This window comes from Nicotiana sylvestris, chromosome 5, assembly GCF_000393655.2.
Source record: "Nicotiana sylvestris chromosome 5, ASM39365v2, whole genome shotgun sequence".
NCBI lineage: Eukaryota > Viridiplantae > Streptophyta > Magnoliopsida > Solanales > Solanaceae > Nicotiana > Nicotiana sylvestris.
In genome coordinates, this window is record NC_091061.1 from 145,428,641 (window position 1) to 145,500,729 (window position 72,089).

The 72,089-nt window shown below is 39.0% G+C and overlaps 4 protein-coding genes across 4 annotated transcripts in view; 1 reads left to right on the forward strand and 3 right to left on the reverse strand.

Annotated features, from left to right (window-relative positions):
- The window catches only part of LOC104246896 (WAT1-related protein At1g68170-like), a 3,736-nt gene extending 3,544 nt beyond the window's left edge, over nucleotides 1-192 (reverse strand). Inside the window, exon 1 of the mRNA XM_070147063.1 lies at nucleotides 17-192. Within this exon, the coding sequence (XP_070003164.1) occupies nucleotides 17-192 (176 nt within the window). The remainder of the gene's footprint in view (nucleotides 1-16) is intronic.
- Nucleotides 193-21,374: 21,182 nt separating this feature from the next.
- LOC138869445 (uncharacterized) lies at nucleotides 21,375-22,022 on the forward strand. The gene has a single exon (XM_070147064.1). The coding sequence runs from the start codon at nucleotides 21,375-21,377 to the stop codon at nucleotides 22,020-22,022; it is 648 nt and encodes a 215-aa protein (XP_070003165.1).
- Nucleotides 22,023-47,365: 25,343 nt separating this feature from the next.
- On the reverse strand, nucleotides 47,366-49,424 carry LOC138869446 (uncharacterized). The gene is made up of 4 exons (XM_070147065.1): nucleotides 49,091-49,424; nucleotides 48,033-48,496; nucleotides 47,828-47,966; nucleotides 47,366-47,718 (listed from the first exon to the last, which is right to left on the reverse strand). The coding sequence occupies exons 1-4, from the start codon at nucleotides 49,422-49,424 to the stop codon at nucleotides 47,366-47,368; spliced, it is 1,290 nt and encodes a 429-aa protein (XP_070003166.1).
- Nucleotides 49,425-52,241: 2,817 nt separating this feature from the next.
- Nucleotides 52,242-59,162, reverse strand: LOC138869447 (uncharacterized). The gene is made up of 6 exons (XM_070147066.1): nucleotides 58,915-59,162; nucleotides 54,730-56,542; nucleotides 54,291-54,645; nucleotides 53,970-53,973; nucleotides 52,956-53,031; nucleotides 52,242-52,805 (listed from the first exon to the last, which is right to left on the reverse strand). Exons 1-6 carry the CDS (start codon nucleotides 59,160-59,162, stop codon nucleotides 52,242-52,244), a joined length of 3,060 nt encoding a protein of 1,019 aa, XP_070003167.1.
- Between the last annotated feature and the right edge of the window lie 12,927 nt (nucleotides 59,163-72,089).

A 72,089-nucleotide genomic window follows, 5' to 3' on the forward strand; every position in this document is an offset into this window, starting at 1 on the left:
AAGGAAGTTAAAGAACCTTTCAATAATGAAAGCAAGAGGGGCCATAAAAGCAGTGGCAAAAACCAATCTGTAGAAGACCATAATTTGGACTTTCATTCCATCAGCAACAGCAATCTTGTACAATATGTTTACACTTCCAGATGCTAATTGACTTAACACCATTAATATCACTGTTTTCATATTATTTCCCATATTCTTGACGAGAGAACAAAAGATTAGAAACACCAACCTTTTAATTAATTAGGTGAGCTAATTCTTTCACTCTCTCTTAGGTTAATTAACATCAGTATGCTCTTATACATGTGTGTGTATATATATATATATATATATATATTCATCAGTACACTTAGCTTTACGTAGGTACGAGAAAAGGTAATCACATGTCCCACCTAGATATAGTTCACTTCTGTTAATATCAATTGAGGATTACTATGAAGTTTGGCCTTAACCCTGATTTAGGTAACTCAAGAAAGATTAAACATGAGACGTGTAGCTTTGAACCAAGGAAGAGTTAGTTTTCTGTTTCGAGTTAAAGACCAATTCAGTTCTTACAATTGCATGTGCTAAGTGAAGTGTGTGTATATATATAGAGACACATTCAGCATTTAAATTAGATAAGTTCAATTGATAAGTTCCTACCACTAATATATTTTTGAAATTATGAGTTTAAAGTTTTATATTTATTAAGATTTTAATATTTTTTACATGTATATTTATGCTCGTATCGGAAATATTAGATTTTAATCCAATAGACTAGGTTCTAAAGCCCAAAAACTTGTACTCTTCCATAACATTTACTACATATTCTAAGGGATTTTTACCTAGCTACACTCTATTAAAAACTTATTTACCAATGTTCTCTATGTTTTGTAGTTTTTAATAAGTATCTAGGTTTTTCTTACAAAATGTATAGATTGCTCCTTAAAAGGCTCTCACCTTATTATTAGTGCCTTCAATTAAGGGATCCAATTATATCCTTTCCTTTTTTTTCCCCTCTCCTCTCCTCTCTCCTTTTTTTACAACCAAATCCCTTCATCTACGCTCAGAATCTTCGTCTTCTCTCTTCCTACCATTGCCGATAGCTTTATATTATTAAATCATCAATTGTATCATTCTTCTGTTGGGAGACCGGACAACACTGAAAATGAAAAAATATTTAGCAATTGTATGATAACTGTATCATAATTGTATTTAAATTGTATCAGATACATCAATACGTAAAACATAATTATATCATACTTGTATCACAATTGTATATAACTAGTAGATGGTACCTTAATATCCAAAATAATACCTGATACAATACTAATAAATTAATATATATAACTATCATATATTTGTTATACAAACTGTGAAATTCGTCACGAACTCATAACTGCTCATAATTAAGATACAAATTTAATATAATCCTGAAAAAATTCTTGCACAATTCTGATACAACTTAAAATCGACTCTAAATTTAAATTGATACAATATCATATTATACTTGTATTAGTATTATATCATGTATTGTTTTTGGTACAAATTGTGGTACAATCGTGATACAATTCTAAATTATGATACAACTTTTGATCTTTATCTTTTTCAAGTTTCAATTTAAAACATCCACCTAGAATCAACCCTAAACTTAAATTGTGATAAAATATTATATTTTAATAGATTAGTATTGTATCGGAATTGTCTTAGGTATTGATGTATCAAATATAACTTAGATACAATTATGATACATTTATCATACAATCGTAATACAATTCCGAAACTTCTTCTTCCTCGAGTTTCAATCTGAAATTCATCCTAAAACCAACTTCAAACTTACACAATCTCCCTTCAGATTAAGATATAAACTCTAAAGGATATTTTCAATCGTTTTCAAGAACACTCAATCCAAAGAAATCACAAATTCGTAAAATCCGAATATCTAATTCAAAGTTTCGAACCTTTTTAATAGTATGTCAATGGCAGACCTCTCTACCTGCAATTTCAGAGATAATGCTGATGGATTTGTCAATAGTTGAATATTTTTAATGGTTGTTGGTGGAATTTGATTCAGCGAAATATATGATGCTACAATTTTAGAGAGATAATAGTTTTATTTGTATGAGAGAGAGAAATATTGGTGGATTTATATGAAAGAGAGAATGACTTTAATTTTTTTTGAAATTAGGAAGAAAATCGTGATTTTAGGAGGCTAAAGCTGATAGATGAGGATGAAAGATACGTTACAAATTAATTCCTATATTTAAGGGATCCTTCTTTTATTATATTTTATACATAAATAGTAAATATAGATACACAATGTAATTCTTAAGGAACCTAAAGAAAAGTGGTTAATAAGTTTCTAATATATTATAGCTAGGTAAAAATCTCATATTCTAATGGAGGAACTGCTCTAACCGAACTTTAAGCGACAACAGCTAATGGTGTCAAAAGTTACTACTATTTAGTGGTGTCAATGGTTCGGTTCGGCCGGTTATTTTATAAAATTAGTACCATACCAATTTTTTGGTTATTTTATTATATATAACCAAAACTGAACTTTTCGAAACCATCCCAATCATGTCGGTTTCTTTTCGGTATTGGTACGGATTGGTTAATTTTCGGTATTTCTTTAAATATTATGTAAAATTCACCAGTAGAAATAAAATGCAATAACATATGTTCTTTTATAGAACGTAACAAAACTCTCTGGACATTTTTACTGTTTAAAAGGTGATAAATTAAAAAAAAAAGATGGCTAGAGTATAGATCCATCAGCTATTCTACAACAGAGTAAAAAACATCAAGTAAAAGCAAAGAAAATATAAATCACACGAGTGGAAAGATATTAACCAAGCTAGGACTGAAGAATAAAGTCTATATTCAAAACGATAAATCTAAATATATGAAAGGAAACATATTCAATACATTGCAATTTGCTACTCATAATCGCTAGAATATTTTGTGTCTTGCTAAGATACTTAAAATAACTTAGTTTAAGTAGAAGTAGCATAATAGGTTTTAGAAATTAGTATTTTGAATTTAATTACTTGTTGGCTTGTAACAGTTTTCATAATTCTAAGGCCCAAAGAAAAATTTACTGCATTATTATGTTTAAACTTATTATATAAATATATTCTTCACATGTAAAATTTATTTGGTACGATTCGGTATTTTTTCGGTTTATTTTAATAAAATAAAAAACATACCATAATTATTGGTGCGGTTATAGTTTTATATAAAAACCTAAGATTTTTTTAAAAGAAACCTAAAAATCGATTCGGTGCGATACGATTCGGTCGGTTTAGTCGGTTTTCGAATATCCATTGACACCCCTACTACTATTAGTACGAAAAGGTTGAAAAACTTTAATGTTGCAATTTTGAGACAAAAACTCACTACTTATAGAAAGAAGGTAGCAAGATATTAAGACAAGAAAGAGTTTGAATAATTCCCTTACGTGACATCTTCTTGGATTTATAAGTTATCAGTCTAAACATGTACGAAGATAAGTGTGTGTGAAGACCATTAATTGTTGGAAAAATTGACCTTTTATAGGTTGTTAAGTCGTAAAATATTTGCAATTTTTTCCCTTCTTGTTTTCTTTTAGGGTTACCTACTTCTTGTTGTGTCAACAGCAGTGCTATCATAATATACGTAAGACAAGTAAGCTCCATTCATAGAAAAAGTTCACATGATCCCTTCATTTTGGTTTTAATGCGCACGTTATTTTTAAAATTATTCAAAATCAATAAGCTAATTTAAAGCATTTGATTTACGCAAAAAAGTTAGTCAATCTAGACGCAAATTCATATAATTAAACTTTTTTCTGATATTCGTTTTTGTTTATATGTTTTTGTAGCTTCTAACTTGTTTTAAACCTTGATATAAATATATTTTACAGCGGATGGAAGCTAACCAACTAATGAAGTTATTTTCTGCTTAATTCTATCTAATTATGGTTGTGATATATACTATTAACTATGAATTTTTGTTTGGATATAGTATTTATTATGGTAATAAATTGTTTATTCAATTTTAATAAAGTTTTAAATAGATTATATATTTGTTTGTGTCCTTTACTTATATAGTAGATGATTTAGTGTATAGAGTTTAGCTTATACATGGAAGATTAAATCATCGGTTCTTATAAGTATGAAGATCATGTTCACAATCTAATGATGGAATTGGACAAACCATCAGAAATAATTGTAGCACAAGATTAAATATAATTTATCTTGATTATGGGAATGGTTTAATTCCGACTTATTGTGTTAGTACATTTTGTATGTTTTGAACGGATCAAGTAGAGATAAGCATTCTATACTGGCTTAATAAAATATCTTCTCTAGTCATTACACGTACTTATACTCTTAATCTTGACATAATTATTATTAGCTGTGTATATTATTTATTGTTTTGACTTATTAAAAGGCGAGATTCTTTTGTAGTCAATATGCCTGGTAAATTGGAGAATGATGATATATGTTGGCGAAGTAATAGTTATTTGAAGGAATCCACGTCTCGGTTTAGAGATTGATGATACACATTTATGAAAACTTATAAATTTTCATGTGTAAACCCTGTAGGTGGATTATGTATCCGTCACATGAAATAAGTTAAGCAAAAGTCTAAATGAAATAATCAATGAATTAAATTGTCAGTAATTTATTTTATTTTATTAGTATCTGAATCTTAACATGGGGGAGTTAAATAAAGTTTAATGGAAGAATTTCAAATTGAACTGAGGAGTACAATTACGAATTTTTGGTAGAATAATTCTTAATTTATTATGGTAGTATTAATTCGAATATTTCGAATTAAGTCCATTATATGAAGTCTCGTTAATTAAATATTGCAGTCCTTGTGTGCCCGAACAAATTAAGAATTAAATAAAATTATATTTCTGGGTGGAAAAGGAAGACCCAACAGGTTTAGGAAAAAGGTTTTAAACCCAAAAACTTGTGACTATATAAAGAGGTCTTATTCCATAAAGAGGCCAGGTTTTTTTACTACACAGTTTTCCTTGGGGAAAAAACATGGGAAGAGAACTCACAAGGATGTTCCTTGAAAAAAAACGTTTCCCACCATTTGAGAGAACCATTTCCCAAGGAGAAATTCGCCCACACGAATTTCGCTAATTCCGGACATTAGTTGGGTCACACAACAGAAGACTGTGGAACTAGAGGATGATCTCATGGATGGTTTCGCTCTTACTTGAATGCTCTTTTCGTAATCGCGATCGCGCTTCAAGAGATAAGTATCAATTTTATGTTTGATTAAAATATGTGAGTGTCTGTTTTCTATATTACATGCAAGTGATTCTGGCTATTTGCTTCCGCTGTTTATACCTGTTTTTGATCAATCACTATCTCTATGCCACTTGGTGCCGGTTACATTCATGAATGGCTCGACTATAAGGTCAGTAAAGCAATCTCTTGAAGTCCCAACTTTTTGAGAGCCCCATTTTTTCCTTAAAGATATATTTTATATTTTGTATATGTATTATTAAAAGATATATATATACATTTAAGTTTAAAAAAGAACTTTGGAGCGAAAGTACAATAACTTTAATGTGAGAATCGTTGTAATAATTAGAGAATGGAATAATTTTTAATGAATTATTTTCTTACATTGGTATGGAAAATCATTTTTTTTTTTTGCCTCATTTATATCCTAACAACTAATATGGGCCAACATTATTATTTAAATATTTACCTTTTTCATTCTCTCTTTTACTATTCTTATTCTCAATGTTGAAAAGTCTCTCAATCGGTAACTTACCGCGGCTTAATTACAAATTGTCTTCTTCAAAATATCAAGCATTACAGAAGAGCAATCATTATATTGAAGTAATGCAATACTTTTCGATATCATTATATCAACTTATTTTGCGCTATAGTTTCTTACTCTTTGATTTCTGCTACTATCTATTGTTTCTTGTACTTCGATTATCTTATTTATCTGTGATAGCTACTGCTCCTTTTTAGACTGCTTTATCATGACTTATTCGCTTTCGTTACTTTCGTTTTCATACTACATTGAATTGATTGTCCTTATCTAACCCTTTTTTGCCATGTTTTCTCTTGAGCCAAGGGTCTTTCAGAAACAACCTGTCTATCTCCTAAGGTAGAGGTAAGGTATGTGTAAACTCTACCTCCCCATACCCCACTTTGTGGGTTTTCACTGGATATGTTGTGCAGTATATCAATATATCAAATTCTTGAGCTGGTTTTATTATTCTACCTTTATTTGATACTTTTTTATTGAAAATTTATCGTTGATATTCTTACTTAGGGCCTCTCTTTGGAATTTGATTTTAGGCCCCCAATCTTGTTGAGATGGCCCTGATTACATTACATGCCAGCATTTCTTTCAATTTTAATAACCATACCACTTTGCAACGTTTGAGCCAAGGGCACTAACGGTAAATACTATCTGGGGGTTAACACCAAATCACCTCTAGGGGCATGATCATGTTATCTTATCATAATTAACAGATTTAATTGGTAAAAATGTGCATTAACTAACTATAATTAAGTAATAGAATTCTAACTGTAACGACCTGACCGGTCATTTTATGAATTTACGCCCTGATCCCTTATTAGCTACTTTTCCCGTATTTATTTCTTCTATTGTGATTTGCCGGGAAGATTCGTTTTAAGTTTCGGAGTGTTTTGGGACACTTAGTCCCCAAATGAGAGTTTAAGCTTTAGAATTTGGACCGTAGTCGGAACGGTGTGAAGACGACCTCGAGATAGAATTCTGTCAATTTTCGTTAGCTCTGTTGGGTAATTTCGGGGTTAGGGGCGTGTTCGGATTGTGTTTTGGAGGTCCGTAAGCTTATTTAGGTTTGAAATGCCGAAAGTTGAATTTTTGAAGTTTCCGGATCGATAGTGAGATTTCGATATCGTGGTTGGAATTCGATTCTGAAAGTTGGAATAGTTCCGTAGTATTGAATGTGACTTGTGTGCAAATTTTGGGGTTAATCGGACATGATTTGGTTAGTTTCAGTATTGATTGTAGAGTTTTTTAGATTTTAAGTTCATTAGGATTGGATTGGAGGGTGATTCATGATTTTAGCGTTGTTTGATGTGATTTGAGGGTTCGACTAAGTTCGTATGGTGTTTTAGGATTGGTTGGTACGTTAGGTTGAGGTCCCCGGGGCCTCGGGTGTGTTTCGGGTGCTAAACGGATCATTTTTGGATGAAAGAAGTTGGCATAATTGCTGGTATTTTTGTTGCAGACAATCTTTCATCGCGATCGCGTGAGGAGGCTCGCGATCACATAGGTTTAGCTGAGATGGAGGGAGTTTTGTTCATTGCGTTCGCAGGAAGTGGTATGCGAATGCGTAGTAGTGGTAGAAGGGTGAATCACGAACGCATGGGTTAAGTCGTGTTCGCGAAGAAGAAGTGAGATTGCAGTGGAGCAGAGAGTTTCTCTTCGCAATCGCGTGAGGTCAACCGCGATCGCGTAGGTCAGAGCAGTGTAGGCATCGCATTTGCATAGAGAGTTACGCATTCGTGTAGTACAAATCTGGAGTCCAGTGAAGTTGTTCTTCGCGATCGCGAGGGAGTTTCCGCAATCGCGATTAAGGTCGTATCTGTGAAGAATTTAAAGTTGAAAACGAGGGTTTGAGTTCATAACTCAAAAATTGGATTGAAAGCTCAGTAGGAGGCGAAATTTAGAGAGATTTTCGGAGGAAGTTTGTGGGTAATGATTCCTAACTCCTTTTTTTATTATATCCCATTAATCTAAACATGAATTCATCATCTAATTTCGGATTTGGGGTGAAAAATTAAAAAAATTTGAGAAAAGTTCTTAGGCCTAATTTTGGGATTTTGATCGAGATTTTGGTATCGGATTTGAGTGAAATTGGTATGGTTAGACTCGTGAGTGAATGTGTATTCATAATTTGTGACTTTTACCTGATTCCGACAAGTAGGCCCGGGGAGGATTTTTGGGCGTTTTTCTATTTTCTTACCTTAGCTTCGAATTTATTATCTAAATTAGTTGTTTGTAGTTGTATTTACGTTATGATATTAATTTGATTAGATTTGGGTCACCCGGAGTTGGATACTCGTGGCAAGAGCGTGATATCAGATTGATTTTGAGCTGGTTCGTGGCTTGCCTAACCTTGTGTGGGGGAACTCCCCTTAGGATTTTGGTACTGTTGTTATATGAATGTTGTGTACATGAGGTGACGAGTGCGTACATGTGCTGATTATTGAAAAACCCCATTTTCATTAAGTAAATATCTATGTTTTCCTTTAATTGAGCAATATTACTATGTGAAACCTCCTGTTTAGCTTAGAAAAATATGCGTATGTGACTTAACTGTCTTACCTGCTTTAACTGCTTATTTGGATTTTGTGTAGCATGTTTAGAGTAGAAATTTTCTGCTTTCTTGATACGAACTTGAATAGACCTATAGGATTCTTTCTTGAGACTGTTGTATGTTTACTTTGGGACTACGGATCGGTATTCTGGGAGATCCCCCTACACATTTATAATTGGGACTACGGGACGATATCCCATGAGATCCCCCTGTACTGGATATTTACTTTGGGATTATGGATCGGTATTCCGGGAGATCCCCCTGCACATTTACGTTTGGGACTACGGGACGATATTCTGGGAGATCCCCTATTGATATCTCTACGTATTGAGTTATTTCTTTGTGTGATTTCATCCTTTAACTTCTAGCATTTTATTATACTGTCTCATTTCACATTATTTTTCTTTCTTGTTATATATATATATATATATATATATATATATATATATATATATATATATATACACACACACACAACAACAACAACAACAACAATAACGTCCCAGTATAATCCTACAAGTGAGGTCTGGGGAGGGTAGTATGTACGCAGACCTTACCCCTACCCCGAGGAGCAGAGAGGCTGTTTCCAGGAGACCCTATGTAACGACCCGAACCGTCATTTCCTGTATTTTCATCCCGTATTTCCCGTTAAATGCTTATTCATGTTTCAATATGTGTACTTGGTGAATTTGAGTCAACTCGGATCGAGTTTGGTATGAAATGGGACAATTAGTCTCTTTAAGAAAGAATTAGTTTGGAAAAGTCAACCGGACATTGACTTGTGAGTTAGAGGGCTCGGAATTGAATTTCGATGATTCGGTGTTTCGGGGGATGATTTAAGTCCTATTATCGCAATCGGAATTAATTTTGGAGGTCCGGTGAAGAAATTAGCTCATTTTGGCGAAGTTAGTATTTTGGCGATTTCCGGTTGATAGGTTAAATTTTGATCCGACGGTCGGAATGGAATTCCGAGAATTTCTGTAGCTTCGTTATGCCATTTTGGATATGTGTGCAAAATTTCAAGTCATTCGGACATATTTTGGTCGAGTTTTGATCGAATGCTCGTTTTGAAAGTTTTAAAGGAACTTAGACTTGAATTCGATGTAATTCAATAATTTTGGTGTTAGTCGAGGTGTTTTGATAATTGAAACAAGTTTGAATAATATTATAAGATGTATTGGTATTTTTGGTTGAGGTCCCGAGGACCTCGGGGTGATTTCGGATGGCTAATGGGAACTTTTGAAGTTGGGAAATTTCATAATAGACGAAATTGTAAATGAGTGTGCACAAGACCTCACTTTAAATGACCATATCTCCAGTTATATAAGGTGTTATGTGAGGATCTACCTATCCAATTAAAGCCCTTTGAGTCTAGTTTCCAAATCAACACACCGTTTGTAATTTGGAGTTGTATACAGAAAGTTATTATTATTTTACAGGGCATGTGTCAGTAGTGCGGCCTTAGCGCGGGAGCGCGTAGCCAGCGCTAATTGAGTTTTCTTCTGCCTCACTAGCGCGGGATTAGCGCGGGATTAGCGCGGGCGCGCTAGTGTCAGGCCTCTAAATACACCTAAGGACGGGAAATGACGGACTTTGAGTCATTTCTCAAGCCTAGGGCGTCCCCAACACCCCCAATTCAACCAAGGCACCCAATTGCACTCCTAAGGTAAGATTTTTGGCGTATTTTGAGTTGATTACTACTCCCAAACACTTATATTAACATGGATTGATCTTAAAAATGATTTTCAAAAAAATTCCTTCAAGAACTCAAATAAGGGTTTTGCAAGATTTCTTCCAAAAGGTAAATCCTACACCTTAGACTCACATATATGGATATATTATGAAAATATGAGTATGAATCAAGTATTACAACTTATTGTATGGTGGTTGGAAGCCATAAATTCCCAATTTAAATACATGAACATGGTAGGGATTTAAAGGTGTTTATTTGATGGAATTTTTGTTGGTTTGGGTGTGAATGGTTGATCACACATGTGATGTTAGGAGTATAAATTGTTAAAGAATAATAGTGTGATGAATTGTTGGTTAATGGTGATAGTTGGAGGAACCAATGCTATAGTTAAGAGGTGTAAATATTTATGCCTACAAGATGTTTGATAATATGCCTAAATGGCATAATTTATGGGATCTAGTACTAATATTGGCCATATTGAGTGTTATATTGTAGATTGAAGTTACATAACTGTATGGGATCATTATAGTATCATTAAGGGGCGAATTTCAGATATGTATGGTTAAAACCCCGTCTTTTAGAAATCGAACTTCATCGAGGTTTGTGTGATTTTTGGCAGATTCGTCACACGAGGAGGCCAATTAGAGAGGCAAGGGCATAGCGAGCTAGAGGTGAGTAATAATTTTAAATGACACACTGAGGGTTTGAAACCCCGGATTGCACAACATACTGCTATGTTGAGATGAGACACGCGTTGTATGACGAGCGCGTGGTCATTTACTATTGGGGATTGTGACTTGGTCCATCCCAGTTGATATTTTTACCGCGTAATTGATAAAGATTTATTGTTTTTCACTATGATTGGGGTTTATTGCCATATTTGGGCTTCGTGCCAATTATCTGAAATCTTTTGTGAATTTACATCACTATTTTCCTCACGAATTGAAATATTATTTGAACTCAATCCAATTGAATTATATTATTTTGTGAACTCAACTACATTTATACTCAACTCGAGATTTAATGATATTTATAATGCTGTTGAGCTGAACACTATTGTTTTACTGATGCCCAAGAGACTTATGATTATTTTCTGGACTGATTGAGGCCGAGGGCCATACGTGAGGATATGTTGAGTGATATGAGGAGGCTTTCAGGCCTCGAGTGTTATATGAGGAGACTTTCAGGCCTCGAGTGTTATATGAGGAGGCTTTCAGGCCTCGAGTGTTATATGAGGAGGCTTTCAGGCCTCGAGTGTTATATGAGGAGGCTTTTAGGCCTCGTGTGTGATGTGTGAAGGATTTTAGGCCTATTGATATTGCGTTTGGGCTGTAGGAGCCCCTCCAGAGTCTGTACACACCCCCAGTGAGTGTAGGGTACCCAGGTGAGTTAGGAGTGGGCCCGAGAGGCCGTTGTTTGTGTGTAGTGATTTGGGAGTGATCCCGAGGGGCTGATGTTGTGTGCTGGTGAGTTGGGAGTGAGCCCGAGGGGCTGATACTATACTGAGATTTACATATTGAGCCCGAGGGGCAAGCCTTTGATTTATCCTTACTGTGGAAATTAATTGGCTTCACTGTTTTAAAAGAAGAATTATATGATACTCATTGTTTTACTGTATAACTGATTTTACTGCATGGGATAGCGCTATATTGTGCCGTTATGAGATTTCATGTTTTCAGTCGTTATTTATTTTTATTACTCACTGGGTCGGAGTACTCACATTACTCCCTGCACCATGTGTGCAGATACAGGCAGAGCTGAGTTCGCTCCTGAGCGCTGATTCTTTCCAGGCCAGGCGGTGACTAGGAGTAACGAGGTAGGTGTTGACGTCCGCAGCCCCGTTTTCTCCCTTATCTTTGTTATTTATGATAATTTCAGACTTTGTAAAATATTAGTAAACTCTGTAGTAGCTCATGACTCGTGACACCCCGATTTCGGGCTGAGTTGGGATGATTTTCCTTGTTCTATCACGTTTATTTCGCATTTAAGATTATATTGCCCATGATTTAGACTTATTTCTGCTAAGTAATTATAAAGAGATGTACTGTTTTGTTGATTGGCTGGCCTTGTCCTCACGAGAGGTGCCATCACGACCGGGTTGGGATTTTGGGTCGTGACAAGTTGGTATCAGAGCCTAGGTTACTAGGTATCGCGAGTCATGAGCTGGTTTAGTAGAGTCTCGCGGATCGGTACAGAGACGTCTGTATTTATCCTCGAGAGGCTGCAGAACCTTTAGGAAAAACTTCATATTCTTGAATTCTTATCGTGCGTCCTTGATTCAGCTTGAAAAAGTAACTTTTACAATTCCTTCCACGTATTCGTATACGCGAACGAATGCTCAGTATTAGATGTGCCTTGATGGCTTGTAATTCCCCGATCGAAGGGCGAGACGTGGTCGTTTTGAGTTTGATGTTAGGCCAGTCTGGAGGACTTGAGGTCGGATCTTTGCCAATGGCTTTAGCACCAAGGTGCTTATTGTGTGAGCAAGTATTTTGAACTTATATGTTCGGTATTGCCTCTATTAGTGGGAATCATGGCTGGATAGCTACATGAGGAGTATGATAGTACTGCGATATGTATCTATATGACTTGGAAGTGACGAGGAAGGTCTATTGGATGAGAGATGAACTATTGAGTGTATGATTTTCACTGTGATAGGATGTGTAGTCCCAAGTTATGGGTGCGTGAAGGATCTTTTTATGTCTCCTATTTGAAGTGAAGTAAATTTCATGTTACGGTATGAGTTTAGACTCAGGAAGATTAAGTGATGGTGTAATGTGTATGGCAGTGGAAGGTATACAAAAATATTAACTAAAGGTAAAGCTAGTGGGTAATTGGCTTATGAGGGGAAGCTATTTGTCATACTAGTTAGATAAGTCTGGGAGCTGAGATCGCTTCTGTAAATGTATTATGACGAAATCGTTAAGTCAAGGAGACCACCTTGAAGGTCTAAAACATTAAAGAAAGAATATGTTCTTACTCGGTTGAATAGCCCAATAATGGAGGATTGAAAGGTATTTTCTATGTGTTATGATTCAAATAGGTGCAACACATGTCCATGTATCAATTTTGATAGTATAATACATGTAATATTGATATTAATGTAATTGATATACGTTGTGATGCTTTGTCAAGTTGTGGATGTGTTGTTAGGATGGTTTTGGTGATTCTCTGGTAGGTGGATAAGCCCAATTACAAAGGAGACTCTGCCGAAATTTTTGAAAAATTTGGGACTTAGTAAAAATTTGGTCCCCTAGAGAGTAGGCTTAACTATTATGTGAGTGAATGCAAGAAAATGCGGAAGAGTTAAAATTTTAGATGAATTGTGTTTCCACAAGCTTATGAAGGAGTGAGTTTAATCTCACTATGGTATTATCTCAGTCTGCCACACAGATGCCTCTGTCTTATTTGATCCGGGATCCACCTATTCTTATGTGTCTTCATATTTTGCCCGTCATTTGAGTATGCCCCGGGAGTCTCTTACTTTACCTATTCATGTGTCTACCCCGGTGGGCGATACTATTATTGTGGACCGTGTGTATCAGTCATGTGCTGTGATTATTGGGGGTCTGGAGACCCGAGTTGATCTACTACTGTTGAGCATGGTAGATTTTGATATTATTCTGGGCATGGATTCGTTATCTCCATATCATGCTATTCTAGACTGTCATGCTAAGACAGTTACTTTGGCTATTCCGGGTGTTCCGAGGATCGAGTGGCGTGGCATGACTGATTATGTCTCTAGCACAGTAATTTCTTTCTTGAAAGCCCAGCGTATGGTTGGGAAGGGTTATCTATCATATCTGGCTTTTGTGCGGGATGTTGGAGCTGAGACTCCTAGTATTGATTATGTCCCAGTTGTGAGGGACTTTCCTGATGTATTTCTTGCAGACCTGTTAGGCATGCCGCCGGACAGAGATATTGACTTTGGTATTGACTTAGTGCCAAACACTCAGCCCATTTCTATTCTTCCATATCGTATGGCACCAGCAGAGCTGAAAGAATTGAAGGAGCAGCTTCAGGAACTCCTAGATAAGGGGTTCATTCGGCCTAGCGTGTCCCCGTGGGGTGCACCTGTTTTATTTGTGAAGAAGAAAGATGGCACAATGAGAATGTGCATTGATTATAGGCAGTTGAATAAGGTAACAGTGAAGAACAAGTATCCTTTGCCTCGCATTGATGACTTATTTGATCAGCTTCAGGGAGCGAGGGTATTTTCTAAGATTGATCTCCGTTCGGGCTATCACCAGTTGAAAATCAGGGAGTCGGATATTCCCAAGACTACTTTCAGTACTAGATATGGTCACTATGAATTTTTGGTTATGTCTTTCGGGCTGACCAATGCCCCAACAGCGTTCATGCATTTGATGAATAGTGTATTTCAGCCTTATCTGGATGCATTTGTTATTGTATTCATTGATGATATCCTGGTGTACTCGCGTAGCCAAGAGGAGCATGCCCAGCATTTGCGTATAGTGTTGCAGAGATTGAGAGAGGAGAAGCTTTATGCAAAATTCTCCAAATGTGAATTTTGGCTAAGTTCTGTGACATTTTTGGGACACATAGTGTCCAGCGAGGGTATACAGGTTGATCCAAGGAAGATAGAAGCAGTGCAGAGTTGGTCTAGACCGTCCTCAGTCACAGAGATTCGGAGTTTTCTTGGGCTAGCAGGCTATTATCGCCGATTTGTTTAGGGGTTTTCTTCTATTGCATCGCCTTTGACCAAGTTGACTCAGAAAGGTGCCCCATTTGTATGGTCCGGCGAGTGTGAGGAGAGCTTTCAGAAGCTCAAGGCACTTCTGACCACAGCTCCAGTGTTGGTGTTACCATCAGCTATAGGTTCATACGCGGTATATTGTTATGCTTCCAGAGTTGGGATTGGTTGTGTGCTAATGCAGGAGGGTAGAGTTATTGCTTATGCTTCTCGTCAGTTGAAGCCCCATGAGAAGAACTACCATGTTCATGATTTGGAGTTGGCTGCTATAGTTCATGCCTTAAAAATTTGGAGGCACTATTTATATGGCGTATCTTGTGAGGTATTCACTGATCATCGCAGTCTTCAGCATTTATTTAAACAAAAAGATCTTAATTTGAGGCAGCGGAGATGGCTTGAGTTACTTAAAGACTATGATATTACCATTCTATATCATCTGGGAAAGGCCAATGTAGTGGCCGATGCGTTGAGCCGAAAGGCAGTCAGTATGGGGAGTTTGGCTTACATCCCAGTTGGGGAGAGGCCTCTTGCAGTTGATGTTCATACCTTGGCCAATCAGTTGGTGCGGTTAGTAATTTCTGAGCCTAGTCGGGTATTGGCTAGTGTGGTTTCTCGATCTTCCTTATATGATTGCATCAGAGAGCACCAGTATGATGATCCACATTTGCTTGTCCTTAAGGACAAAGTTCAACATGATAATGCCAAAGATGTGACTATAGGTGATGATGGCGTATTGAGGATGCAGGGTCGTATTTGTGTGCCCGATGTTGATGGGCTTAGAGATTTGATTCTTGAGGAGGCCCACAGTTCCCGGTATTCTATCTATCCAGGTGCTGCGAAGATGTATCAGGACTTGAGACAACATTACTGGTGGAGGAGAATGAGGAAAGACATTGTGGGATATGTGGCTCGGTGTTTCAACTGTCAGCAGGTGAAATATTAGCATCAGAGACCGGGCGGTTTGCTTTAGCAGATGATTATTCCTGAGTGGAAATGGGAGAGAGTTACTATGGATTTCGTGAGTGGCCTTCCTCGGACTTTGAAGAATTTTGATTCGATTTGGGTCGTTGTGGATAGGCTGACCAAGTCAGCGCATTTCATTCCGGTGTGTACCACATATTCTGCGGAGCGGCTAGCTAGGATCTTTATTCAGGAGATTGTGCGGTTGCATGGTGTTCCAGTTACTATTATTTCGGATAGAGGTACTCAGTTCACTTCTCAGTTTTGGAGGACTTTTCAGCACGAGTTGGGCACTCAGGTGGAGTTGAGTTCAGCATTTCATCCTCAGACGGACGGACAGTCCGAGCGTACTATTCAGATATTGGAGGATATGTTGTGTGCCTGCGTGATTGATTTTGGAGGTTCTTGGGTTGAATTTTTACCACTTGCAGAGTTTGCCTACAACAACATCTATCAGTCCAGTATTCAGATGGCACCGTATGAGGCCTTATATGGGAGGCGGTGTAGAACTCCAGTGGGTTGGTTTGAGCCCGGTGAGGCTAGGTTGTTGGGGACAGATTTGGTCCAGGATGCCTTAGAAAAGGTGAAGGTGATTCAGGAAAGACTTCGCACAGCTCAGTCGCGTCAGAAGAGTTATGTGGACCGGAAGGTCCGAGATGTGTCATTTATGGAGGGCGAGAAGGTATTGCTGAAGGTTTCGCCGATGAAGGGTGTTATGAGGTTCGGAAAGAAAGGGAAGTTGAGTCCGTGGTTTATTGGACCATTTGAGATACTTAGGAGGATTAGAGAGGTGGCTTACGAGCTTGCTTTGCCGCCTAGATTGTCGGGTGTTCATCTAGTATTCCATGTGTCCATGCTCCGGAAGTACATTGGGGATCCGTCTCATATTTTAGATTTCAGTACAATACAGTTAGATGAAAATTTGACTTATAATGTGGAGCCAGTGGCTATTTTGAGTCGACAGGTTCAAAAATTGAGATCAAAAGATATAGCATCAGTGAAAGCACAGTGGAGAGGTCGGCCCATGGAGGAGGCTACTTAGGAGACCGAGCAGGAGATGCGGAGCAGGTACCCGCACCTATTTGAAACTCCATGTATGTTTCTTAACTCGCTTGAGGAAGAGCGTTTGTTTTAGTTGGGGAGAATGTAACGACCCGAACCGTCGTTTCCCGTATTTTCGTCCCGTATTCCCCGTTAAATGCTTATTCATGTTTCAATATGTGTACTTGGTGAATTTGAGTCAATTCGGATCGAGTTTGGTATGAAATGGGACAATTAGTCTCTTTAAGGAAGAATTAGTTTGGAAAAGTCAACCGGACATTGACTTGTGAGTTAGAGTGCTCGGAATTGAATTTCGATGATTCGGTTAGTTTCGGGGGATGATTTAAGGCCTAGTAGCACAATCGGAATTAATTTTGAAGGTCCGGTGAAGAAATTAGCTCATTTTGGCGAAGTTAGTATTTTGGCGATTTCCGGTTGACAGGTAAAATTTTGATCCGACGGTCGGAATGGAATTCCGAGAATTTTTGTAGCTTCGTTATGCTATTTTGGATATGTGTGCAAAATTTCAAGTCATTCGGACATATTTTGGTAGAGTTTTGATCGAATGCCCGTTTTGGAAGTTTTAAAGGAACTTAGACTTGAATTCGATGTAATTCGATAATTTTGGTGTTAGTCGAGGTGTTTTGATAATTGGAACAAGTTTGAATAATATTATAAGATGTATTGGTATTTTTGGTTGAGGTCCCGAGGACCTCGGGGTGATTTCGGATGGCTAATGGGAACTTTTGAAGTTGGGAAATTTCATAATAGACGAAATTGTAAATGAGTGTGCACAAGACCTCACTTTAAACGACCATATCTCCAGTTATATAAGGATTTGTGTGAGTATCTACCTATAAAATTAAAGCCCTTTGAGTCTAGTTTCCAACGCAACAAACCGTTCGTAATTTGGAGTTGTATACATAAAGTTATGATCATTTTACTGGGCATGTATCAGCAGCGCGGCCTTAGCGCGGGAGCGCGTAGCCAGCGCTAATTGAGTTTTCTTCTGCCTCACTAGCGCGGGATTAGCGCGGGCGCACTAGTGTCAGGCCTCTAAATACACCTAAGGACGGGAAATGACGGACTTTGAGTCATTTCTCAAGCCTAGGGCGTCCCCAACACCCCCAACTCGACCAAGGCACCCAATTGCACTCCTAAGGTAAGATTTTTGGAGTATTTTGAGTTGATTACTACTCCCAAACACTTATATTAACATGAATTGATCTTAAAAATCCTTAGATTTTCAAGAAATTCCTTCAAGAACTCAAAGAAGGGTTTTGCAAGATTTCTTCCAAAAGGTAAATCCTACACCTTAGACTCACATATATGGATATATTATGGAAATATGAGTATGAATCAAGTATTACAACTTATTGTATGGTGGTTGGAAGCCATAAATTCTCAATTTAAATACATGAACATGGTAGGGATTTAGAGGTGTTTATTTGATGGAATTTTTGTTGGTTTGGGTGTGAATGGTTGATCACACATGTGATGTTAGGAGTATAAATTGTTAAAGAATAATAGTGTGATGAATTGTTGGTTAATGGTGATAGTTGGAGGAACCAATGCTATAGTTAAGAGGTGTAAATATTTATGCCTACAAGATGTTTGATAATATGCCTAAATGGCATAATTTATGGGATCTAGTACTAATATTGGCCATATTGAGTGTTGTATTGTAGATTGAAGTTACATAACTGTATGGGATCATTATAGTATCATTAAGGGGAAAATTTCAGATATGTATGGTTAAAACCCCGTCTTTTAGAAATCGAACTTCATCGAGGTTTGTGTGATTTTTGGCAGATTCGTCACACAAGGAGGCCAATTAGAGAGGCAAGGGCATAGCGAGCTAGAGGTGAGTAATGATTTTAAATGATGCACTGAGGGTTTGAAACCCTGGATTGCACAACATACTGCTATGTTGAGATGAGACACGCGTTGTATGACGAGCGCGGGGTCATTAACTATTAGGGATTGTGACTTGGTCCATCCCAGTTGATATTTTTACCGCGTAATTGATAAAGATTTATTGTTTTTCACTATGATTGGGGCTTATTGCCATATTTGGGCTTCGTGCCAATTATCTGAAATCTTTTGTGAATTTACATCACTATTTTCCTCACGAATTGAAATATTATTTGAACTCAGTCCAATTGAATTATATTATTTTGTGAACTCAGCTACATTTATACTCAACTCGAGATTTAATGATATTTATAATGTTGTTGAGCTGAGCACTATTGTTTTACTGATGCCCAAGAGGCTTATGATTATTTTCTGGACTGATTGAGGCCGAGGGCCATACGTGAGGATATGTTGAGTGATGTGAGGAGGCTTTCAGGCCTCGAGTGTTATATGAGGAGGCTTTCAGGCCTCGTGTGTGATGTGTGAAGGCTTTCAGGCCTATTGATATTGCGCTTGGGCTGTAGGAGCCCCTCCGGAGTCTGTACACACCCCCAGTGAGTGCAGGGTACCCAGGTGAGTTGGGAGTGGGCCCGAGAGGCCGTTGTTTGTGTGTGGTGATTTGGGAGTGATCCCGAGGGGCTGATGTTGTGTGCTGGTGAGTTGGGAGTGAGCCCGAGGGGCTGATACTATACTGAGATTTACATATTGAGCCCGAGGGGCAAGCCTTTGATTTATCCTTACTGTGGAAATTAATTGGCTTCACTGTTTTAAAAGAAGAATTATCTAATACTCATTGTTTTACGGTATAACTGATTTTACTGCATGGGATAGCGCTATATTGTGCCGTTATGAGATTTCATCTTTTCAGTCGTTATTTATTTTTATTACTCACTGGGTCGAAGTACTCACATTACTCCCTGCACCATGTGTGCAGATACAGGCAGAGCTGAGTTCGCTCCTGAGCGCTGATTCTTTCCAGACCAGGCGGTGACTAGGAGTAACGAGGTAGCTGTTGACGTCCGCAGCCCCGTTTTCTCCCTTATCTTTGTTATTTATGATAATTCCAGACTTTGTAAAATATTAGTAAACTCTGTAGTAGCTCATGACTTGTGACACCCCGATTTCGGGCTGAGTTGGGATGGTTTTCCTTGTTCTATCACGTTTATTTCGCATTTAAGATTATATTGCCCATGATTTAGACTTATTCCTGCTAAGTAATTATAAAGAGATGTACTGTTTTGTTGATTGGCTGGCCTTGTCCTCACGAGAGGCGCCATCACGACCGGGTTGGGATTTTGGGTCATGACACCCTCAGCTCAAGAAAGCACCAAGTGACGATATATTAGTACTATTGATAGACTCATAATATAATAACATAAAATACATAACATACATAAAAGAAATTAAAATAGCAAAATAACAGCCATATAAGAGAATTTAGGAAATATAATAACCTAAAATACATAATATAGAATATATATATATAACCAGTAGGGCCCTAACCTGATCTCATCACTACTCGACCGAGGTTAGGTTTGGCACTTACTAGGTACCGCTGTGGTGTACTCATGCCCTTTCCTGCACATGTTTTTCGTGTGCAGATCCAGGTTCTTCTGCTCAGCCATACTATCAGTGAGGCGAGGCGATTACAGAGACTTCGAGGTATATCTGCCGCGTCCGCAGAATGAGAAGTCCCTCTTTATTCTCCCTTTTAGCTATAGACCTTCTGTAATACTTTTGTTTAGACTTCTGGAGTTAGAACACTATGTATTTTCTCTAGTTTGTGATTCATGAGATTGCGGATTTTGGGAGTGTAGTTGTTGGTCGAGAGTGTTATTATTGTGTATACCGAGCGGCATTTTAAAAACTTTATCTATATTTACCTGTTAAATGGCTAGTTGTACTTTTAAATTCCTTTTTTCGCAAATTGTTAGGCTTACCTAGTCGTAGAGACTAGTTGTCGTCACGATAGTTCACGGAGGGAGGACTCGGGTCGTGACAAGTTGGTATTAGAGCTCTAGGTTCATAGGAGTCATGAATCATAAGCCGGTTTATTAGAGTCTCGCGGATCAGTACTGAGACCTCTATACTTATCTTCGAGAGGCTATGTAACTGTTAGGAAAAATTCCACTTCACTTGATTTCCTTGTCGTGCTAGATTTTTGATATCAAAATTCTAAACTTTTGTCTTCTATTCTCTCACAGATGGTGAGGACACATGCTACTGGAGATGACTAGGCACCCCCGCCCCCTACTAGAGCCACCAGAGGTCGGGGCCAGGGTAGAGGTCGAGGACACTCACGTGGTGTAGCTAGAGCACCTGCGCGAGCTACCACAGAAGAGCCACCAGTAACTCCAACCGGAGCCCAGGCACCTAATACGCCTACTACTACTACTATTCTAGCTCTTCAGGAGACTCCTTCCCAGTTCGTAAGCATGTATACTACTCTAACTCAGGCAGGGTTGATTCCCCTTGTTACAGCCACATCCCAGACTGGAGAAGGAGCACAGACTCCTGCCACCTGTACCCCAGAGCAGCGGGTCCAGGTTGATTAGATCCAAGAGGTTATACCGGTACCGCCTGTAGCCCCAGTTCAGCCCAATGACAGGGCTGAAACTTTAGAGGATGAGCAGCGGAGGCTTGAGAGATTCAAGAAGTACAAGCCTCCTACTTTCAGCAGTCTAGCATCAGATAATGCTCTGGGATTTCTGGAGGAGTGCTAACATATCCTCCGTACTATGTGTATATCGGGATCGAGTGGGGTTTCTTTCACTGCCTTCCAGCTTCGAGGAGCAGCCTATCAGTGGTGGAATACTTTTGAGTTGGATAGTCTGGTTGAGGCAGCTTCCCTTACATGGACCCAATTTTCAGATATGTTCTTGAGGGAGTTTGTTCCTCAGAGCCTCAGGGATGTATGGTGCGCAGAGTTTGAGCATTTGCGCCAAGGTACCATGACTGTTTCGGAGTATGCTATCCGTTTCACCGACCTGGCTAGACATGCATCGGCCTTGGTTTCTATAGTTCGTGAGAGAGTTCGCCGGTTTATTGAGGGACTCATTCCCAACATCAGGTCTAGCATGGCCCGGGAGTTGGAGATATATGTTACTTATAAGCAGGTGGTGAGCATTGCTAGGAGAGTAGAGGGCATGCTTGCTCGAGATAGAGAGGAGAGAGAGGCCAAGAGGTCTCGAGAGTTGGGTCATTATTCTGGTGTCCGTGCTCCAGCTACAGTTCGTCATGGTAAGGGTTATATGAGTCGCCCAGCATCCAGTGGAATTCCAGCTCCTCCTAGACCTCAGGAGCCTTATTATGCACCTCTAGTATCTAGTGCGCCTCCAGTACGGGGTGCTTTCAATGGTCAGTCCAGCAGACCTGGCCCGAGCTAGTCACAATCGCCACGCCTCCCAGAGCTTGTTTCAAGTGTGGCGACACCCGCCATATGGTGAGGGATTGTCCTAGACTTAGGAGGGGTGCACCTCCACAGCCTTCTCAGCCACAGCGTGCTCCACCAGGTCCTCAGGCTATGATTGCAGCACCAGCTGTCACCCCACCTGCTCAGCCAGCCCGAAGTGGAGGTCGGGGTGGTAGGGGTCATTCTAGAGGGGGAGTTCAGGCCAGATACTATGCCTTTCCTGCCCGTACTGAGGTTGTAGCCTCCGATTCTATCATCACAGGTATTGTTCATGTCTATCATATAGATGCATCGGTTCTATTCGATCCAGGCTCCACTTATTATTATGTGTCCTCTTATTTTGCCCCGCATTTGGGCGTATCTCGGGATTCCTTGAGTTCCCCTGTTTATGTTTCTACTCCTGTGGGAGATTCTCTTGTTGTGGACCGCATTTATTGGTCGTGTTTGATTTCTCTTAGTGGTTTTGAGAGCAGAGCCAATTTATTATTGCTCAGCATGGTAGATTTTAATGTTATTTTGGGCATGGACTAGTTGTCGCCACATTATTCTATTCTTGATTATCACGCCAAAATCGTGATATTGGCCATGCTAGGTGCACCATGAGTAGAGTGGAGGAGTACTTTAGATCACACTCCCAGTAGAGTTATCTCATTTCTTAAAGCTCAGCGAATGGTTGAGAAGGAGTGTGACACGTATCTAGATTATGTGAGAGATGTCAGTATTGATACCCGTACAGTTGATTCAGTCCCAGTAGTGAGGGATTTTCATGATGTGTTTCCAGCTGATCTTCCGCATATGCCACCCGACAGAGATATTGATTTTGGCATTGACTTGTTGTCGGGCACTCAACCCATTTCTATTCCTCCTTATCGTATGGCTCCTTTTCAATTGAAGGAGTTGAAGGAACAGTTGCAGGAATTGCTTGATAAGGGCTTTATTCGGACCAGTGTATCACCTTGGAGTGATCCTATCTTGTTTATAAAGAAAAAGGATAGTTCTATGCGTATGTGCATCGATTATTGCCAGTTGAACAAAGTTATAGTGAAGAACCAGTATCCTTTGCCTCGTATTGATGGCCTATTTGATCAGTTACAGGGTGATCAAGTGTTTTCTAAGATTTATTTGCATTCAGGTTATCATCAGTTGAAGATTCGGGAGCCAGATATCCCGAAGACTATTTTCAGGACTCGGTATGGTCATTACGAGTTCTTTGTTATGTCATTTGGGCTGACAAATGCCCCAGCAGCATTTATGCATTTGATGCACAGTGTATTCCGACCATATCTTGACTCGTTCGTCATTTTCTTTATTGATGACATTCTGTTATACTCCCAGAGTCGGGAAGATCATGAGCAACATCTGAGGACAGTGCTTCAGACTTTGAGAGAAAAGAAATTATATGCAAAGTTCTCGAAATGTGAGTTCTGGTTGGATTCCATGGCATTCTTGGGTCACGTGGTATCGAGTGAAGGGATTAAAGTGGATCTTAAGAAAGTGGAAGCAGTGCAGAGTTGGCCCAGACTATCCTTAGTTACATAGATCCATAGTTTTCTTGGCTTGGCGGGTTACTACCGTCGATTTGTTGAGGGATTTTCATCTATTGCAGCACCTATGACCAGGCTGACCCAGAAGGGTGCTCCGTTCAGGTGGACAGAAGAGTGTGAGGAGAGCTTCCAGAAGCTCTAGACAACTTTGACTTCGGCCCGAGTATTTATATTGCCTACAGGTTCAGGGTCTTACACTGTCTAATGTGATGCCTCGAGGATTGGCCTTGGAGCGGTATTGATGCAGGATGGTAGGGTGATTGCCTACGCGTCCAGACAGCTGAAGGTGCATGAGAATAATTATCATGTCCATGATCTCGAGTTAGCTACTATTGTCCACGCCTTGAAGATCTGGCGTCATTATTTGACGGTGTTCCTTGTGAGATCTACACTGATCACCAGAGTTTGTAGCATCTGTTCAAGCAGAAGGACTTTAATTTGCGTTAGAGGAAGTGGTTAGAGCTGCTTAAGGATTATGATATCACTATATTGTACCATCCGGGAAAGGCCAATGTGGTGGCCGATACTTTGAGTCACTTTGGGGAGTTTGGCTTATCAACCAGCAATAGAGAGGCCTATGGCGATGGATGTTCAGGCCCTTGCCAGCCAATTTGTGAGGTTGGATATTTCAGAGCCCAGTCAGGTCCTAGCTTGTGTGGTTTCTCGATATTCCTTGTTTGATCATATCAAAGAGCATTAGTATGATGACCCACATTTGCTTGTCCTCAAGGACAAGGTCTTGCATGGTGATTCCAGAGATGTGACCATTGGTGATGACGGGGCATTAAGGATGTAGGGTCGAATATGTGTACCCAATGTTGATGGGCTTCGGGAGTTGATTCTAGAGGAGGCCCACAGTTCGCGGTATTCCATCCATCAGGGTGCCATGGAAATGTACCCAGATTTGAGGCAACACTATTGGTGGAGGCGTATGAAGAAAGATATAGTTGGGTTTGTAGCTCGGTGCCTCAATTGTCAGCAGGTGAAGTATGAGCACCAGAGACCGGGTGGCTTGCTTCAGCAGATAGAGATTCCGAAGTAGAAGTGGGAGCGGATCAACATGGACTTCGTAGTTGGACTCCCACTGACTTTGAGGAAGTTCGATGCCATTTGGGTGATTGTGGATCGGCTGACCAAGTTCGCACACTTCATTCTTGTGTGTACCACCTATTCTTTGGATTGGTTGATAGAGATTTATATCCGGGAGATTGTTCGTCTGCATGGTATTCCAGTTTCCATCATTTTAGATAGAGGTCCTTAGTTTACATCATGGTTTTAGAGGGTCGTACATCATGAGTTGGGTACTCCGGTGGAGTTGAGCACAATATTTCACCCCCAGACGGATAGACAGTCCGAGCGCACTATTCAGATTCTTGAGGATATGCTCAGTGCGTATGTGATAGAGTTTGGAGGTTCTTGGGATCAATTCTTTCCACTGGCGAAGTTTGCCTACAACAATAATTATCAGTCCAGCATTCAGATGGAACCGTATGAGGCACTGTATGGTAGGCAATGTAGGTCCTCTGTGGGTTGGTTTGAGCCGGGCGAGGCCAGATTATTGGGCACAGACTTGGTTCAGGATGCCTTGGAGAAGGTTAAGGTGATTCAAGATAGACTCCGCACAGCCCAGTCCAAACAGAAGAGTTATGCAGACCAAAAGATTCGTGATATTTCCTATATGGTTGGAGAGCGGGTCTTGCTTCGGGTTTCACCTATAAAGGGCGTTATGAGATTTGGGAAGAAGGGAAAATTGAGTCCGAGGTTTATTGGTCCCTTTGAGGTTTTGCGACGTGTTGAGAGGTTTCTTATGAGCTTGCCTTACCTTCTGGCTTGGCAGGAATTCATCCGTTATTTCATGTTTCGATGCTCCGGAGGTATCATGGCAATCCGTTGCACATGTTCGATTTCAGTTAGTCCACCTGGACAAGGATCTATCTTATGTTGAAGAGTCAATGGCTATATTGGACAAGCAAGTTCGAAAGCTGAGATCAAAGAGTATTGCATCAGTAAAGGTTCAGTAGTGGGGTCAGCCGGTCGAGGAGGCGACTTGGGAGACCGAGCAGGATATACGCAGCCGTTATCCTCATCTTTCACCACTTCAGGTATGTCTCTATGCTCGTTCGATGACGAACAAATATTTTAAGAGGGGGAGGATGTAACGACCCGAGCGGTCGTTTTGTAAATTTACTTTCCAATCCCCTATTAACTACTTTTTCCGTATTTATTTCTGCTATTATGATTTGCCAGGAAGATTCGTTTTGAGTTTCAGAGTGTTTTGGGACACTTAGTCCCCAAATGAGAGTTTAAGCTTTAGAATTTGGACTGTACTCAGAACAATGTGAAGACGGCCTCAGAATGGAATTCTGTCAATTCCGTTAGCTCCGTTGGGTGATTTCGGGTTTAGGGGCATGTTCGGATTGTGTTTTGGAGGTCCGTAGCTTATTTAGGCTTGAAATGCCGAAAGTTGAAATTTTAAAGTTTCCGGATCGATAGTGATATTTTGATATCGGGGTCGGAATCTGATTCTAAAAGTTGGAATAGTTCTGTAGTGTTGAATATGACTTGTGTGCAAAATTTGGGGTCAATCGGACATGGTTTGGTTGGTTTCGGCATCGATTGTAGAATTCTTTAGATTTCAAGGTCATTAGGCTTAGATTGGTGGGTGATTCATGGTTTTAGCGTTGTTTGATGTGATTTGAGGGTTCAACAAAGTCCGTATGGTGTTTTAGGATTGGTTGGTATGTTTGGTTGAGGTCCCGAGGGCCTCGGGTGTGTTTCAGGTGCTAAACGGATCATTTTTGGACTAAAGAAGTTGGCAGAATTGCTGGTATTTCGGTTGCAGACAATCCTTCATCACGATCGCGTGAGGAGGCTCACGATCACGTAGGTTTAGCTTAGGCGGAGGGAGTTTTGTTCATCGCATTCGCGGGAAGCGGTGTGCGAACACGTAGTAGTGGTAGAAGGGTGAATCGCGAACGTGTGGGCTAAGCTAGTTTGCGAAGAAGAAGTGAGGCTGCAGCGGAGCGAAAAGTTTCTCTTCGCGATCGTGTGAGGTCAACCGCGATCGCATAGGTCTGAGCAGTGTAGGCATCTTATTCGCATGGGGAGATAAACATTCGCGTAATACAAATTTGGAGGCCAGCGAAGTTGTTCTTCGCAATCGCGATTAAGGTCGTATCTGGGCAGAATTTAAAGTTCAAAACGAGGGTTTGAGTTCATAACACAAACATTGGATTGAGAGCTCGGTAGGAGGCAAAATTTGGAGAGATTTTCAGAGGAAGTTTGTGGGTAATGATTCCTAACTCCTTTTTAATTATATCTCATTAATCTAAACATGAATTCATCATCTAATTTCGGATTTGGGGCAAAAATTAGGAAAAGTTGAGAAAAGTTCTTAGGCCTAATTTTGGGATTTTGATCTAGATTTTGGTATCGGATTTGAGTGAATTGGTATGGTTAGTCTCGTGAGTGAATGGGTATTCATAATTTGTGACTTTTACCCGATTCCGAGACGCGGGCTCGAGGAGGATTTTTGGGCGTTTTTCTAGTTTCTTGCCTTAGCTTCGAATTCATTAGCTAAATTAGTTGTTTGTAGTTGTATTTACATTATGATATTAATTTTATTAGATTTGGGCCACCGGATTTGGATACTCGTGGCAAGAGCGTGATATCGGATTGATTTTGAGCTGGTTCGAGGTAAGTGGCTTGCCTAACCTTGTGGGGGGAAACTCCCCTTAGGATTTTGGTACTGTTGTCATATGAATGTTGTGTACATGAGGTGACTAGTGCGTACATGTGCTAATTGTTGAAAAATCCCATTTTTATTAAGTAAATGTCTATGTTTTCCTTTAATTGAGCAATATTACTAAGTGAAACCTCCTGTTTAGCTTAGAAAAGCATGCTTATGTGACTTAACTGTCTTACCTGCTTTAACTGCTTATTTGGAGTTTGTGTAGCATGTTTAGAATAGAAATTTCCTGCCTTCCTGATACAAACTTGAATAGAATTGTAGGATTCTTTCTTGAGACTGTTATGTGTTTACTTCGGGACTATGGATCGGTATTCCAGGAGATCCCCCTGCACATTTATAATTGGGACTACGGGACGATTGTCACGCCCCAACTTCGGGAGGCACGACCGGCGCTCAATCGAGTGAACCCAACTGAGCAAGCCTTATCAACCGCTATCTACCCAACTCGATAGGAATAAGGAAGCCATGCGTACCTTTATTTAAACTAGGAAAGACAGTACATTCAACATCTTGGTTCATTTTATATCACAACATTTAAAACGTGGTTAAACTTCCAAGGTTCCATACAAATTATAGTGTAGAAGAAAGCAAGAGTACAAGGTTACAACATGGTCCATTGACCTATCCAATACCCATACATAACCCACACAAATGTCTATGGAGCCTCTAAGGATACAAAAGATGTGATAACAATGCCGGCAACAAGGCCCCGGCTATACCTCAAAAGTGAAAGTCCAAAATAAGAAGATGTATAATATAACCCCTTGAAGGAGAAAGGGGCTCACCAAGACTTTGAGAAGAAGGTACTTCGCTATGCGCGATCGGCACTATCCGCAATGGAGCCACCTACATTCATAAAAGAAATGTAGCGTCCCCGGCAAAAGGGATGTTAGTGCCATCAAATAGCACTAGTATGTATAACTAAACACAATTTTACTAGAAAGAACTATCAGTCAAGTACAAGTAAATCACATGAGTAAATCAAATATGCAATTTATTCAATCCTTCATATAATTTCCAAACTTAGTTTGGGGCATTTTTTTCATATCTTCATCACTGTTCTCAATACCACCACTATCTTGAGCGGAGTCCGATCACGACCCGACTGACTAGGTTGCCTCATTGGAGGCATATATCTCAATCACTATTTCATTTCCATTACCCAGAATTCAATATCAGCACATTACCACCATGTGTGCGACATGGTGTCCGATCACGACCCGATCGGCTAGGCCGCCTTATCTAGGCGTTGTTCCTTTCTCATTAGTCATCACATCTGAATCTTTATTTCATATATATATCATATCAATTCCTTGGCACTCAGGGCCACCATTATCACATCGTTTTCCATTTTCAGTATTCATCTTGCAGGTTGTGATCATAGGCATATACAAAAGTAATTCAAGTTGCAGTATAGGTAAGTGGGCACATAGCTAGCATGAATAATTCTCAGTTTCTATCTTAGCTTATAGTCTAATCATTTCAACACATAATTGTATTCTTCATACTTCTCTAATTATCAAGAATGGTACATTACTCACATTGAGGCACATCCTTCACGTATATGTGTAGTTAATTGCAAATCAATTAATGCACAATAACAATCAATACATTAACCAATTTAAATCTTACCACACTTTCGTAAACGCCAACGGAGCTTAATTTTTAATAAAAGGGGGTTTTAGCCGTACATACCTGAAATTTGCCCCTTAATGATACTACAATGATCTAATACACTTAAGTAACTTCAATCTACAATACAACATTCAATAGGGCCAATATTAGTAATAAATTCCATAACTTAATCCATTTAGGCATATTATCAAACACCTTGTAGGTATAGATATTTACACCTCATAACTATAGTATTGGTTCATTCAACTATCACCATTAACCAACAATTCATCCCACTATTATTCTTTAACAATTTATACTCCTAACACCACATGTGTGATCAACCATTCACACCCAACCAACAAAATTCCATCAAATAATCACCTTTAAATCCCTACCATGGTCATGTATTGTTAATTGGGAATTTATGGCTTTCAATCACCATACCATAAGTTGTAATACTTGATTCATACTCATAATTCCATAATAACTCCATATATGTAAGTCTAAGGGTAAAAGTTTACCTCTTGTAGACCAAATCTTAAAAGACAACTTTAGGGTGTTCTTGAGATTTTGAAGAAATCCTATGAAATCCAATCAAAATCGTGTTGTAACTAGTGATTGAGAAGTGAAATCCCCATGAAAACACACTTAAAAACTCACCTTAGGTGTGCAATTGGATGCCTTGGTCGGATTGGGGATTGGGAAGATGCCCTAGTCTTGAAAAATGACTTAAATCCTCTAATTTCCTGTCCTTAGGTGTATTTAGAGGTCTACCACTAGCGCGCCCGCGCTAAGGCCGCGCTAACGAGGCAGAATACTTCGGAATATGCTTGGTCGCGCTAATGGCCGCACTAAGGCCGCGCTAATGATACATGCCCAGTAAAATGGTCGTAACTTTCTGTATACACCTACACATAATGAACGGTTTGATGCATTGGAAACTAGACTCAACGTGCTTTAATTTGATAGGTTGTGCATCACACAACTCCTTATATAACCAGAGATATGATTGTCCAAAATGAGGTCTTATGCGCACTCCTTTACAACTTTTGTCTATTATGAAATTTTCCAACTTGGCTTAGACTTAGGCCTCTCCTTAGACTCCAATTCACTTATAATATTACTTATAGGCTTATTAACATATCCAATTGATATCCATTATATCATGAATCCTTATTTGCACACAAAATAAAATAATTAGCCTACCTTGGCACCACGAAATCTTAAATTACTTGGCAAAATTTTTCGGGGATTTACAACGATATCCCAGGAGACTCCCCTATACTAGATATTTACTTTGGGATTACGGATCGGTATTCTGAGAGATCCCCTGCACATTTACGTTTGGGACTACGGGACGATATTCTGGGAGATCCCCTGTTGCTATCTCTATATATTGAGTTATTTCTTTCCGTGATTTCATCCTTTAACTGTTAGCATTTCATTATACTAGATCATTTTACATTATTTTTCTTTCTTGTTATATATATATATATAACCAGTAGGGCTCTGACCTGATCTCATCACTGCTCGACTGAGGTTAGGTTTGGCACTTACTGGGTACCATTGTAATGTACTCATGTCATTTCCTACACATATTTTTCGTGTGCAGATCCAGGTTCTTCTGCTCAGCCATACTATCAGTGAGGCGAGGAGATTATAGAGACTTCGAGGTATATCCGCGGCGTCCGCAGATCGAGAAGTCCCTTTTTATTCTCCCTTTTAGCTATAGACATTCTGTAATACTTTTGTTTAGACTTCTGGAGTCAGAACACTATGTATTTTCTCTAGTTTGTGATTCATGAGATTCCGGATTTTGGGAGTGTAGTTGTTGGTCGAGAGTGTTATTATTTTGTATGCCTAGCGGTATTTTAAAAACTTTATCTATATTTACCTGTTAAATGGCTATTTGTACTTTTAAATTCCTTTTTCCGTAAATTGTTAGACTTACCGAGTCGTAGAGACTAGGTGCCGTCACGACTGTTCATGGAGGGAGGACTCGGGTCATGACACTAACAAATACATTATTTGACCAAAAATATAGATCTTGGTTCAAATAATTAAATTTATATAAATTACGGTCAATCTTAGCTAACAATAATATCCCTAGATGGAGTTCTTAGTAAAGCAACAAATACTATGTAGATACGGTCGGACAGTGATAGTGGTATACAATAAATAATCTAGAAATCAGAGGCAATAATGTAGCATTCAATATCAATATATAGCAATAAATGACATTTAAGTAAATAGAATGAATGAGTCACCCAATAAAGGATGGAATAAGTGGTTGTTCTTTCTGACAATGATGAATTATAGACAATCCCTTGAATATTTGAGTTATTCTCGGATCTAGTGGGAAAGTATCGACAAGAATCTCAGTGAAAAGGTGATGTTTGTATCTTAGCAAATGAGATCTGATTCTCTTTCTCAAGTCAAAGTGTATTTTTTACAAATGAATATCACATGTCCCCGATCATTGTGTCTTTTTCTATTTATAGGGAACATGTTCCTAAGAAACCCTAATAGTACAAGTATAGAGAATATCTACTAGAATATGCTCTTTAATATCCTATCTTGAAAATAGTCGTTATAACTCTGTCAAAAGTACTCGACCCCGGTTTCGACCCTTGTTGACACCTCGACTTTGATCCGTGTTGCCTCTTCAACCACAAACTTCGCCGCTTCTTGGGCCATTTCGACAAACGATGACTTGGGAACTCTTTCCCCAATACTATCTTGGCTTAAATATTCTAGAGATAAATTTTGACAGATACACACATGTTATAGCCGCTTCTTGGGCCACTTCGACAAAAGATGACTTGGGAACTCTTCCCCCAATACTATATTGGCTTAAATATAGTAGAAATAGATTTTGACTCATACACACATGTCATACATCTATGGTATAAATATCGAATGCATGTAAATTTTTATTGCATTCAACTTCAGCTTCACTCTATGCAACTATCATTCAATAATATATGAATTTTTACCTAGTTATACTATATTATAAACTTATTTACTCCTAGTAGAGAGGTTATCATTTAATTACATTTTGATATACAAATTTATTAATTATATAAAAATTTAAGATTATTGAGTATCCCTTAATCATAGGGTATTTATTGGTAATAACCTATACATGCGCCTACAGTTATTCACCCTACTCGCTCACTCATCTATTTGTTTAAACAACTACAGAAGTTATTTAAACAACTCAATCAGTTGTTTAAATAACTACTAAAATTGCTTAAACAACTCAATTAGTTGTTTAATTCAATTACTTTTTAACTTTATATGTATGTGATATGTGGGTAATTTTTTTTTTTTGAAACATAATATATTATTGATGTGCATTGATCATGAATTTTAAAAGGTAACAAACAGCTGGATCCTTTGCTACAATGTATATAACTTGTAAAAAAGATATAGCTAATTTTGGTAAAAATTAGCAAAATATAGTTATCGGGTAAAATAGTTTATAATATAATTATATAAGAAAAAATCGCAATAATATACGATACAGTTGGGTCATTGGCCAATCATTTCTAACTATACTGGCTTTCTTTCTTAAATTAAGCCCAAGTCCTAACAGAAATAATATTTGTGAAAGCAAATTATTTCTCAAAATAAGTAAATCTTAATTACAAAAAAAAAAATAAGCAATGATAATTTTGATTTTTAAAGGAATAAGTTGGTCAATTTTTTTTTTGTTTAGGGTACCAAGCTCCAGGAGGATAAATGGCCAATTGCTGCATGCTGCAGCACCAAATTTCTCTTTTTTTTTTCTCTAATTATATTGGCTCAGTCCTTGAATATTGAGACTTGGGAAAATAATTTTTTCTTATGGGATTTTATCCTATATATAAAATTAGGAAGTATTTACCTGTTTAGTTAGGTTTTCTATTTACAAAAATTAACTAATTTCTTTTTATAAAATATAAATAGATTCGGTCAAAAGCTTCAATTCATATACAATTTTTGTACAACTTTTTATTATACAAAATTCGGTCAAAAGCTACAATATACGTATATAACTTATATACAACTATATAATTTTTTATTGTACAAAATTTGATCAAACACATACAATTTACATATAACTTGCATACAATTTATGTTAATTGTATATATTTTATATGCCGTTTGTACACCCGAGATACAATTTGCATACATTTTATTTATGTTTTCTTTTTCGAGTTTCAATCTAAAATTCCAACCAAAACCAACTTGAATCTTCATAAAACTCCCTCTAAATTGAGATATAAAATTCATAGAATATTTCCAATTATTTTAACAACACTCAATCCAAATAAATGATAAATTCATAAAACCTAATGTTTGAATTGAATAACACTATACAGACAAATGATGTGCAATTTCAAAGTCACTTGTATGAACAATCTTATTTTACTATTTCTATTTTAACTTGATACAATACTTGCAGGTCAATTTTATTTTATTTTTTACAATTTGTTTCATCATTTCTACTTCACATAAACCTAGCTTTTTGAGCTTTGAAACTCCAAAACTCTCTTAACTTCTCCCGGCGAACAACGACTCATTTATCATTATGATGGAATGGGAAAGGAAAAGAAGGGAGAGAAATTGAAAAAGAGTGGAGTCTAATACATTAAGTGATCGGGATTTTTACGTATCTATACACTATTAGAAATTTTATTATCAAAAATATTCATGTTTAGTCAATTATCCGACATAAACAAGTTTTGTTTACAAAATATATACATTCCACCTTAAAAGGCTCACAATCCATTATTAATGCCTACAATTAAGGGATTTAGTTATACTTTTTTCTTTTTTTCTCTCGTCTTTCCCCTTTTCTCTCTCCAGATCTTCCATCCACACTCCAAATCTTTTTGGTTCCTCTTTCTTTCCTTCTTCGACTCCTAATTGCTTCTCTTTTAACCTTGGAACAAGATTAGACCTCTTTCCCCTTCTTGCCCTTCGTAATATAAAGCAACTATAAATTGGGACTTCCTGTTTTGTCTATGCTACATCCCATGCATTCTATTAGAGAGTAACGTTGTCATTATTTGTTATAATGACTTCAAAACTTATATCTGAAATAAGTTTGTATGGCAACAGGGAATAACTGCCAAAATTATGGTCATAAGGGTCAGCTTGATTAGAAGACAACCCTTCACATCCTAATTCCTTTTTGCTTTTCTACATTTTCAGTGCTTCTAATGCGTCTGCTCTCTGCAACATAAAAAAATTTCCATTCGCTCTTCAGTTCACTATATAGGAAATCAAGTTTTCTACGACAATTTAGTTAGTCGCTACAAAAGTAAGGGTATTTGTGGCGACTTTAAAAGTCCGCACAACAAAAATAGGGTCTTTAGTGACAACCATTTGTAATTGTCACAGAAAATAATATTACTTTCAGCCATTACAGAGCATGTATCAATTGATATACAATTACAACTTTCATACATTATTTCTGCCCAGTTATATACAACTACAATATCATACTACTTAAATACAAATTTTGTGCAATATGTCTTTTGTATATTTTGTATCTGATTTATATATAGTAAAAACAAATTTCATACAACTAATTATATATTATATAACTTATCTACAACTTTCATATATTATTTCTATTGTCACGATCCAAATTTCATTATAGGTCGTGATGGCGCCCAACACCGTTGTTAGGCAAGCCAACCCTAATCAACTAGTGAGTTCTCAATTATTTTATTAAACAATCCCAACATTTACTTAACTTAAATTTAAAGCAGTCGATAATTAATAATTTCATAATAATAGATACAACCCAAAATAATAGTCTACTAATGTGTGTGTTAAGGACTAGTGTCACAAGTACGAGGGCAACTAGTAGAATGCACAAAAGAATATAACTATCATACTGTTTGAAACAGAATAGACAGTAATAACAAAAGGAGAGACTCCGGCACTGCTGAACGGTTCAGAAGGGGCAGCTCACCGTGGAAATCTCGGTCAAGTATCAGGAACATGCACCGGACTGGTAGCTAGATGCACCTGCCTCAGATCCTGTACATTTAGGTACAGAAGCGTAGTATGAGTACATAAACAATATGTACCCAGTAAGTATCCAGTCTAACCTCGAAGAAGTAGTAACGAGGGGTCGACTTGACACTTACTAGGGTCAATAATAATATAATTTAAGTGTTACACTAAGCATGAATGTCATGAATAAATAACAGTTGATAACAGAAAGTGACAGGTTCTTTCATAGATAATATTTCCGTTAACAATCTATATTTCAAGGCATTTAAAGCGGTTCAAATTACAGAAAGTACTAAGCAAATAGCATGCGCAAATAATGCTGAAGTCGTACGGCTCGATCCAACATAAAAATAAAGTGTGCACTGTCGGAGGGTCAAACGACGCAAACCATAAATACATCTATTACCCCGCTCGCGAATCATACATGCGATGCGGTCAAACATAGATAAACATATCAAGCAGTCAATCAATAATTTATCAGGAAAGCAATAATCCAAGTAATGTCAAACTTCTCTTTAACAGTCAAGAAAATGATGTTTAACTTTTTAGAAATTTATTTGCCAAGTTCGATATGATTCACGCAATCTAAATTAACAATAAAGTTACAACTATGGCAAGTGAAGCATACTTTTGGGTCCCAAACTACTCGGACTTAAGCATAATAGTAGCTACACATGGACTCTCGTCACCTCGTGCGTACGTAGCCCCCACAATTAGTGGCAAATATTTAATTATTTTTCCTATGGGGACAATTCCCTCTTACAAGGTTAGAAAGGAGACTTACCTCGTCCCAAAGCTCACTTCAAATTTCAAGAATGCGCTCAACCCTCAAATCGGAGCCGAACGATCCAAAAGTTATTCAAATAAGGTAAGAACTAGTCAATACATGCTCAAGAGTTCATAGTCTAACTATTAAACTAATTTTCCAATCCTAAATGCAAGGTTCCTAAAATTCATCCCCGGGACCACGTGCCCGGATTTCGGAATTTTTTTAAGAAAGTTGTTACTCATAACCTAAGGATCAAGAATATATGATTTTTACTTCATTCTATAACAAATTTCATTGTTAGATCTTGTTGTTATCAAAATACTAGGTTTTACTCTAATCCCATAATTTTCACTAATCTTAATATGTTAATCTACCCAAAAACCAAGTATTAAACTCACATTAAGTAGAAAGAACTTACCTCACAATGCTAGGTTGAAATCCCCTCTTTGGAAGCTCCCAAATCGCCCAAGAAATGAATGAAATGTGTCAAAAATGATATATTTCCCGTATTAAATGAAGGCACTGCCTTCAACGATTACCGCACCTGTGGTTAGGGGACCGCACCTGCGGTTAGGGGACCGCATCTGCGGTCTCGCTTCTGCGAGGGAAGGTCCACACCTGCGGAACTGGACCGGGCTAGCTGGGCCGCATCTGCGGTCTGGGGACCGCTTCTACAGAAGAGGGGCATCTGCGGTTCCTGGGCTCCTCCCCTTGGGCCGCACCTGTGATAGATAGGCCGCTTCTGCAGTCTTGCACCTGCGGCTGGCCAACCGCAGTTACGGTTATGACAGAACTGGAGCTTCAGCTCCTTCTAAAAAATTTCTAACTCAACTCGAGCCTCGTCTTATTGACGTTCCGGGCCCCCCAGGCCCTGCCCGAACATACCGAAAAGTTTAAAATTATAAAAAGGACTCGTTCGAACCCTCAGAATACTGAAAACAATATTAAAACTAGGAATCACACCCTAAAACCAATTGATTCAAACTTATGAACTTTAAGTTCTTCAATTTACTTCCAACGTGCCGAAACGTACTTATACTACTCAGATTGACACCAAATTTTGCATGTAAGTCTTAAATGACATTTATGGAAATATTTTCGATCTCGGAATTCCGTTCGGACCTCAGACCTCGATAACACAAAAACCCGCTCAAACCAAATTCAAAGAACTTCTAAAATCTTCAAGAACCAACTTTCACTATTATGCGCTAAAACGCCCCTGGGTAATCCAAAACCCAATCCGGACATACGCCCAAGTTCGAAATCATCATATGAACCTATTGGAACCGTCAAATCCCGATTCTGAGGTCGTTTACTTAAAATTTTGACCGAAGTCAAACTTGGCCTTTTAAACCAACCTTAAGGAACCAAGTGTTCCGATTTCAATCCAAACTCTTCCTAATCCCTAACCAACCATCCCTGCAAGTCATAAATCAGTTAAAGAAAGTACGGAAAGTCCTATTTAGGGGAATAGGGTTCTAGAAAGCAACACGGCCAGTTGGGTCGTTACATTCTCCACATCTTAAACAAACGTTCCTCCTCGAACGGGTTTAGATTCATACCTGAAGTGCTAAACAAGTGTGGATATATGCTCCACATGTCTTCCTCAGACTCCCAGGTCGCCTCCTCGACTGGTTGGCCCCTCCACTAGACCTTTACCGTAAAAATCCTCTTGGATCTCAACTGGCGATCCTGTCTATCAACAATGGCAACTGGCTCCTCCTCATATCCCAAGCTCTCATCTAGCTGAATAGTACTGAAGTCTAACACATGAAACAAGTCGGCGTGATACCTCCGAAGAATAGACACGTGAAAAAGTGGATGAACCCCTGATAGGCTGGGAGGTAAAGCAAGCTCATAAGCAACCTCCCCAACTCGTCTCAACACCTCAAATGGGCCTATAAACCGTGGGCTTAACTTGTCCTTCTTCCCTAATCTCATAATACCCTTCATCGACGAGACTTTCAAGAGAACCTTCTCGCCGACCATGAATGATACATCGCATGCCTTCTGATCTGCGTAACTCTTATGTCTAGACTGTGCTATGCGAAGTCTTTCCTGAATCAACTTTATCTTTTCCAAGGCATCTTTCACCAATTTAGTATTGTACAACTTAGCCTTGTCGGGCTCAAACCACCCGATAGGAGAACGATATCGTTGACCATATAAAGCCTCAAATGGAGCCATCTCGACGTTGGACTGATAATTGTTGTTGTAAGCAAACTCGGTCAAAGGCAATAACTGATCCCACTGTCGTCCAAAGTCAATCACACATGCCTCAGCATGTCCTCTAATATCTGAAATGTCCGCTTCAACTGTCTGTCGATCTGAAGATAAATTGTTGTACTGAGCTCCACACGGTTGCCCAACTCACTCTGAACAACCCTTCAAAAATGTGAAGTGAACTGAGGGCCTGTATCTGATATGATGGAAACAGGCACACCGTGCAACCGAACTATCTCCCGAATATAAATCTGGGCTAACATCTCTAAAGTATAGGTAGTCACAACTGGAATAAAGTGTGCTGACTTGGTCAACCTGTCGACAATGACCCAAACTACATCAAACTTCTGCAATGTCCGCAGAAACCCAACTACGAAGTCCATAGTAATGCGCTCCCATTTCCACTCAGGTTTAGGCATCTGCTGAAGTAGGCCACCTGGCCTCTGGTGTTCATACTTAACCTGCTGGCAATTCAAGCACCTAGCCACATACTTAACTATGTATTTCTTCATCTGCCACCACCAATAATGCTGCTTCAGGTCTCGATACTTCTTCGTAGCACCTGGATGAATAGAATACCATGAATTGTGTGCCTCCTCTAGGATCCTCTCCCTCAAGCCATCGACATTAGGAACACATAGGCGACCCTGGAGTTGCAGAACACCATCCTCACCAATAGAAACCTTCTTGGCACCGTCTCTCTGAGAACTGCCAAATGCGGATCATCGAACTGCCGAGCCTTGATCTGCCCCAATAATAAAGATTAAGCAACAACATACGCAGGGACCCGGCTGGGCTCTGAAATATCCAACCTCACAAATTATCCAAGGACTGAATATCCCAAGCTAGTGGCCTCTCCTCTGCTGATATGAATGCCAAGCTACCCATACTCTCTGCCTTCTTTCTTAGGCATCCGCGACCACATTTGCCTTGCCTGAATGATAAATAATGGTGATGTCATAGTCCTTCAGTAACTCAAGCCACTTACGCTGCCTCAAATTGAGATCACTCTGCTTGAACAAATGCGGCAAGCTGTGATGATCAGTATAAAACCTCACATGACACCCCATACAGATAATGCCTCCATATCTAAGAGCATGAACAATTACGACCAACTCTTGATCATGCACATGGTAATTCTTCTCATGAATCTTCAACTGACGCGAAGCATATGCAATAACTCACCCCTCCTGCATCAATACACAACCCAAGCTAACGCATGAAGCGTGCAATATACCGTATACATCCCCGATCTGAAAGGCGACACTAGAACCGGTGTTGTAGTCAAAGCCATCTTGAGCTTCTGAAAGCTAGCCTCACAATCATTGGACCAACATAAAGGAGCACCCTTCTGGGTCAATCTAGTCAAAGGTGCTGCAATGGATGAAACACCCTGCATGAATCGGCGATAATAACCTACTAACCCCAGGAAACTCCTGATCTCAGTCACTGAAGTAGGACGTGGCCAACTCTGAACCGCCTTAATCTTCTTGGGATCCACTTTAATACCCTTTCCTGATACAACATGCCCCAAGAATGCTAGTGACTCTAGCCAAAACTCACACTTGGAAACTTAGCATATAGCTTCTACTCTGGCAATGTCTGAAGCACTACTCTCAAATGTTGCTCGTGCTCCCCCAGACTACGTGAGTATATCAATATGTCATTAATGAAGACAATAACAAAGAAATCAATATAAGGCCTGAACACCCTATTCATCAAGTCCATAAATGCCGCTAGGGCATTCGTCAAGCCGAAGGACATCACCAGAAACTCATAATGGCCATATCTAGTATGAAAAGCAGTCTTCGGGACATCTGAGTCCCGAATCTTCAGCTGATGATACCCTGATCTCAAGTCGATCTTAGAAAACACCCTAGCACCCTGCAACTGGTCGAACAAATCATCAATGTGCGGCAACGAGTACTTGTTCTTGATGGTAACCTTGTTCAACTGGCGGTAATCAATGCACATCTGCATGGTTTCATCCTTCTTCTTCACAAATAATACTGGTGCACCCCAAGGTGATACACTGGGTCTCACAAACCCCTTTGCTAACAACTCCTCAAGTTGTTCCTTCAACTCCTTCGGAGCTATATGGTACGGTGGATAGATATAGGCTGGGTACCTGGAGCCAAATCAATGCAGAAATCAATGTCACTATCTGGCGGCATGCCTGGAAGGTCAGAAGGAAACACATAGGTAAACTCTCGAACTACTGGCACCGAATCAATCATCGGAGACTCTACGGTGGTGTCCCGAACATATGCTAGATATGCCAAACAACCCTTCTCGACCAGATGTCGAGCCTTCAGAAAGGAGATAACCCGACTAGATGAACTAACGGAGGAACACTTCCACTCCAATCTCGGCAACTCTGACATCGCTAAAGCAATAGTCTTGGCATGACAATAAAGAATGGCGTGATATGGAGATAACCAATTCATGCCCAAGATGACCTCGAATTTGATCATGGAAAGTAACAGAAGGTCTGCTCTAGTCTCATAACCACACAATGTAATTACACAGGATCGATAGATCCAATCCACAACCACGGAATCACCCACAAGAGTGGACACATAGACACGAGTACCTAAAGACTCACGAGGAATATGTAGGAAATGAGCAAACAGAGAAGACACATATGAATAGGTGATCAGCTCCAACCCTGTACCATTATCGAATGGCAAGAGTGGTCGACGCAGCTTTTACCCGAAAGGTCGGGATCGAATCCACAGAGAGCTAATATTACTTTGAAATTGGGTTTCTATCTAATCTAGCTATGTGCGATGTTCTTAATTTCACTTCCAATCATACTTTGTTTTGGTTGTTATTCTACTTTTAATACTAATGAAGAATGAAATTAAGCTAAATATGATATTTTTGTAAGGGTTTTCTTAATTGGTAAAAAGGCACTAGGGAAGTGACTTACACATAAGTGGGTATCTAACAGGGTCAAAAACTTAGGGCAGACTTGTTATAATTGGGATCATGATATAACCATTGCACATAATTAGACCTCTCGCTAGTTTGAGTGACTTTGCCCTAATTGATTTTCTCAAGCCCAATTGGGTGTTTAAACAATGGAAGCAAAATTGGCTCAAGTCGGGTATTACTATCTCTAGGTTTAACACTTTAATTGAGGCTATCAATCTCTTGAATGCACCCCAATTCCTTGTTAGCTTGAATTTTCTAGACTTAGTCTCTCTTTCTCAAGAAGAGCCTAAGTCAAAAAGGCACAAATCAGTATTTGCAACCACCAATTCAACAATTAAAGCATGAATCAAGCTAAATATCATTGACCCAGAAACATTTAAGCCCTAAAATTGAGAACCCATTAAATACTCATACTAGGGTTGGGCCACAACCCTAGCTAATGGGTTTAGCTACTCATAATCAAAAAAAAAATCAAAGATGGAGATGAAATATAAGCCATAAAAAGTAATTACAAGAGTAAAATCTAAGATTAATTGCTAAAGATGTTCTAAAATTACTCTAAAAGGCTAAAACGGTTGTTCACGTGCTCTACAAAACAACGGATGCCCTAAAAATCTAAAAAAGAACTATTTATACACAGCTAAATTTTTCGGACAAATTTGCCCCTACGGAGATTTCGCTGACAGGGAAAAACAGATCGCCTCAGCGCTATGACTTCCGCGACTGCGCAAAAGCAAGCGCAGACAAAGGTTCTTCTCTTCTGAGCTAGGTTCTAAACTTGAGTCCGCTGGGAGCAGAAAATCAACCGCCTCAGTGCTTCTTCAACCGCGGCCGCGAAATATGATCGCGGACCGTGCCTTTCAATTTGAGCTCCAAACTTTAGTTGTCTGATTCTTCATTCCGCTGAGGGTGAGAACTGGACCGCACCCGTGCCAGATGGTTCTGCTACCGCGCAATTTAACCGCGAGCAGCGGTGACTGTTAAGCTCAATTGTTGACTCTCTAAACCTTATTACCGCTAAGAGTGTAGTTAAGCCCGTCTCAACAGTGAGACCTTAGCGTCTGCTTCTATTTCTTCGCTGTCAGCGCCCTTTTGACTCAGCTTTGAACTTGTGCAGGTTTCACTCCTTTATGAGGTGGTTATGACTTTGTTGTATATTTTTGACCAAACACTGCAAACAAGCACAATAAGTTAGCTTTCGGGAATACTTTCACACACTTTTAATCCAAAACCTAAGCAAAAAGGAGCATAAAATAGGCTAGAATCCCTAGTTATCAACTCCCCTAAACTTAAGCTTTTGTTTGTCCTCAAGCAAACAAAGTAATTCTCACCTCCTCAAGATAAACGAAAGGAAAATTTCAGCTGTCCTAAAATAACCTCATCACGAATCAATTGGGAGTAACAATTACCCTCAACTCAAATGCATTATTAACAATACACAACCTTTTTAGCACCATGGCTTTAGTCCGACGCAGAAGCATCAAGAGTTGACTCAACTCATCAAGGAAACTCTTTCTACTACATTGGTCGCTGTGGCACCCAAACTCATACTCCTCGACTCTCCATATGCAAAACTCACTTTTAGATTGTAGCACTCAGAACGAGGATTATGGAAAACACACTCATCTCTCTCAAAGGAAGGTCACAAGTCCGGCTCTAAGTACCATAAGCTTGCCCTTTATGTGAGCCACCACTAATGTAAGATCACTCAACTCAAGATCATATAGGGCTTTTGCGGGAATGTAATGAAGGCTTTAGGTTCATGGTAGGATATATTGGTCTATGAAAGTTTCATCTTTCCTTAAGCACTTTATTTTCTTCATTTTGGCTCGCATTTTCTTGACTCTTTGAGTAATTTACTTCTTCCTTAGGGGCTAGAGAGACACACTGTCACTCTTTCTTGCTCATTTTAATCCTTTTTCTCCTTTCTAGTCTTTCCAAGCTTTTCATCTTTGCTTTTATTGAATCCCTTCATTTCTTCTACATTGTTCACTTTCTATTTGACTTTTTGGCTTTTCTTTCTTTTTCTTTTTGCCTTCCCTTTTCTTTATTTTGTACCTTTTATCACTTTTGCATTCCTCGTCTCTCCCCCAAAACTTATGTTTTTGCCTTGTGCTAAGAAAAGATCGGGTGCCAAGAGAGGATTATTTTAAAATGGATAAAGGCTTGTATCATGGTTTTTGAAAGAATAAGGGTTATGGCTAACGGGATTGACTAGGGATATCATTTTTGGTGGGCTATGGATATTTTCAAGTCTTAATTTGAATCAAGGAGAGCCTATAATCACTTCTCAAGTCGAGCTAGACTTAGGATTTCGCCTAGACAAACATTCAAGGCAAGTTGTAGACTTATTGGCACGTGACTTAGACTTGCAAATAAAAACCTCACCTCACAAGCTATTGGATTACTAAAGAGAACAGAGTTGGGCGCCCACAACAACTTTAGCTAAGATTAAGCAACACAAATAGTTTCTAAAAACCACTCGATGATTGTTAAGTCAACACAAGAGTCTAAAGGTCGCAACTATCACCATCATTTACAAATCAATTTTTTTTAACCATAAGGTCAAAGGTAAGTGTGTTAGGCCCAAGTGAAGCTTTGCCTGAGGCACTATTATTCACTAGCTACTATTTACAAAAAAACGAAAAGAAAACAAACTCAAACTCTTAAGAAGGTTGTCATGTCATCCATCATCGGGAAGAGCCGCTCGGTTTACACAAACTCCACATTTGGAAAGAATCGTGGCATTAAGAAAACCAAAGTCTTATTAATTACGAAAACTTGTAAAAATAAGAAGCTACGAACTGAAAAAGAAGCTACTAAATGAACTAAGAAGCTATGTTATTAAGGAAAATTACAAAAGAAGTTACGAAGTAAACTATGGAAAGTAAACTGAATATGTACAATAGGAGATTGAGACGAATACATATAAGAGGGAATGAATATATACATGGAAAAGTAACTTTATATACATACTGAAAATAAATGGTAACGTTATAGCGAAGAAAAAAATAACTAAAAGTGAAAAATAAATGGTAAAGTTATATACATACCAAAAGTGCAAAATAACAATAAAGAAAAATTAGTATCATAATTACAATCCAATTATCAAATCATCAAAATAGGACCACCCCCAAATAAAAACTAGAATTGCCCTTAATGCTAATAGCAAAAATAAGATCAAAAAGAGGTTAGAGAGTAAAGAAAATTCCCTATGGGTCCTCTGTCTGCATGGGGTCCTGTGGCTGGGTCCCTGGATCACCTCCCTCGGGGTCCTGTGGCTGGTCTGAGGCACCTCCCTCAGGGTCCTATGGCTCAATCTCCAAGTCATCAACCTGGGGAATCAGTTTCCTCCTCCTAGGCTCTCCATCAGCCTCCTCTCCGGTATCTGCTCTGCCTGAGCTGCTGGAATTTGGTCCTGTAATAATAACTCCAATGGTAGGTCGCCAGCTGATTTCATCTTTCCACTTCTCCTTTCAACAGCTTCACTGATTCCTTTTAGGCCCGAGTCTTTTTCAGCTTCTTCATCTACTTGCTCAGCTCCTTAATTGCTTTACTTAGATCTGCTAAAGCATCCATGATGAGCTTTTGTTTTTCCAGAAGCTTCTTCTGGTTGTCCAAAAGCTCCTTGAGAGATTCCTCCACTGAAGCTGGCACCTGGGGTTGTGCGGGAACTGACTGGGCTGCCACTGAGTTGGATAGTACAGACAGCTTTGATGTTGCTGCTTACATCTAATTATTGATGCTAGAGAGAGACTGGTTCAGCCTATGTGCAGTCAAAGGGTATGCTGATGAGGAGAGCACTAAGGAAGGCATGGAAGTAAATAGTCCTGAGGAAGGATCTGGTATGGTAGTGGGAGGCTCAGAATCAGTGACCACCACTGTTGGCTCTTCATACTAGCCAGTAGAAGTAGTAGCTTTGCCCTTGGATTTGGGGTTGCCTAGACCCTGAAGGATGTACCATGAGAAGGGCATCTTGGGTTTTACCTTGATATCAAAATCCTTTTTCTCAACCTCATGATCCTCTAAGTACATGGTAAGGAAGTTTGGAAAGGGGTAGGATCTCTCACCCTTGTTGACCACTCTGGTAATTACCCTGGACATGATATTTCCAACATTGATTGGGTACCCCGCCATAATGGACGCCACTATAATCGCCTGGGAAACCGGCATGTCACTGTCATGAGTAGTGGGTTCTAATCTGCTGCACACAAATGTGTCCCAACCCTTTGCCTCGAAGTTTAGGGTGTTCTTCTAGATAAGGACCCCATATGTCAACCAAGCTAGAGTAGTACTCGGTAAAGAAAGTATTGATACCAACCACGGGCGGGCCGCCTCATCCATGGCCACCTTCTCTAAGTACAATGACTCATCTTCATCATTGAAACCAATATAGTCATTCAGAGTCTTCCCATCAAACTTGATCTTCAGAGTCCGCACCTTAGTCACAAATGTGCCTTTTTTGATGTGTGCGACATTTGGCATAAAATTCCTTAACTAGATGCTCATTAACATCCAGTAGGCCGCTTGTGAAGTGTTTCCAACCAACTCTTTCATCAAATTGCTGCTTCACATTGGGGTTGCGGGGCAGAAGATCCCGCTCTATAAATTGACGCTCATATATGAGTGACCTCTAAGGCCACCACTCCCTGAATTTTTGGTAGGCTTGCTCACTGACAAATCTCTGTTGCCACACCTTCGGGTTTCTTGTTCTTGACAACCCTCCAGTCTGGGTGTCACCCCCTCTCTCGTCATCTGGTGTCTCAGCATCTACATCAATGGGCTCCGGTCTATGTGGGAGTCAGTATGAGAGGCTGATGTTGAAGACTCACTACTCTCTACTGAGCCATCAAACGACTCAGAAGAAGCAGGAGAAGTAGGAGAAGTTGGGGGTGTAGGCACATCTCTCAATCGAAATCTCTCTGGTAGTCTGGTACATGAGTGGGCCCGGAATCATCCTCTGAAGCCTCCCGGGAGGGCACTCCCCTCGGAGTGGGATGCTGCTCTATTTGCAGCTTTGATATCTTTCCGTATTTTCCCAATAGATTTCTGCACTGCTAGGGGTAACTTGATTTGTCCTCGTCCTCTACCTCGGGAGGACTCTGCTTTCCCTTTTTATTTGTCATTGCCACCGTTTGTTTTAACCATTGTCTACATACATAGTCAGTGAAAGCTCATTAGTATTGGTGTTAGAAGAAGCAGTAAAGAAAACCAGATGAACAATTGATAGTGGTTTAACAACTTTCAGAACTGCTGACAGCGTATAAAAAGGTGCGACCGAGGAATGAATTTCGCTAAAAGCGAAAAAAGGGGTGCGGCCGCGGAGGCATGGGGATCAGACAACCCATCCTCTGATTCTACAGAGCCGCTGACTGCGGAATCTTAGGCGCGGCCGCAAAAGTTGCACTGCTGTCCGCGGAAAAACAACCGCGGCCGCGGACCCATTATGTGTACTTCTCTTAACATTTGTGCCGCTAACCGCGGAAAATGCAGCGCGGTCGCGTAAAGCGGGCCGCTGTTAGCAGAATTTGTCACTGCTGACCGCGGTATTCAAGACATCCAAACTTTGACTTTTCTCATGAACACTGACCGCGGAAAAACATCTGCGACCGCGGAATTCAAAAAAATAAATGAGTAACCTAGAGTTCAATTTTTCTTGCCATTAGCGGATATCTCATACATTATTGACCCCAACTAGGTATTAACTAATTATCCCTAACTATTTAATCATAATTAGTTAACACTAATGAACCCTAATTAAAAATTAAAAGAAAAAAAAAAGAAGAAGAAGTAAAAACTAACAAATAAAAGAAAAACAAGTATAAATTAAAGAACAATTATGAAATGAAATTACCAGTTGTGTGATGAGTGACGAGAATGGACTTTAATTATTGTGTTTGTGCGGATTAGGGCTTGGGTGAAAAGTAAAAATGAAGCTTGAGAGTTCAGAGATCGAAAAGGTAAAAAGGTCTCAGGACCTTCTATTTATACAAATTACCTGGGACCAACCGAACCTACCTGGAGCGGCTGCGGAATTTCACCGCAGTCCACACTTTGGACTTACAGACGAGCTACTTGCTTAACACTTCTGCTGAGAGCGGAAAATGGGGCGCGGGCGCGGAAAGGCACCGCTGACCGTGAAAAATCCTCCACGAACGCGGATGAAACTTCAGAGAAGTCTCATTTTAGACTTTTCAAGCCTGCGTTTGCTACCAAATTATGCCTCCACGAACTGGCCACTGCTAACCGTGAAAAATGGAGTGCTACCAGCGGTCCAACTACAAACTTGTCAAATTTTTCCAGCTTTGTCCTACACTGTATCAAACATTCCTACACATCTCACAACCAGTTAGTCCAAAACAAATCCTATACTAAGAAGAAAATCAAAAAGAAGAAAACACATGGGTTACCTCCCAAAAAGCTCCTGATTAACGTCGCGGCACGACACAGGTTACCATCAATCATTTGAGATAGATCATTGCCACCACGTGGCTGTCATCAAACTTGCCAAGATAATGCTTCACTATGTGCCCATTAACTGTGAAGATTTCACCATTTTTGTTTTTCAAATCAAGAGCACCAAACGAAGTTACATGTACCACCTCAAAAGGACCACTCCATTTTGAATTGAGCTTTCCCAGAAACAGTCGTAATTGGGAGTTGAATAAGAGAACCAAGTCACCTTCCTTGAATTCTTTGCTACGGGCATACTTGTCATGTATGTACTTCATCTTGTCCTTATACAAGGACGAGCTGGAATAGGCATGAAACTGGAACTCATCAAGCTCATTGAGTTGCTCTACCCGGAGATTCGCTGCAATATCCAATTCAAGATAACTTTTTCAAAGCCCATATGGCATTGTGCTCTAACTCAACCGGAAGATGGCATGCTTTCCAAAATACCAACCGGTACGGAGACATACCAATTGGAGTCTTGTAAGCAATCCTGTAAGCCCACAAAGCATCATCCAGTTTCTTTGACCAGTTAATCCTATTTGCATTGATAGTTTTTGACAATATGCTCTTTATCTCTCTGTTGGAGACCTCAACTTGCCCACTAGCCTGAGGATGGTAAGGAGTTGAAACCTTGTGATTGACACCATACTTTGCAAGAAAAGTGTCAAATGCCTTATTGTAGAAATGAGAACCCCCATCACTGATGATTGCTCTAGGAGTGCCAAACCGAGTAAAGATATTCTTCTTGAAAAAATCCACCACACTCCGGGCCTTGTTGTTGGGTAAATCCATGGCCTCAACCCACTTGGAAACATAATAAACGGCCACCAGAATGTACGTGTTGCCACATGAACTCACAAAAGGCCCCATGATGTCAATGCCCCAAACATCAAATATGTCAACCTCAAGAATAGTGGTGAGAGGCATTTCATCCTTCTTTGAAATTCCAACAGCTCTCTGAAACTCATCACATCTCTTCACTAGCTCACCCGCATCCTTGTACAATGTAGGCCAATAAAAACCATAGCTAAGCACTTTTGAAGCTGTCCTTACCCCACCATGGTGACCACCGTAGGGAGAGGAGTGACCACCGTAGGGAGAGGAATGACAAGCATCAAGAATACTTATTTGCTCCTCTTTCGAAACACATCTCCAGATCATACCATCATTACAAATTTTGAACAAATAAGGCTCATCCCACTAGTAGTCCAAGCTACCCCGTAAAAGCTTCTTCCTTTAGTTAGAAGAGAGCTCACACGGAACAATGACGGTCACAAGAAAGTTGGCAACATCCGCGAACCAAGGCATGCTATTCACAGATACGAAGAGGAGTTGCTCATTAGGAAATGAATCATTAATTTTGAGGCCATCAAGGGGCCTCCCCTCCTCCTCCAAGTGGGACAAGTGGTCTGCCACTTGGTTTTTACTCCCTTTTTGATCAACAATTTCAAGGTCAAACTCTTGAAGCAATAGAACCCATCTCATCAACCTAGCTTTGGAATCCTTTTTTGTCATCAAGTAGCGGAGTGCTGCATGGTCAGTATGAACTATCACCTTGGCACCCATGATATAAAGCCTAAACTTCTCCATTGCAAACACAATTTCTAGCAACTCTTTTTCCGTCACCGTGTAATTTACTTGAGCATCATTCAATGTTTTGCTTGCATAATACACCGGGTGAAATATCTTGTTTACTCTTTGACCCAAGACCGCTCCTACCGTAACATCACTTGCATCACACATGAGCTCAAAAAGTAAGCTCCAATTGGGTGCGGTAATAATGGGGGTGGTTGTCAATTTGTACTCGAGAAGTTCAAAAGCTTTCATGCATTCATCATTAAACACGAACTTTGCATCCTTTTCCAATAATTTGCACAAAGGATTCACTACCTCAGAAAAACCTTTGATGAATCTTCGGTAGAACCCCGCATGCCCAAGAAAACTTCTAACCCCCTTGACTGAAGTAGGAGGAGGAAGCTTTGAAATCACTTCAATTTTTGCCTTGTCCACCTCAATACCGTTCTTTGAGATCTTATGGCTGAGAACAATGCCCTCCTCTACCATAAAGTGGCATTTTTCCCATTTAAGCACTAGATTTGTCTCCTCAAATCATGCCAACACTTTGTCAAGATTACCCAAGCATTCTTCAAAAGAGTCACCCACAACACTGAAATCATCCATGAACACTTCCAAGAAGTCTTCCACCATGTAGGTAAATATAGCCATCATACACCGCTGAAAGGTAGTAGGTGCATTACACAAACCAAATGGCATCCTAGAAAATGCAAAGGTACCATACGGACATGTGAAGGTGGTTTTCTCCTGATCTTTCGGAGCAATCAAAATCTGGTTGTAACTTGAGTACCCATCCAAAAGGCAGTAGAAGGCACGCCCAGCAAGTCTATCCATCATCTGGTCAAGAAAGGGCAATGGAAAATGATCTTTGCGGGTCACTTTATTCAGCTTTCGATAGTCCATGCACACCCTCCATCCGGTGACAGTCCTGGTGGGAATCAACTCATTCTGCTCATTGGTGACCACAATCATACCACCCTTCTTCGGCACACATTGCACCGATGAAGTCCAAGAACTATTCGAGATGGGATACACAACCCCTGCATCTAGCCATTTGATCACCTCCTTTTTGACAACCTCTTGCATAGCCTCGTTCAGCCTCCTTTGATGTTCTACGGAGGGCTTGGAATCATCCTCAAGTATAATCTTGTTCATGCAAAAGGAGGGGCTTATTCCCCGAATATCAGCTAGAGTCCATCTAATTGCCTTTTTTCTTGTTTGGAGCACCTCCAGTATGGCATCTACCTGCACATTAGTAAGACAAGAAGAGAGAATAACATGTAAAGTTGAACTAGGACCCAAGAATTCATACCTGAGGTGTGAAGGAAAAGGCTTCAACTCCAAAATGGGAGGTTCCTCAATTGAGGACTTTGTTGGCGGAGTCTTTTGTTCTCAAGATCCAAAGAAAACTTACGGGGCTCATAAGAATAAGAATCCATTCCGTGCAAAGCATTGACACACTCCACCCTAACTTCATACTCATTCACATCAAGGTTCAACAATACCGCTTCTAAAGGCTCCTCCACATTGACCATGGCACTGGTATCATCAACTATCACCTCCGTGACAAGATCCACAAAAGATCAAACTTCAGTACTATTCGGCTACCTCATTGATTTGCACACATGAAAGACAACTTTTTTTTCACCCACCCGGAAGGTGAGCTCCCCTGCTTCCACATTAACCAATGCCTTCCCAGTTGCTAGGAAAGGCCTTCCCAATATTATAGGCACCTCGTAGTTGACTTCGCAGTCAAGAATCACAAAATCAGCAGGCAAAATAAACTTGTCCACCCAGACAAGCACATCATCAATAATACCAAGCGGCCTCTTCATCGTTCTATCCGCCATTTGCAATCTCATTGAAATAGGTCTCAATTGACCAATACCCAAAATTTTGAACATGGAGTAAGGCATCAAATTGATGTTTGCTCCCAAATCACACAATGCCTTTGCAAAATCTGCACTCCCAATGGTACATGGAATGGTAAAAGCGCCAGGATCTTCAAGCTTTAGAGCCATCGAGTGTACAATTGCACTTACTTGATGAGTCATTTTGATGGTCTCACAATCCATAGATCTCTTTTTAGTCACCAAGTCTTTCATAAACTTGGCATAACCCGGCATTTGCTCAAGAGCTTCCACCCAAAGGAACATTGATCGACAAGCTTTTCATTATCTCAATAAACTTCTTAAATTGGTTTTCATTCTTTTGCTTTGCAAGTCTGTGAGGGTAAGGTGGAGGAGGCCTTGGAAAAGGAGCCTTATCCTTGGGCACTACCATTTCTGGCATGTCTATCACGTGTTTCCTAGATGGGTTCATGTCATTTCGAGTCGCCACCTCATTATCATGAATATCAATTCCCACATCCACATTCAAATTTTCTTCACTCACTTGCTCATCAACTATAGGAACATCATCATCTTGTACTTCAACCTCATCACTCACTACTTCTTTTTGCTAGGAGGTATTCACTTCACCACCTCTACCGCTTCTTGTGATTACCGCAATTGCATGCCCGGTATTGTTCCCAACCTTTGGATTTAATACCGTATTACTAGGTAGAGCCCCTTTAGGGCGAGTATTCAAAGATTGCGAAATCTGTCCAAGTTGAACCTCCAAGTTTCGGATTGAAGTATTATGGGATGCCAATTGGGCATTAGAGTTGGCATTCTTTTTCATCATTTGTTCAAACATCATCTCGATCCTTCCCATCTCATTGTTTGACGAGCTAGGACCTTGGGATGGAAATGGAGGTGGGTTGTTTGGTTGTTGATACATCGGCGGTCTTTGAAAGCCTTGCCCCCGATTCCCTTGATTGTTATTATTCCAACCCCCTTAGTTGTTGTTTCCTCCCTAATTGTTGTTGTTGCTACTCCAGTTGCCATGGTTGTTCTGGTTACCCCAATTCTAATTGTTGTTCCCCCAGTTGTTATTTCCATGTTGGTTTTGATTCCCCCAGTTTCCTTGGGATCTCCATTGTTGTTGTTGGTTTGGATCATTGCCCCTTCGTCCTTGGTAATTGTTCACGTACTGGACTTTTTCACTTTGCTCATCATACCCATCATCTTGGTTGAAACCACTACTACATTGCTCATATTGATCTGGATCTCCTTGACTTTGTTGACCTCTTTGTCGCCTCTTGTTAACCAACATGTTTACACCTTCCATAGCATTTACTTGTCTCGGCGCTTGAACTTGCTACAATTGAGCTTTAGCCAACTGGTTCATTGTTATAGTTAACTTTGCTATTGTCTGGCCATGGTCGTGGAGCTCTTCGTGCAGGTGAATAACAGTGGGATCACCCTATGGCATATTAGCTCGACTTTGCCAAGCTGAGGAAGTATCAGCCATCTCATCAAGAATATCACAGGCCTCATCATAAGACAGTTTCATAAAATTACCCCCTGCTAACTGGTTTACCACACATTGATTGGTTGTGTTTATACCCCAATAAAATGTCTGTTGAATCATTACTTCAGTCATATCATTGTTGGGGCATTCTTTGACCATAGTTCTATATCTATCCCAGATTTCATGAAGGGGCTCATTCGGTTCATGTTTGAATGCTAAGATTTCATCCCTCAATGCAGCCATATGTCCCGGTAAGAAAAACTTGGCTATAAACTTATCGGCCAACTCATCCCACGTAGTGATAGAATGATTGGGGAATCTTTCTAGCCAGTCCAAAGCTTTCCCTCTAAGTGAGAAAGGGAACAATCTCAGTCTCAATGCATCCTCCAACACATTAGTTTGTTTGCTTCCCCAGCAGGTATCCACAAAGCCCTTTAGATGTTTATATGCATTCTGATGGGGAGCACCTGTAAAGTACCCTCGTTGCTCCAATAAAGTCAACATCACATTTGTAATCTGGAAATTGCCCACCCGAATCCGAGGTGGGACAATTGCACTTGCGTACCCTTCATTTGGAAGCACCCGAGGAGCCACTCTTGGAGGAGCTGGGGGAGGATTATCATTGCCCTAGTGGCCTCTTCTTTGAGCTTGAGGTACTAGAGGTACCTCATCTTCACCAGTATCATCTACATCTTCCCCTAGGATAGCATTTCCAATAGGATCATTGTTTTCCATGTTGTACCTAAAACGATTAACTCATACAAGTTAGTAAAACAGAAGGAAAGAAAAACAAGACACAAAACTAGTCAGATAGATAGCCAAAATCGTTTAGCTCCCCGGTAATGGTGCCAAAAAGTGATTGGCTCCAACCCTGTACACTATCGAATGGCAAGAGTGGTCGATGCAGCTTTTACCCGGAAGGTTGGGATCGATCCACAGAGAGCTAATATTAGTTTGGAATTAGGTTTCTATCCAATGTTTTAAAAGGCGGGGGCGTGAGGTGAGGCGTTTTACCTAACACGGGACGAGGCGTAAGCCCCGAAACATGGGGCGTAAATCCATGGATATTTAATTTATAATTAATAAAATAAACTTAAAATTATTTTTAAATCTAAAAATTACATAATTCTTTTAGAAAATTCATACAAATCAAAAAAAATAAAGAATTATTTATAATTAAATTAACTAACAATAAAAAATATACTAAAAAATGAGATACATCTTAACAATAAGTCAATAATGTTCTAACCCAAATAACAATCCATATTCCAAACAAGATAAGCAAAAAGCGTCGATCATTTGTCAGAAAAAAATGAAATAAAATCAAACTAGTTCATGGCAATGATCTGAAGTTTGAACTATAAAGACAAACATTATAGATGCCTTTAGAATATATATTTTAAAATATGAGAGAGGTTAATTTTCTAGAAGTTTAACAGTAAAGAATATTTAGTGCAAACAAAAGAATTTGGTCAGAGATACATTGGTATCATTGTTAAGAGCACAAATGGCACTCATCTTCCACAAAAAGCAGAAATGCACAAAAACTATATCATCTCTCATGTCTCAATAGTAGCTTTGTAATTATATTTCTATGTGCAAAGTGCATCTCTAAACACTCAGCAAGACTTCATAACCCTCTTTGATTGAAGTCACAAAAGTTGTTGCTCCTCCATATACATGCCTGCAAAACATATTTCATATTAAGAAAATAAAGAGTTTAGTGAGAGCTAACATTGTCTAGCTTCAAAGTTTAAATCCACTTGCCTCTGATTAGAGCAGTTTTGTCAAAAAGTTTCAACAGTCAAAGTCTAATCAATCGCTATAAAAAATGAGGTCGTCGTCCATTTCATCATTAATCTCCACATCTTCTAATCCTTCCTCACTCTCAAGTAGCACTGATTTTTCTTTATGTAGATCAAAAGGAAAAAGGCAAAAAAATTTAAGTATTTAACATAACTTCATAAAGTACTAGTAAATAGTAGTACACTACACACTCACCTGAAGCCTTATGTTTTTTGTTTGATGGACTTAATTCACTTGTATCTCTTAAACTACCAACATCAATGATAGATTCATATGTAAGGTCATTTTCATATGCAGTAGGTGGCACCATTCTAATGACATCAACATCAAATAAATTCTCTTCATCAAGCCAAGAAGGATCTTCAGGAAGCACGGGATCTTCTTTTTCAGTTATCCATTCATCATCAGAATCAATTTCATCAACTAGAATCGGATCGACATTTTGCATTTTTCTTTTGATGCTCCTTTCTCTTAATCTAGCATTGTATCTGACATAAACTAGAGAATTTAATCTATGATGCTCAAGTCTATTTCGCTTCTTGGTATGAATCTAGCAAATATTAGAAAACCAAAAATAAGCTATTATAAAAACAAAAATGCAATAGTAGAAGTTCTGGAAAAGCATAACTCTTACCGACTCGAAGGTACTCCAATTTCTTTCACAACCCGAGGAGCTACATGTGAGATTCAAGACACGAATCGCAAATTTTGTCAACTCTGGAGTTCTACCTCCAAAATGTATCCACCAATCTGTCGGAGATCGTACTTTCTTAGAATCCATAGCTAACTGACTTCCAAAATCCCCTCTCAAGTGGTCATATGAATCTAACTGAACATCCACTTTAAATCTCTCTTCATAACCCAACATTCTTTCCATACATTGGAACAAACCTTGTTTGATTTCATAATTATTAGAAAACCTTTCATCAAATCGCAACCGAGGATTCAAATAGTATCCAGCAGCATGAAGTGGACGATGAAGTTGGTTATTCCATCTATCATCAATTCTCTTCCAAATGGGACCATACTTTTTTTGGTTGGATCCACAATTTATAGCTATCTTTTCCTTAGATCTGTTCATCAAATCATACATATATCCCATGCATGGTTTTTCCTCTGAATCTACTTCTCTCAAAACCCTCACTAAAGGTGTAACACTCTTTACATAATAAGCAATATAAAGCCAGAAGTTCTGATCAAACAAAATTGTGGCTCTTGTTTTCACCCCCTCGTGTTTCTTAGCCCAAGTAGATTTATTCCAAGCTTCAGAAGAAAACATAGATCTAAGGGCTTGTTTTTGGTTTTGAATGCTTTGAAGCGTGAGATATGCTGTAGCAAAGCGAGTGACAGCAGGACGCAGTAACTCATGATTATCTGTAAATGACCTCATCAAATCTAATACCCAAGTATGCCCATAAATAAATCTCACCACTTCTTTTGCCTTTTTAAGTATTTTTTGATGAAGTGTCAACTTTCCTATATCTTCTAACAAGAGATCAATACAATGTGCAGCACATGGAGTCCAATAAATATGAGATCGAGTTTCCATTATTCTGTTTCCAACATTCACAAAATTAGAACCAGTATCAGTAATTATTTGAACAACATTTTCTTCTCCAACTTCATCGATAATTTTATTTAAATGCAATGCAAGCATTTCACCACTTTTAATAGAGTCAGAGGCATCAATAGATCTCAAAAAGAAAGTACCGGCTAGACTATCAATCAAAAAGTTAATAAAACATCTACTTTTTCCATCTGTCCAACTATCAGACATAATTGAACAACCATATTGCTTCCAAGATTTCTTGTGTTCATATAACATCTTATTAATGTTTGTAACCTCATATTTTAATATCCAAGTTCTCAATTCATGCATGGAAGGAGGCACAAAACCCAGTCCATAATTTGCAACTCTTTCAAACATTGGTAAATAATATGGGTCATTTGCAACATTAAAAGGTATACCACTTGAAAAGAAGAACCTACCGATTCGTTGACAAACTTCTTTCCTCTCTTCTTTTTTCCATTTGGAGTTTAAAGTAGCTTGCCTTGTTTGTGCACTAACATAATCATCAATTGGACCTCTTGCCTTTGGATGTGAATTCGGCATACTTGGAGAAGTACCATATTCATTGCCCATACCACTTCCAGATGCAACGGATCGCATTTCTTGCAAAGTAGTATTCCGCAAGGTTTTAACTTTTTGAAGCTTTAGTAATGCTTTCTTGCATTCATCGGCCACTTCATCTGGCATTGTAGGACAAAGATTTATTCCTTTATGGGTGCATGCTAAGTGTTGCTTCAGTCTGTTGATGGTGCCACTACATCGTTGATTACAAAACTTACATCGAAAGAAGTTTTCATCTGGATTCACGATTGTATATTTCCAAGCAAAATCTTTTTTGCTCACTGTATTTCCCTCTTCATCCATTGTCAACAATGACCTGCCAATATAAAGTTTATAGTTACTTGCAAGTTTTAGTAATGAAAGAGTTATAGTTAATAACTTACTACTCTATAGTCTATATTTTTTAATTATCCATCAATCACTTAAATTTATTACTTCTAAAGAAAGGGAATAAATAATTTTAAAACTCGTTGATTTTAGTATTTGCATATAGCTTCTTCTTCTGGTGAGGCAAATCAATCTTTCTATAAGATATATTGACTAAATAGGATTGATCTTTTATACAAGAGTCCATATTAGGTTGAAGATTCTGTAAAATATAGAAATAAACATATGCATTAGTTAAAAGGGAAAAACATTAAGCTTGACAATAGTTCCTTTGTCCTTTCCTTAATAGTTCGTTACTATTTTTCAAGAAGAAAGTCAGAAACTACAAGTGCATGTTGATAATCACACAATAAACATACAAAATGCAGAAATTTTTAAAATATAGCAACAGCAAGAAACAAAAACCAAAAGTAGCAAAAGACACCTATTATAATTTTCGGAGTTAGAGTGATTAGTGAAGTAAAAAGCTCCAGCAGTTGAGGAGAAAGCTCAAGGTTCTATCATATATGGAGTATGACTGTGGAGTGTGGACGATTCTTCACTGTAGAACAAGGTTAGGGCTTTTTTTTAATAGGGTGGGGATAGATTTGGGGTAAAACGAAAAAGGGTTTAAAAAATATAAGGGCAATTGTCAAAATTATCCTTCAATTGGTTAAGTTCCATCATGCGTGTGTCTTGGTTCTAAGGCGAGTCTTGCGCCTAAGCGTGCACCTCATCTCTTGGGGCATGCACCCAAAGGATCTGCGCCTCTCACTAATGCCCAGATGCGTTTTATGTGCGCCCCGCCCCGATTCGCGCCCCGGGACTCGCCCCATAAACGCCCCTAAAAACATTGTTTCTATCTAATATAGCTATGTGTGATGTTCTTAATTTCACTTTCAATCATGCTTTGTTTTGGTTGCTATTCTACTTTTAATACTAATGAAGAATGAAATTAAGCTAAATATGATATTTTTGTAAGGGTTTTCTTAATTGGTAAAAAGGCACTAGGGAAGTGACTTACACCTAGGTCCATCTAACGGGGTCTAAAACGTAGTGTAGACTTGTTATAATTGGGATTATGATATAACCATTGCACATAATTACCCACTCTATACCTCTCGATAGTTTGAGTGACTTTGCCCTAATTGGTTTTCTCAAGCCCAATTGGGTGTTTAAACAATGGAAGCAAAACTGGCTCAAGTCGGGTATTACTATCTCTAAGTTTAACCCTTTAATTGGGGCTATCAATCTCTTGAATGAACCCCAATTCCTTGTTAGCTTGAATTTCCTAGACTTAGTCTCTCTTTCTCAAGAAGAGCCTAAGTCAAAAAGGCACAAATCAGTGTTTGCAACCACCAATTCAACAATTAAAGCATGATTCAAGCTAAATATCATTGACCCATAAATATTTAAGCCCTAAAATTGAGGATCCATTAAATACCCACATTAGGATTGGGCCACAACCCTAGCTAATGGGCTTAGCTACTCATAATCAAAGAAGAAATCAAAGGTAGAGATAAAATATAAGCCATAAAAAGTAATTACAAGAGTAAAATCTAAGATTAATTGCTAAAGATGTTCTAAAATTACTCTAAAAGGCTAAAATGGTTGTTCACATTCTCTACAAAATAACATATGCCCTAAAAATCTGAAAAAGAACTATTTATACACAGCTAAATTTTTCGAACAAAATTGCCCCTACAGAGATTCCGCTGACAGTGGAAAATAGGTCGTCTCAGCGTTATGACTTCCGCAGCCGCACAAAAGCAAGCGTGGACCGTGGTTCTTCTCTTCTGAGCTGGGTTCTGAACTTGAGTCCACTGGGAGCGAAAAATCATCCGCCTCAGCGCTCCTTCAACCGCGGCCGTGAAATATGATCGTGGACCGCGCCTTTTAATTTGAGCTCCAAACTTTAGTTCTCTGATTCTTCATTCCGCTGAGGGCAAGAAATGGACCGCAGCCGCGCCAGATAGTTCAGCTACCGTGCAATTTTACCGCGGGCAGCGGTGACTGTTAAGCGTAATTGTTGACTCTCTGAACCTGGTTACCGCTGAGAGCGTAGTTAAGACCGCCTCAAAGGTGAGACCTCCGCGTCCGCTTCTATTTCTTCGTTGTCAGCGCCCTTTTGACTCAGCTTTGAAGTTGTGCAGGTTTCACTCCTTTATGAGCTGGTTATGACATTGTTGTCTTTTTTTGACAAAACACTACAAACAAGCACAATAAGCTAGCTTTCGGGAATACTTGCACACACATTAATCCAAAACCTAAGCAAAAAAGAGTATAAAATAGGCTAGAATCCCTAGTTTTCAATAGGTAGACCCTGGATCAAATAGCACTGAAGCATCCCTACTGCAGACGGAAATAATACATGCGATAACGACATCTGAAGCCAATGCATCTAGTCTGGTCGGAAAAGCATAGAATTTGGCTGGAGCGCCGGCTGGCTGGCCTCCACCTGACTGAATAGTAGCTGGCTGACCTCTCCCTGTCTGGCCTCCACCTCTAGGACGGCCCCTACCAGCCTGTCCCCCGCCTCTGGGCAGCTGGACAGTCGGTGCTGTAATCATGGGCTGCTGACTCTACTACACTGTCTTGCCCCGAAGTCTGGGGCAGGTCCTCTTTATGTGACCCGGATCTCCACACTCGTTAACCTCTCGGCACCATAGACTGCTGTCCTGAAGTCTGGCCCTGATGGCCTGAATACCCAGTAGAGGAACTCTAAATACCTAGTGGGCGGTATGAACTCTCCGGTATAGCACTAAAGTGGGAGCTGGAGGAACCCTGGGGACCTGAATACCCACTGGAAGAACCCTGGATGGCTGGCGGGCGGTAAGAACTCTCTGGTATAGTGCTGAAATAGGGGGCGCTGGAGTACCTCGAGGAGGTGGTGGTGCTAAATATGGGGGCCTACTAGGCTGACCCCTCCCAAACTGACCTCTGCCCCTAGCCGGGGCACCTCTAAACTCTCCAGAGAATCGAGCCCTCTTGTCCTGCTGCATCTGCTCTCTACCTCTTAGACGGTAGCCCTCAATCCTCCGAGCAATCTCCACTACCAGCTGATAAGGAGTCCCCATCTCAACCTCTCGGGCCATGTTGGCCCTAATACCAGAATGCAACCCTGCAACAAACCTCTGCACTCTCTCTGTATCAGTAGAAAGTATCATCAGTGCATGGCGGGACAACTCAGAAAACCTCGCCTCATAGTCGGTCACTGACATTTGACCCTACTCAAGCTACTCAAACTGATACCGCAACTCTTCCCTCTCAGGGGGGATATACCTATCTAAGAAAAGTTGTGTAAACTGACCCTAAGTAATGGGAGAAGAACCCGCTGGCCTGTTGAGAAGTCAACCCTATGGGACTCCAATATCCTCGTGTTGTGCAGTCTATCCCTGCACCTATTGATGAAATCCTGGGCATCCTCATGACGCTCGCCTCCGAAGATAGAAGGGTGTAGCCTAGTCCATCTGTCAATTAACTTCTGCAGATCGCCATCCGCAGCTGGTCTAGGCTCAGGTATCACTGCGACAACTGGTTGGGCCCCATCTGCAAGTAGTACACGCAGAGTCTGATACACTGTAGCTGCATGCCCAGGAGCCTGAGCAGTAGGGGTCTGTGCTCCCCCTCCTGCCTAAGATATGGCTGGGCCTGCTGGAAATAAAATGGCCTAAGTCATAGAGTCCATGAACCGCAGCATACGGCCCATAACCTCCTGGAAGCCTGGTGCCGTCATGAAATCCGTCGGGGCAGGCGCTGTTGCGGGCACCTTGCCTGCTCCTCAATAATAAGATCCCCCGCAGGATCCGTTGGTGGTGCAACTGGAGCAGCTCTAGGACGCCCTCATCCCCTATCTCGGGCCGGTGCCCTCCCCCGGCCTTTGCCTCGGCCTATAGCAATGGGGGGAACAGCTCCTCCCGGGTCTGGAACATCTGCCATGCGTGTCCTCACCATCTATGAGAGAAAAGAAGAAGGAAATTTAGTACACCATAAACTGCACGATAGAAGATGAATAAAGAGTAGTTTTCTAACACCCTATAACCTCCAGAAGATAAGTACAGACGTCTCTGTACCGATCCGCAAGACTCTATTAGGTTTGCCCATGACTTGTGAGACCTATATGAACCTAGTGCTCTGATACCATGTTATCACGCTCCAAATTCCATTATAGGTTGTCACGACCCAAATCCACTAAGGGTCGTGATGGCACCGGACATTGCTGTCAGGCAAGCCAACCAAATTACTTGATTAAGTTCTCATTTTAACAATTTTGAAAATTAAGATTTTTCCTTCAATTTTACTAGTAAAAGATAATCTTTACAATGTAAATAAAAGAATGTTTGGAAGTAAATTCAAGATACCTAATAATCATCTCAAAACCCGGTGTCACAAGTGCATGAGCATCTACTAAGAAGGAAATAAAATGCAACAACCGTCTGGAATACAATATTGGACAGAAAATAAAAACAGATAACTGAAAGAGACTCTGCTGGTTGCGGGTCGCCTCGAGAAGTACAGCTCACCTAAGTCTCCGTATCAACCATGCTGCTATGCCCAGTAGGCCACTAGAGATACATATGCATGTGCAACAAAAATGCACAGAAGTGTAGTATGAGTACGAAAACAACGTGTACTCAATGAGTATCCCGTCTAATCTCGAAGAAGTAGAGACGAGAGGTCGACTTTGACACTTACTAGTGGTCCAATAACAATATAGTGAAAATGTGAGGAAATCATGGATTTTATAAAACAATTATAAACTCGTAAAACCAGATAGCAGGTAAACAACATCTCAAATAAGTGCAGATTTCCAAAGGTTACTTTTCATTATGCTTATCAACTATATCTGGCCAGGGAAGGCAAATATTATCGCATAACATTCTCAGGCAAGCAATATAAGCATGCACATATCATGTCGAGGTCGTACGGCCCAATCCAACAGGAATGTAAAATGTGCACTGCCGTGGGTCGAACGGCACGAACCATAGATGCATCTATTACCCTGCTCGCGTATCATACATGCGACACGGTCAACATAAATAAACAAATACCCCGCTCGCGAATCATACATGCGATGCGGGCACACATAGATACACACTGTGAAATAGCCAATTAAGAGTTTATTCCAATAAAAGCCAATTCTCTTTTAATGATTTAAGAAATGAAGTTTAATCCTTTTAGAAATTCATTTACCAATTTGATGAGATTTAAGCAATTCAAGTTGTCAATAAGTTTACAAATAATCCAAGTACAGCATGCTTTTGGGTCCTAGACTACCCGGACAATAGCATAATAGTAGCTACGCACGGACTCTCGTCACCTCGTACATACGTAGCCCCCACAAATAGAAGCACATAACCAATTAACTCGCCTATGGGGACAATTCCCTCTTACAAGGTTAGAAAGGAGACTCACCTCACTCCGAAGATCCATAACCGGCATTCCACTCCCTTCCGAAGACCTAAATTGATGCACAACGCTCCAAAACTAGCCAATAATTATGAAAAATCCATTAATATATGTTCAAGTACTCATAATATTCCAATTTATAGCAATTCGTAACCCCAATCGAAAAGTTGACAAAATTGCCCTCGAGTCCACGTGCCCGAATTCCGAAATTTTTCGAAGATAAACTTTACCCATGAACTCACGAACTCAAATATATAATTTTCTCTTAATTCCATACCTAAAATCGTGGTCAAATTCCAAGAATATAAATTTTCTAGGTCTTTCTCAAACCCTCCAAATTTCTACCCCTTTACATGCTAAAATCCATACAAAATCGATATATTTAACTCAATATATGTGGGGTTAGCTTACCTTATCGTTGATGATGAAAATCCCCTCTTGAAGCTCTCCAAAATCGTCCATACCAAATAAAAAATGGGAGAAAAATGACCATCTCCCGATTTTTAAAAGAACTCACTGCCTCCAGCACTTCCGCATCTGCGGTCAGCGGACCGCATTTGCGAGAAGATGACTGCATCTCCGAAATAGGGAGAGAAAGCTGGGACCACTTCTACGATCTGGGGGCCGCATTTGCGGAGCCGCTTCTGCAATTCCTGGCCTAGCTTGCTCGGGCCGCTTCTGCGATGCAAGGACCGCTTCTGCGGTCCACCAACCGGAGGTGCGGTTATGACAGAAGAAGCAACCTTCAGCCCTTCTCAAAAATTCCATTTTCGATCCGTTAACCACCCGGAATCCACCCGAGGCCCCCGGGACCCCAACCAATCATACCAACCAATCCCAAAACACATTACGGACTTGCTCGAGGCCTCATCATATCAAACAACGCTAAAATCTTGAATTGACCTCCAATCCAAGCTTTATGAACTTTAGAACTTCTAACTTCTACTTTCGATGTTTAAACCTAGCAAATCACGTCCGATTGACTTCAATTTTTGCACACAAGTCATATTTGACGTTACGGACCTACTCCAACTTTCAGAATCGGATTCCAACCCCGATATCAAAAATTCCACTTCCGGTCAAACTTCTCAAAAACCTTCAAATTCTATCTTTAGCCAAATGACTTCACAATGACCTGCGGACCTCCGAATTCACTTCCGATCGTGCTCCCAACTCCAGAATTATCATACAGAGCTATTCCCAGACTCAGAATCCCAAACGGATATCGATAACACTGAAATGCACTTCAACCCAAACTTATGGAATTTCTTCCAAAGTGCTAGCTTCTACAACAGGTGCCAAACACTCCCGGGTCATTCAAAACCCGATCTGGGCATACGCCCAAGTACGAAATCATCATACAATCCTACTGGAACCTTTGGATCCTGATTCCGAGGTCATTTACTCAAAAATCCAATCTTGGTCAATTCTTTCAACTCAAGGCTTCCGAAATGAGAATTCTCTCTCCAAATCAACTCTGAACTTTCCGAAATTCAATTCCGACCATGCGTACAAGTCATAATACCTGAAATGAAGCTGCTCATGGCCTTAGACTGCTGAATAATGCGCTAGAGCTCAAAACACGGTCGTGAAGGCGCCCAACACCGTTGTTAGGCAAGCCAACCCTAATCAACTAGTGAGTTATCAATTATTTTATTAAACAATCCCAATATTTACTTAACTTAAATTTAAAGCAGTCGATAATTAACAATTTCATAATAATAGAGATACAACCCAAAATAATAGTCTACTAATGTGTGTGCTAGGGACTAGTGTCACAAGTACGAGGGTAACTAGTAGAATGCACAAAAGAATATAATTATCCTACTGTCTGAAATAGAATAGACAGTAATAACAAAACGAGAGACTTCGGTATGCTGTTGAACGGTTCAGAAGGGGCAGATCACCGTGGAAATCTCGGTCAAGTATCAGGAACGCGCGCCAGAGTGGTAGCTAGATGCACTTGCCTCAGATCCTGTACATTTAAGTACAAAAACGTAGTATGAATACATGAACAATATGTACCCAGTAAGTATTCAATCTAACCTCGAAGAAGTAGTGACGAGGGGTCGACTCGACACTTACTAGGTTCAATAATAATATAATTTAAGTGTTACACTAAGCATGGATATCATAAATAAATAATAGTTGATAACAAGAAGTGACAGGTTCTTTCATAGATAATATTTCTGTTAACAATCTATATTTCAAGGCATTTAATGCAGTTCAAATCACAGAAAGTACCAAGCAAATAGCATGCACAAATAATTCTGAGGTCGTACGGCTCCGATCCAACATAAAAATAAAGTGTGCCCTACCGGAGAGTCGAACGGCGCGAACCATAGATGCATCTATTTCCCCGCTCGCGAATCATACATGCAACGTGGTCAAACGCAGATAAACATATCAAGCAGTCAATCAATAATTTATCAAGAAAGCAATTATCCAAAGTAATGTCAAACTTCTCTTTAACGGTCAAGAAAATGATGTTTAACTTTTTAGAAATTCATTTGCCAAGTTCGATATGATTCATATAATCTAAATTAACAATAAAGTTACAAATATGGCAAGTAAAGCATGTTTTTGGGTCCTAAACTACCCAGACTTAAGCATAATAGTAGCTACGCACGGACTCTCGTCACCTTGTGCGTACGTAGCCCCCGCAATTAGTGGCAAATATTTAATTATTTTCCCTATGGGGACAATTCCATCTTACAAGGTTAGAAAGGAGACTTATCTCGTCCCAAAGCTCACTTCAAATTTCAAGAATACCCTCAAATCGGAGCTGGACGATCCAAAAACTATTCAAATGGGGTAAGAACTAGTCAATACATGCTCAAGAGTTCATATTCTAACTATTAAACTAGGGAAAATGCATAAGTACCCCCCTGACCTATACCCGGATTTCCAACTACATACTTTTTCTTTGCGGGAATCATATTACCCCCTAAACTTATTTTAAATGGAATTATTTGCACCCTTAACGTTGATGTGACAGAGTGTGTGTATTTCACTATCCCAAAGGGTGAGAAGCAAGAAAAAACGATTTTCAAATTATTTTTTATTCTTTTTTACCATTTTTTCTTACTTTTTTTTCCTTTTCCTTTTTCTTTGTCTTTTTTCTTTTACTTTTTTTCGTTTCTTCTCTAATTCTGGCGGATATTCATTCATTGGCGACTTTGTCTAACCATTTTCTTCCATTTTTTCATTTCATACACAAATTAAACTCTCAAAAAGATCTATTCATAAGCAAAGCAAAATACACTCAGATTTGGGGGGGGGGGGAATTCATCATCGGAAAACCTTCTCACTTCGGAAAAAAAATGATGTATTGAAATTTTAACTGGAAAAAGTTTTCCCAACTTATATTCGTTTATTTCTTTTGCTCTTCCTCCCACTCATAAATTACACTTTCAAGAAAAATTTATATATATGTATAAAAACAAAACACACTTAGATCGGGATAAAAATCTGTCGCCGGAAAAAAAAATCACCGGAAAAAATGGTGTTTGTGAAATCACCGACGACCACCATTTTATGCCGCCGGTGACCAAAACAAAAAGAAAGAGAATGAAATAACCAAAAAAAATGAGAATAATAAGAAATAATAAAAAAGGATAAGAAAAAGAAGAAAGAATAAAAAAAGTACTAAAAATATATGTGGAGGCGTGTGTAGCTCACCACTTGACAAGAGTTTGGTTGTCTAGTTTTAGGGTGCAAATAATTCTATTTAAAATAAGTTTAGGGGGATAATACGACTACCGCAAAGAAAAAATGTGTAGTTGGGAATCCAAGTATAGGTTAGGGGGTTACTTATGCATTTGCCCATTAAACTAATTTCCCAACTCTAAATGCAATGTTCCTAAAATTCATCCCCGAGCCCACGTGCCCGGTTCAGGAAATTCTTGAAAAACGTTGTTACCCATAACCTAAGGATCAAGAATATATGATTTTTACTTCATTCCATAACAAATTTCGTTGTTAGATCTTGTTTTTATCAAAACCCTATGTTTTACTTTATTCCCATGATTTTTACTAATATTTATGTGTTAATCTACCCATAAATCAAGTATTAAACTCACATTAAGTAGAAATAACTTACCTCACAATGCTAGGTTGAAATCCCCTCTTTGGAAGCTCCCAAATCGCCCAAGAAATGAATGAAATGTGTCAAAAATGACACATTTCCCGTATTAAATAAAGGCACTACCTTCAGCGATTACCGCACCTGCGGTTAGGGGACCGCATCTGCAAGGGTAGGTCCGTATCTGCGGAACTGGATCGGGCTAGCTGGGGCCGTATCTGCGGTCTGGGGACCGCTTCTGCGGAAAAGGAGCTGCATCTGCGGTTCTTGGGCTCCACCCCTTGAGCCACACCTGCGATGGATAGGCTGCTTATGTGATCTTGCACTTGCGGCTGGACAACCGCAGGTGCGGTTATGATAGAACAGGAGCTTCATCTCCTTCTAAAAAATTTCTAATTCAACTCGAGCCTCGTCCGATTGACGCTCGGAGCCCCCGAGGCCCCGCCCGAACATACTGACAAGTTTGAAATGAAAAAACGGACTCGCTCGAACCCTTGGAACACCGAAAACAACATTAAAACTAGGAATTACACCCTAAAACCAATTGATTCAAACTTTTGAACTTCAAGTTCTTCAATTTACTTCCAACATGCCGAAACATGCTTATACTACTCGAATAGACATTAAATTTTGCGTGCAAGTGTTAAATTACATTATGGAACTATTCTCGATCTCGGAATTCCGTTCGTACCTCGATAACACAAAAACCCGCTCCAAACCAAATTCATAGAACTTTTAAAATCTTCAAGAACCAACTTTCACTCTTATGCGCTAAAACACCCCCGGATCATCCAAAACCCGATCCGGATATACGCCCAAGTCTGAAATCATCATATGAACCTATTGAAACCGTCAAATCCTAATTCCGAGGTCATTTACTCAAAATATTGATCGAAGTCAAACTTGGTCTTTTAAGCCAACCTTAAGGAACCAAATGTTTCGATTTCAACCCAAACTCTTCCAAATCCCGAACCAACCATCCCCGCAAGTCATAAATCAGTTAAAGCAAGTACGTGAAGTCCTATTTAGAGAAATGAGGTTCTAGAAAGCAAAACGACCAGTCGAGTCGTTACATCTAGCTAGTTATATACAACTACAATATCATACCACTTAAATTCAAATTTTATTCAATATGTCTTTTGTATATTTTGTATCTGATTTATACATAGTAAAAACAAAATTCATACAATTAATTATATATTATACAACTTATCTACAACTTTCATACATTATTTTTGTCCAGTTATATACAACTACAATATCATACAACTTAAATATAATTTTGATACAATATTGTTCAACTTTCATACAATATTTAAATAAATAAATATTGTAGAATAAATAAATATATACTGTAGTAAATAAATAAATAAATAAATACATTATACTGTAGTAAAGTTGTAGTAAAATCGTAGAAAAATTGTATTCTATTTATATAATTTTACTACAGTATAATTTTTCTACGATTTTACTACAACTTTACTACAGTATAATGTATGCCATGTCTTCTTCTTCTTCTTCTTCTTCTTCGAGTTTCAATCTGAAATTTAGCAAAAATTAAGTCTAATCTTCACCAAAACACCCTCAAAATTGAGATATAAACTCCAAATCGTATTCCTAATTGTTTGCAACAACACCCAATCCAAACAAATAATGATATTTGAAAACTCAAATTCGAATTCAAAGCTTCAAAGCTTTTTAATGGCTGTCAATGGTGGAATTGCTACTCTCTTTTCCTTTGCTTTACATTATTGGAATTAGGAATTGGGAGATAGAGAGAGACATAGAGAGAATCCCCAATTGTTTGCAATAACACCCAATTCAAACAAATAATATTTTTGAAAACCCAAATTCGAATTCAAAGCTTCAAAGTTTTTTAATGGTTGTCAATAATGGAATTTCTTCTCTCTTTTCCTTTGCTCTACATTACTAGAATTAGGGAATTGAGAGATAGAGAGAGACGTAGAGTGAGAGAGAGAGTGCAGGAGAGAGAGAGAGAGACAGAGAGAGAGAGATGGAGAGAGAAAGCGCATGAGGGATAGTGAATAAGGACGGAAAATAATTTATTCCTATTATAAAAGGATACTCGTTTAATTCCTAAAGTGTATATAATTGGTAAATTTGTATATAGGAGGTAATTAAATTGAAACTTGAGTAGGGAGGGTAATAAAGTTTCCAATAGTGTATAGGTATGTAAAAATCCCTAAGTGATAACCTCTCAAAAAGGGGTAAATAAATTTACAATGTAGCATTTATAAATAAAAGAAAAACTTACACAAATGTCCCAAATAAGTCTCAACTTACCAACCTCAAGCCATTAGTTATAGACTTACCAAAACTAGCCAAGTACATATAAAAATAAAAAAAAACAAATAAATAAGGTTCTTTCTCTCAAAGAATCACATGCAAAAATCTTCTTCCATATTTTTAAGCGTGATTAGCAATATTAGATGCAAGACGGAAAGGAAATTTCATGAATGAGGTAGCAAATAAGGTGATGAAATACAAAAAAAATATGCAATATTCCAAAAATATAAGCAAAAAAGGAACTTTTTCAACGGGTGTAGTTGAAATTCATTGAAAACATATAGATAAGTCAATATACAAAATTTGAGGAAGACTGGAGGTGATTTGGACTGATTTTGTATCAAAATTTGTAACTAAATCGAGGTCAAAAAATTCTTCTGCGATACATGTATCATGCATGTATCTCATACACAGATATACATGTGATACATAATTGATAAAAATATGATACATATGTGATACACAAATGATATACAGTGTGATACACATCTTTTTTTTCATGTTCAGTTTTTACTTCGAATTTTCAATTCAAACCACCTCAAAACTTCACCAAATCATCCCAAAACTGAGATTCAGGTCTCATTTGTTTATTTTTAAGATTAAGACGTCTGAATCTGAATACACGTCTGAATATCAAGATGTGTATTAAGATTAAGACATCTGAATCTGAATACACATTTGAATGTTAAGATGTGTATTAAGATATGAATACTAAATAATTAAGATTATTTGATTGTTAACATCTAAATGTATAAAATTTATATTTATTTGAAAATTAATAAACATAAATTCAGATAAAATACTAATTAATCTAATATTCCGTTACTTAAATATATAGCTTTTAAAATATGGTAGTTGCTGGTGGTGATGGCTAACGGTAGTACTTGTGAATGTCGACTAAAAGTGGTGATTGGTGGTAGATTTGGTTGATGGTGGCAGTTTAGTAGTAGCTAGTGGTGATTGGTAGTGGTATATATTATGATTGAGGGTGATGGTGATGGATGGTGAAAGTTAATAGTGGTGGGTGGTGGTAGTTGTGATTGAGAAAGATGGCGGTGGGTGGTAGTAGTTTATAATGATGGGCAGAGCTAGCTATAGTTGTTGATGATGATGGGGTGGTTAGTTGTGGTAGTTAAGGTGGATGAGTATTGGTTGTCGTTGAGAATGATGGTAGTGGGAGTGGTAGGGATGGTGGGCGGTGGTGGTCGACAATGGTGGTGGCTATGATGGAGAATGGTGGTGGTAGTGGTTGAGTATGGTGGTGGTGGGTGACATGGTGGTTGTTGATAATGGTAGACGATTGCGGTAGTTAATAATGAATATGGGATGATAGCATCTTAATGAAATTAAGTCTCTGTTATGGATCTTAATTATACATACCTATTCAGACCCATTAAGTGGTTGTGAAAACAAACACACTTAATGATTAAGATCTGAATAATTAAGATTCAAACTTTAAAAACAAACGCATTTAATGTCTGAGATCTGAATGATTAAGATTTAGACCTCCATTAAGTGCAAACAAATGAGGCCTCAAGTTCCTTCAGATGTACCCAATCTATTCTAACTCACTCAAAAGAAAGCAAAAATTTGACTTTTTTTTTGCTACAAATAGCTAATTGGCTAATATTAGTAATATTTTATGATTGGCCAATTTTTTGTAATGAGCTACTTATAAATGGATATAGCTGGTAGTTTCCCTAAATAAAAATGAGAAATTTTCATAAAGCGTTATTTTTAGTGGTAATTAGCTATCTATAAAATACCATTTGCTATATTACGGATTGTAGATACGTTTTCTATTGTTGTAAGATGTATTTGATGTATTTAAGCTACTGTATTCATGAATACAGTAGCATTTCTAGGCGTGAAATGGGGGATTACAGCTAGACAGATTTTTGTATTCGACTGTATTCATGGCGTGAAACATGGGATTACAGCTGGACAGATTATTGTATTCGACTGTATTCACAGCGTGAAATAGGGGATTACACTTATTTTAAACGGAAAGTGAATCAATTAACATAATCGACTCCTAATATAACTCAACAAACTCAATTTCAACACACAAATTTTGTATTTCCAGTTATAAAAAAGATTCTCAACCGAAAAATACCCCAAAAACATAGCAATCTTCAGAGAAATTATATAATACATCTGAATACATAAATTATATTAATTAAAAAAACATATGAATACATTTATGGCATATAACGAGACAGTGAATACAATGAAATACATAGAATACAGCGGAATACATTGAAATACAATGAAAAAAAGACAGTGAATACAATGAAATACATGGAATATAGCGAGATACATTGAATTACAATGAAAAAATAGGCAATGAATACAATGAAATACATGAAAATACAACGTGATACATTAAAAATACATTGAAATATATTAACAGAAAACCAAGTTGCTCAGCCCCAAATTAAATTTCTAGACATGCTCGATAAACTTCCCAGCTTTATCATCAACAAATTGAATCCTCGTATATTGTGGCAGCTTTCCTTGAAGATCAAGTTCAACCTTAACCCTAGTTGTGCTAGGTCTAGACCTTTCTTGCGTGGCCTTATCAATAGCAATGGGCTTAACTGCTGCTGAGGCAATAGACAACAGTGATTTCTTCGCGAACAACATAGGCGACAGATTCGGAAATGAGATTCAAACAAAGGCTCTTGAGATTCAACCTTAACCCTTCTGATGTTAACTTGATGGAGAGGGTTGTGAATCCATGGCAGCCTATACTACACCATGTCGCCCTAGAGAGAGAGGAGAGAGGAGAGAGCGTGGTTTTTTTTTTACTAATGGTAGGTAATGTGGGTGAGGAAAATTTTGAGATTGAGCATTGTGTTTTCAGGGAATGGGGGAAGAGAATGACATGTATCAAAGTAGAGAGAGAAAGGAAATAGTGTAATTGAATAGCGTATTTAGTGGCTTAGGGGTAAGAGGTAACTAAAATTAGATATTTTGCTATAAACATTAAAAGGTATCTATAGAATATAATTTTTTAAAATGATATTTATTTAAAATAAATAATGTTAACCTTTGCTATATGAGGTAAAAATTCCAATAAAAATCTCTTTCCTTAGTCCTCTAATACAATCCTAAGAGTAGTATGAGCCCATATAGCGAAATGCACAGATGGCCGATTTTAAGACCCCCATTTAAGTCATAGCCAAGTTCCTAAATGTTTGCAAATTTAGCCATTTTAAATCAACTTCATATGCATGAGTTTAAAAAATTCAAACATATGCGTTTGAATTTTGCTTGCCAAAGCCTAATTTTAGACATTGATAATATGCCAAAACTACAATAGTTTATATAGCCAGTTTTATTTCTGCTAATATTTTCAAGCTTTTCCTACAACACTCACTTGATTTAAACTCATTTCATATTTGAAATTCAAGACTCACTTATTCAAACTTGCAATGTTGGTGATTTTTAGATGGTGTATAAGAGCTGTCGGAAGAAGAAAATAAACTTTTCCAAAAACACCTAAAAATTCAAGATTTAAACTCATATTTCATGTTTAAAGTTCAAGATCCACTTCTTTAAGCTGTGCAATAATGGTGATTTTAATAATGGAGACGTTAACTTACTATGGATGTAAAGTTTATTAAAAAGTAGCTGCGTCTTAAAGCAGAGTCAAAAGCTCAATGACCCAAGCCCAAGGATCGAGCCCATACTT

Coding starts and splice junctions, on each gene's coding strand:
- LOC138869445 (XM_070147064.1), top strand. CDS start 21,375: ATGTGTATATCGGGATCGAGTGGGGTTTCTTTCACTGCCTTCCAGCTT.
- LOC138869446 (XM_070147065.1), bottom strand. CDS start 49,424: ATGGTAGAGGAGGGCATTGTTCTCAGCCATAAGATCTCAAAGAACGGT. Junction 48,497..49,090: donor TGAGCTCATGTGTGATGCAA/GTGATGTTACGG, acceptor GTGTTTCGAAAG/AGGAGCAAATAAGTATTCTT. Junction 47,967..48,032: donor GTTCTCATTTCTACAATAAG/GCATTTGACACT, acceptor TACCATCCTCAG/GCTAGTGGGCAAGTTGAGGT.
- LOC138869447 (XM_070147066.1), bottom strand. CDS start 59,162: ATGATTACAGCACCGACTGTCCAGCTGCCCAGAGGCGGGGGACAGGCT. Junction 54,646..54,729: donor ATTGGAGTACCTTCGAGTCG/GTAAGAGTTATG, acceptor AATATTTGCTAG/ATTCATACCAAGAAGCGAAA. Junction 52,806..52,955: donor ATGATACTGGTGAAGATGAG/GTACCTCTAGTA, acceptor GGCAATTTCCAG/ATTACAAATGTGATGTTGAC.